This window comes from Scyliorhinus torazame, chromosome 3 (genome assembly GCF_047496885.1).
Source record: "Scyliorhinus torazame isolate Kashiwa2021f chromosome 3, sScyTor2.1, whole genome shotgun sequence".
In the NCBI taxonomy this organism is placed as follows: Eukaryota; Metazoa; Chordata; class Chondrichthyes; order Carcharhiniformes; family Scyliorhinidae; genus Scyliorhinus; species Scyliorhinus torazame.
Window position 1 is genome coordinate 213,694,393 of NC_092709.1, and position 72,089 is coordinate 213,766,481.

Sequence of the window (72,089 nt, forward strand, 5' to 3'; positions counted from 1 at the left end):
GCTATGACATTAATACATGCATTACAGAAAAATAAAAAAACTGGAACCTCTAACTATTCTCAATAAACTATCCTCATTCAAACAATCCAAAAATACAAACAATCCAAAGATAATCTACACATCTTAAACTGTACAAAATAGAAGCACACACATTTCTCTGGCCTGGCAGTCAGACACAGAGGCTTACAACTCTTTATTCCACAGAATACATAAAGAAAATGGATGCTCTTTTAATCCGTCCCAATGGGTTCGGGGATCTGGTGAAATCCGAAAATGGGGCACCTAAACCTGTATACCGGGGTGCAAGAGCGATATGCTCTCTTTCGCCATTTCCTAACTCTAAACGTTTGCACGACACTGCAAAGTATTGCCAGCACTAAGAGTGCTTCGACTACATATGAGAGTGAGTACCAGGTGATAAAGTTATCACACCAGGTCGGGGTATTGCTAGCTGTCACTGGGCTAGTTATCTCGGGGTTCCGTGTATTGCAGGGGTGGGAATCATTTACGGTTTGCGTGGTAGGGGTCAGGGGGGTAGCTTTCGCGCACAACTGAAGGGATCCCGCTAAGATCCATGTGAACACGAAGGCTGTCTTCATCTTTGTCGGTCTCCTTCTTTGTCTTCCTCTGGGGTTCCTGAGGGTCTCTGGAGTTCTGTGAACAGAAGCATAATTTCTGTTATCATCTTGCTTAAGATCTCATATGTCTGTCTGTCTGTCCTTTATTGCCAATTTCCCTTTATAATTGGTCACCATCTGTGACTCCCTCATTCTTTTTTTAAAAACCGAATATTGGGACTAGACATCTAAGAAAAATACTGCCGTACTGCGAGCCATCTCGCAGCCTGTGTGATTTACCATCCCAGTGTTTGAGGATGTAAATACCATAGCGAAGCAACCTAAGGAATGCCAAAACCAAACAAAAGAATTTCGAACGTTATGGTACAACCTCGTTAGTATGTCACACCTGACATCGCCCCTTGTATATAGTTAAGCCCCATGTACATGCTGTAAATATTACACACACACACATTTAGCTGCACTCAGTACACATTTCTATTTATAACCACGTAGGCACATAATCTTGTAAAAAAGGGGGATGTCATGATATTCAAGTAAACATCACAGCACATACACACATACATAATGATAGACAGAGCAACGGACCAATTAGCACACATAACACGACAGCCAATCACAGACAAGAGCATACACTGTACAAAACAAGAAACACGACACTTCCTGGGAAGTCCATCAGGAGACGGCACATGGCAAGGACCACAAAGCCAGACACTCACACAGTCACCATGTACTGAGTTCCAAGTTTGATATATAAATAGATTAAAGGAATAAAACTGCGTTGTACCAATCGCAACCGTGTTGGTTCGTCTGTATCTCAGTGCACCCAACACTTCATGGTACCAGAAGTGAATCAAAACCTACCCACAAATCTGCCATCCTGCGCCATGGACACCGTCAACGTACCGCAGCCGTTGCAAGTCATTGGGAACCTTGGCATAAATTGGATGCTGTTCATGCAGTGCTTCAAACTCTTTATGGAAGCCAACGAAAAACAGGGCGCCTCGGACAAAAGGAAGATCGCCATCCTCCTCACCACCGCAGGTCAGCACGCCATCCATGTATACAACTCCCTGGTGTTCGCGGAAGGCGAGGAAAAATCTAAATATGACACGGTCCTCCTCAAGCTCGACCAACACTTCAACGTTGAGATCAACGAGAGCTTTGAGAGGTATGTCTTCCAGCAGCGCCTGCAAGGTAAGGATGAGCTCTTTCAGTCCTTCCTGACGCATCTCCGCATACTCGCGCAGTCCTGCGGTTACGACACCACCTCAAAGTCCATGATCCGGGACCAGATTGTTTTTGGGGTTGCCTCCAGCAGCCTACGCCAGCAGCTTCTAAAAATAAAAGGCCTGACCTTAGCATCTGCAGTTGAAGCCTGTGTCCTGCAAGAGAACGCGACTAGCAGCTACGCCCAATTTCCGGTGACCGAATCGGCGCGGAGGGAGTCCTACGCGACCGGGTCGGCGAGCCAGGTGCCCCACGAAGCCGAACGGGTCCAGGCGATCGAGTTTCTGCCGGCCCGCGGCCGTTTCGCGCGCTTTTCGAGGCCTCCCGCGCTTGTGCGCACCAAAACCTACGGCAACACTGAGGGACGTGATGCACAGGCGCGCTCGATGCAAGACCGAACTGCGTATGCGCAGTGGCGTAACGAACGCCATGACGTCACGACGTGCGGCAACTGTGGAGTTGCACATTTAAAAGGGCAATGTCCCACAAAAACCCGACAATGCCTACGCTGTGGCAAGGTGGGCCCCTACACTGCTTACTGTCGAGCGGCTCAACCAGTTGATCTTCCGCATCTCCGACAACCTCGCAGGAATGTGCGGACCATTCAGCCTCCACATTAAGACATCCAAACCGATGACACAGATGATCAAGACGCCTTCCGGGTTGTGGTCATTGATGGGAACCGGGTCACACAATCAATCCGAGTGATGAATGGTGTGCCACCCTGACGGTCAACCGATCCCCGATCACTTTCCGCCTGGACACTGGCGCCTCCACCAACCTCATAGCATGGTCAGCCTTCTACGCCATGAAGGTCAGACCACCAATTCGGCCGTCCCGGTGCAGGATGGTCGACTACAACGGGAACGTTATCCTGGCTATGGGATCCTGCCAGCTCCAGGTGACACACAACACACACATGGCCACACTCTCGTTCGAGATAGTCGGCTCATCGAAGGATTCCATGCTAGGCGCACAGGCATGCAAGGTTCTCCACCTCGTGCAACGAGTCCACTCTCTCTCTCCAGACGGAACGTCTGACTTCCCGAATGCAGAGTTCAATGCACAGCTCCAATCGCTCCTCGCCCACAACCAGGAGGCATTCGAGGGCATGGGAACACTGCCATACACCAACCGAATTCTCCTCAAACCGGACACCATCCCGGTCATTCACGCATCTCGCCGGGTTCCTGCGCCACTTAAAGACCGCCTCAAGCAGCAGCTGCAGGATCTCCAGGACCAAGGGGTCCTATCCAGGGTCTCGGAGCCCACGCCGTGGGTCAGCTCCATGGTGTTTGTCAAGAAGCCCTCCGGCGAGTTCCGCATCTGTATTGACCCCAAAGACCTCAATAATAATATCATGAGGTAACATTATCCCATACCCAAACGGGAGGAGATCACCAGTGAAATGGCCCAGGCGAAAATATTTTGAAACTGGATGCTTCTAAGGGGTTTTGGCAGATCCAACTCGATCCCTCCAGCCGAAAGCTATGCACCTCCAACACCCCTATCGGCAGGTTCTGCTACAACCGTATGCCATTTGGCATCATCTCGGCATCCGAGTTCTTTCATAGGATCATGGAGCAGATGATGGAAGGCATCGAAGGGGTGCGCGTATTTGTGGACGACGTCATCATCTGGTCCCCCACACCACAGGAGCACATATATCGTCTCCAACGCGTTTTTGCCCGCATACGGGAAAATGGCCTGCGCCTCAACCGAGCCAAGTGTTCCTTTGGCCAGACCGAGTTGAAGTTCCTGGGGGACCATATCTCCCGGTCAGGGGTCCGTCCGGATGCAGACAAGGTGAGCGCCATCACAGCCATGCCGCAGCCGGCCGACAAGAAAGCAGTCCTACGCTTCCTAGGCATGGTCAACTTCCTCGGGAAATTCATTCCCAACCTTGCCTCCCACACGACGGCTCTGCACCACCTCGTCAAAAAGTCCACAGAGTTCCAGTGGCAACACACACACCAGAAGGAATGGGAGGAGCTCAAACTCAAACTCACCACTGCACTGGTATTGGCGTTCTTTGACACGTCTCGTGCCACCAAAATCTCGACTGATGCCAGCCAATCCGGCATTGGAGCAGTGCTCCTGCAGCGGGATGACACTGCGTCATAGGCCCCAGTTGCCTATGCATCGCGAGCCATGACCCCCACAGAGCAGCGCTATGCGCAGATCGAAAAAGAGTGCCTGTGCTTGCTAACCGGTTTAGACAAGCTCCATGATTATGTATATGGTCTTCCCCGGTTCACTGTCGAAACTTACCACCGCCCCCTGGTCAGCATAATAAACAAGGACCTGAACGAGATGACCCCTCACCTCCAGCGCATCCTACTTAAACTCAGGAGGTACGACTTCCAACTGGTCTACACCCCAGGGAAGGAACTCATCGTTGCGGATGCCCTATCCAGAGCAGTGAGCACGCCGCCAGATGCGGAGGGGTTCGTATGTCAGGTCGAGGCACAGGTGGCTTTCACATCGGCAAATCTGCCAGCTGACGACTCCAGTGTGGCCCGTATTCGCCGAGAGACTGCGGCCGACCCCCTTCTACAACGTGTGATGCGCCACATGACGGGAGGGTGGCTCAAAGGGCAGTGCCCGCAGTTCTACAATGTACAAGACGACTTGGCCGTCATTGATGGCGTCCTTCTGAAGCTGGACCGGATTGTGATTCCGCACAGCATGCACAAGCTGGTTCTCGACCAACTACACAAAGGCCACTTGGGGGTCAAGAAGTGCAGACGGAGGGCCCGAGAGGCGGTATACTGGCCGGGCATCAGTGACGATATTGCCAACATGGTGCTCAACTGTACAATCTGCCAAAGGTTTCAGCCGGCGCAACCTCCTGAGACGATTCTGCCCCATGAGCTGGTGACGTCCCCCTGGGCGAAGGTGGGTGTGGACCTGTTTCACGTGCTCGGCAGGGACTATGTCATCATAGTTGACTACTTCTCCAACTACCCAGAAGTCATACGCCTGCACGATTTGACGTTGTCTGCAGTCATCAGGGCCTGCAAAGACACCTTTGCTCGCCACGGCATTCCGATGACTGTCATGTCGGACAATGGGCCCTGTTTCGCCAGCCAGGAATGGTCATTGTTTGCTGCCTCGTATGGCTTCACACACATGACGTCCAGCCCTCTGCACCCCCAGTCAAATGGAAAGGTGGAGAAGGGCGTTCACATTGCCAAGCGGTTCCTCTGCAAGGCTGCTGCTGCCGGGTTGGACTTCTGTCTCGCCCTGCTGGCCTATCGCTCGGCCCCACTAGCCACTGGTCTCTCACCAGCACAGCTGCTGATGGGTCACGCCCTCAGGACCACTGTGCCTTCCATCCTGGCACCAACAATAGACCATGTTCCGGTACTGCATTGGATGCAACTGCAGCGCGGTCGCCAGAAGAGGTCATATGACACGCGGGCAACTGATCTTCCCACCTGGCCCCTGGAGACGACGTCCGCATCCACCTACCAGAAGGTGGCTGGTCAGCACCTGCCGAAGTTCTCCGACGCATTGCTCCCTGCTCGTTCCTGGTACGCATGCCTGATGGATCCGTGCGTAGGCGCAATCGCCGGGCTCTTCGCCTACTTCCACACTCGCAACGAGACCTTACACTGACACCGTGTCCTCCTGTGGTTCCTGATAGCGACTTCGTGGAGCTGCCTGCTACCATGCCCCTTCCGTCGCCGCCCGTGGCCAGGCCCGCACCTCAGCCGGTGGTTCCCGACCCACCCTTGAGGCGGTCAACCCGAATTCGTCGCCCACCTACTAGACTGGACTTATGAGACATTTACATGTTGAACTCATGCAACCACTGTTTTAACATGTCTATGTTCTTCTTGTTACAGGCATTCTTTTTATCGTTCCACATTTCCACGTTTTTTTTGTTATGGTACAACCTCGTTATTATGTCACACCTGACATCGCCCCTTCTATATCGTTAAGCCCCATGTACATGCTGTAAATATTACACACACACACATTTAGCTGCACTCAGTACACATTTCTATTTATAACCACGTAGGCACATAATCTTGTAAAAAAGGGGGATGTCATGATATTCAAGTAAACATCACAGCACATACACACATACATAATGATAGACAGAGCAACGGACCAATTAGCACACATAACACGACAGCCAATCACAGACAAGAGCATACACTGTACAAAACAAGAAACACGACACTTCCTGGGCAGTCCATCAGGAGACGGCACATGGCAAGGACCTCAAAGCCAGACACTCACACAGTCACCATGTACTGAGCACCAAGTTTGTTATATAAATAGTTTAAAGGAATAAAACTGCGTTGTACCAATCGCAACCGTGTTGGTTCGTCTGTATCTCAGAGCACCCAACACTTCAATCACCTTCTCCCGGCTGCCAAACTCTTGTCTGTAGTAACCATGCTAAAGCTGCTTGGGGCGAATTGGGACCCATCTCATCATTCCGGATGAGCCTGAACGAATTGTCTCGGTGCCAGAATCGTGTGTCGAGGTTGGAGCTACTATGCTTCAATAAGTAATCATCGGGCGGTGGGTCTGGGTCAGGGGCTTTGATATAAGTGACCTCAAATGGGTCAGTAGAATCACGCTCGGATTCGCTGGGAGTGGGGCCTGGTACAGTGGTATAGTCGTAACTTGATGTGCTGTGGCTATCGTCAACGTGATCGCTATCACTGTCGCTGTCGCTGCTGGTTGAGGGAAGGGAGAGGTGGAGTCGTGCCTCTGGGGGCGGAGTTGAAGTCATATCTGAGGGCGGGCTGGACTGGGTGGGGGAGGGTAGGAATACGTCATCTGTGGGCGGGGCATGCTCATCTGCTGCTGCGAGCAGGAGGTGGTGTGTGTGGTTATTCTGTGAGCCATAAGCCTTGAGCTGGTTTATATGAAATAACGCAGACTTACCATTGGGATAGGTTATTTTGTATATTGAGGAGCTGACTTTGTCCGAAATGGAGTACGGTCTGGAAAACTTTTGGGAAAGGAATGAACTGGGGTTGTAAAGGGAAAGCATAACTTGTTGCCCTACTGTAAACTATGTGGCATGTCCCGTTTTGTCGAAACAAGCCTTGCTCTGTTTCTTCCTGGTTCCAAGTCTCACTACTGCTGCGAGTTGGGCTGCCTTTATGTTCTGTATCAGTTGTTTAACTGCATTTTCATGCATGAGGGCTGTAACTGCGGGGCTGGCGAAATCCAATCCGAATAAATACTCAGTGCCTTTAATGGGGTGTCCGGTCATGAGGGTGTGGGAGGTGTATCCTGTGGACATGGATACCGTGTTTCTTAAAAACATCAAAGCAAATGGGAGTACTGAATCCCAGGTGCTGTTGTTCTGCTGTACCATTTTTCTGAGGGTGGCTTTCAATGTCCTATTCATTCGTTCTACAATACCACTTGACTGGGGGTGGTATGAGATATGGAACTGTTGTCTAATGCTGAAAACCGTGAGGACGTTTTTCATTACACGTCCTGTAAAATGGGAGCCTTGATCGGACTCTATGCTGCGTGGGAGGCCCCATCTTGCAAAGATGTGGTGTGTTAATATTTCAGCCGTTGTCTTGGCCGTATTAATTTGCGATGTAAATGCTTCCACCCATTTTGTGAAGCTGTCTATGACCACCAACACATACTTGTAACCATTTCTGCACGGGGGTAGGGGTCCTATATAATCTATCTGGAGATTTGTCCAGGGTCCATTAACGGGGCGGGTATGACTAAGTTGAGCCTTTGATTGCGTATGGGGAAAGTGGATCTGGGACCTATAGTACGGGGGCTGTGCTGAGTGCTCTTTTTAAATCATCCACGGCATCTGTATGCTGTGGAAGCCACTCCCAAGCTGCCTGCTTCTTGAGAAGTTCGGAAAGGGGCGTTGCTTTAGTGGCAAAACCGTCAATATGGTTTCGGCAGTAGTCAACCAGTCCTAAAAATGATCGGAGGGCTGAGACATTGTGGGGAAGGGACAATTTGACGATCAAGTCAATTCTCTTGTGCTCGATCTCACGTTTACCATGAACTGTTCCTAAGTAAATCACTTTTTCTTTCAGAATCTGGGCCTTCTTGGGGTTGACTTTACAACCAATTTCTTTTAGGAGTGCTAGGAGTTCGTTGAGAAGCGAAATGTGCTCTCCCTTTGTGTCTGTCTGTAGTAACAAGTCGTCTACGTACTGGACCAGACAATCGGGGCGGGTATATTTTGCTAATCCATTTGCCAGCTGTCGGTGGAAAATGAAGGGGGAGTTGTGGAAGCCTTGTGGAAGGCACGTCCACATGAATTGTTGCCCTTGGAATGTAAAGGTGGATTTGTACTGGCACGCTTTAGCCAATGGAATGGACCAGAAGCCATTACTAATGTTCACAACTGAAAAACATTTTGACTGGAGTCCCTGTTTGAGCATGGTCTCGGGACTCGTGGCTACGGTGGGGGCTGCTGCTAGGGTTACTTTGTTCAGTTCCCGGTAATCAATGGTCAGTCGCCATGATCCATCCGGTTTCCTGACGGGCCAAATTGGTGCGTTGTTTGTGGAGGCTACTGATCTGAGTACGCCTTGATCCAACAAACTCTCTATTACTTTGGAGATTTCTCCCTCTGCTCCCTGGGGAAATCCGTACTGCTTCTGGGGTTTGGGGTTGGGACCTGTAATGTTCACAAAACCAGCCAAATTGCCACAGTCGTGCTTGTGCTGTACGAATGCTGCTTTATGTTCTTGCAGGTCTGCCCTAATCTGTTTGTCTGCACTAATGGCTCGAGTGTTGAACCAAAAGTCTCCTACTGAGCTAATCCTGTTTACATATTCTCCCATGTGAGCGTGGCGGGGGCTCGTGCTGCCTTTGCCATTTTCCAAACACACTTGTTAACTGGGTCAAAAGAAAGGTTATGGGAGCTCATGAAATTGATCCCAAGGATATGTTCTGATGTCTGGGGCAGATCAACTAAAACTACGGGGCGCTTAGTCGCGATGTTCCCTATTTGTATTGCTAGAGGGGCTGTGATGTGTCCCTGTTGTAAATGGCCTGTAAAACCGCTGAGTGTAATGGTGTCTGTTGTGGGCCACGTGTCTCGCTGGAACATCCTGGAGGAATTGAGTGTGGTGCGGGGCCCTCCTGTGTCCCAAAGAAATTCTACGGGTTGTCCCCGGACTTTGCCTGCTACTACCGGTCTACCGGACTTGTCCCAAAGGGTGTCGCAGACCCAATTTGGGGAGCCCGAACTCCGTCAGTCGGTGCCGTTCATGTCTGCGTTCTCTGAACGGGTGCTAACGCTATGGATTGGCTTTGCCCTATTCCTGTTTAGGGTGCCTGTCTGTTGGCTTCTCTGCTGCTTTTGGGGCGCATTGCACTCTCGTGAAAAGTGTCTTAACTGTCCACAATTATAATATTCTTGAGGTTTTTGCTGGGGTTGTCTGTTCCTGCCCTCATTTACCCATGCGCGGTTTTGGTGTGCTTTAACTGGGTTCATTTCTGCCTGCTCTTCACCGCGTGTTATAAATGCGGTTTTGCCTGCAATTGATTGCTCCCAAGTGCGGGACAATCTCTTCAAAAACCATTTTTCATTGTGGGCCTCATCTGAGGCTTCATAATCTGCGCAAGCTTTTCGTCCTGCTTCTGTGGTGTGGGTGACTAGAATTCGGGTCCATTTGGCCATATTATCCTTGGACAAATGGGCGCGGGCTAACTCTCCGAAAACTGCGGTAAAGTGAATCCACAAACGTCCAGCAAATGCTGTGGGGTGCTCTGTCTTCTTTTGCCTACACTTATTTAGGCCTTCAAGGATCAAGGATCGCTGTGTGCATCTCTTGGAGTGTGCCTCCTCCTATATTCTGTGGGTCAGGAAGGGCTGCTACGACTGATGGGTCGAGCTTAAAACTGTGAGCTTCACTTGCTCCTTTCCGTTCAGGCCGTACATGGTAGCCTGTGGGAAGGAACGGTGTGATTTGTCCACACGCGTCCCGTAATTGGGTCACGGTTAACGGGGTTGTGTAAAGGAAATCTGCTTCTCCTTCTCCTGCGGCCCTGCGGTGTGTGGTCACAGGGTTAATGGGGTTGTGTTCTGCCTGTTCGGTTGGGGGTTGGGGCGCTCTCCTTTTCTGGGGGTTTTCCTGCGTACATGTCCCATGTATGTATCTATGGGCAGTCACGTGTAATTCCTGCCAGTCGGGGCCGTTTTCTTGATCTAATTGGGGTCCGAATGTACTTTGAAATCCATTTTGAACGGAAAGCAGAGATTGCAATTCTGCAATTTGCTTCCGGCACCTTGCGTGGTCTACTGAGCTCTGCCTTTGTTCCGTCGTGGAAGTATGGAGTGCTCGTAGGGCTGCTTTTAAATCATTGCATTGCTTCTGCAATTTCCCAACTTGCTGTTCTGTTTCTTGTCTTACCAAGACCGCACGTTGCGTGTCCTGGTAGGCCTTATCATATTGTGTCTGAAAACTGTTCAAATGCGCGAGACAAGACTGATGCGCCCACTTGGCATCATCCACCTCTCTGTCCCTTGCTGCTAACTGCTCTTTTAAATCTCGATTCTCCTTCTCTACCTCACTCATGTCTACCTCACTGGTTCTGTCTCTCTCCTCTATCTCCCTACGGAGCATCCTAACAACCTCCTCTGTGCTTCGCAATTGTGCCAAACAGGACACGATTGCCATCAGCTTGCGAGCTTTTCCCAAGCTCTTCTTGTGTATCTCGGACAGGTTCTCCCACCAAGTATTCTCCCGGGTCCTGTTTCCTCATTATTGTCGAATTTACTCCAAAGGGGCCATCCTTTCCCTTTGAGATATTTCCTGATCTCATCTTCCCAAACGGGACATTGTCCTACTCTACTGGTCGCTACGACCTCGAATTCCTGGGGGTTCATAAGGCGTTCCATTGCCTTCATTGCCATTTTCTCTATCTAGGTTCTCTACTGAATTTGGAGCAGGGGGTAATAAAGTGGTGATGTAAACACGGGTACGGCTTATGCTAATTTCCGGCCTAAAAAAGAAATTTGAGTATTTGGTAACTAATTAAACATAATAACTTAATTATAATTTAGAGGGATATCTAAGCCAGAGATCGGAGAGTATTATGGTTAGCTATCGCATTTCTATTAGAAATCTAGTGCTAGGAAACAGATAGTTGACAGTAACTTTGAAATTTTTATTAAAATTTTTTTTAAAAAAAGACAAATTTTAATTTTAATTTTAATTAATTGACGCAATGTCAGTTAGAGGGGTGCTGTGCTCTGACTGTGAGATGTAGCAGGTCCGGGAGGCTTCCAGCGTCCCGGATGGCTTCATCTGCAGAAAGTGCACCCAACTGGAGCTCCTCACAGACCGCATGGTTCGGTTGGAGCAGCAATTGGATGCACTTAGGAGCATGCAGGTGGCGGAAAGCGTCATAGATCGTAGTTATGTAAATGTGGTCACACCCAAGGTGCAGGCAGAGAAATGGGTGACCACCAGAAAGGGCAGGCAGTCAGTGCAGGAATCCCCTGTGGTTGTCCCCCTCTCGAACAGATATACCCCTTTGGATACTGTCGGGGGGGATAGCCTATCAGGGGAAAACAGCAGCAGCCAGAGCAGTGGCACCACTGCTGGCTCTGATGTTCAGAAGGGAGGGTCAAAGCGCAGAAGAGTAATAGTAATAGGGGACCCTATAGTCAGGGGCACAGATAGGCGCTTCTATGGACGTGAAAGAGACTCCAGGATGGTATTTTGCCTCCCTGGTGCCAGGGTCCAGGATGTCTCCGAACGGGTAGAGGGAATCCTGAAGGGGGAGGGCAAACAGGCAGAGGTCGTTGTACATATTGGTACTAACGACATAGGCAGGAAGGGGCACGAGGTCCTGCAGCAGGAGTTTAGGGAGCTAGGCAGAAAGTTAAAAGACAGGACCTCGAGGGTTGTAATCTCGGGATTACTCCCTGCGCCACGTGCCAGTGAGGCTAGAAATAGGAAGATAGAGCAGATAAACACGTGGATAAACAGCTGGTGTAGGAGGGAGGGTTTCCATTATCTGGACCACTGGGAGCTCTTCCGGGGCAGGTGTGACCTGTATAAGAAGGACGGGTTGCATCTAAACCGGAGAGGCATAAATATCCTGGCCGCGAGGTTTGCTAGTGTCACACGGGAGGGTTTAAACTTGTATGGCAGGGGGGTGGGCACGGGAGCAATAGGTCAGAAGGTGAGAGCATTGAGGGAGAACTAGGGAATAGGGACAGTGTGGCTCTGAGGCAGAGCAGACGGGGAGAAGCTGCTGAACACAGCGGGTCTGGTGGCCTGAAGTGCATATGTTTTAATGCAAGGAGCATTACGGGTAAGGCAGATGAACTTAGAGCTTGGATTAGTACTTGGAACTATGATGTTGTTGCCATTACAGAGACCTGGTTGAGGGAAGGGCAGGATTGGCAGCTAAACGTTCCAGGATTTAGATGTTTCAGGCGGGATAGAGGGGGATGTAAAAGGGGAGGCGGAGTTGCGCTACTTGTTCGGGAGAATATCACAGCTGTACTGCGAGAGGACACCTCAGAGGGCAGTGAGGCTATACGGGTAGAGATCAGGAATAAGAAGGGTGCAGTCACAATGTTGGGGGTATACTACAGGCCTCCCAACAGCCAGCGGGAGATAGAGGAGCAGATAGGTAGACAGATTTTGGAAAAGAGTAAAAACAACAGGGTTGTGGTGATGGGAGACTTCAACTTCCCCAATATTGACTGGGACTCACTTAGTGCCAGGGGCTTAGACGGGGCGGAGTTTGTAAGGAGCATCCAGGAGGGCTTCTTAAACCAATATGTAGACAGTCCAACTAGGGAAGGGGTGGTACTGGACCTGGTATTGGGGAATGAGCCCGGCCAGGTGGTAGATGTTTCAGTAGGGGAGCATTTCGGTAACAGTGACCACAATTCAGTAAGTTTTAAAGTACTGGTGGACAAGGACAAGAGTGGTCCGAGGATGAATGTGCTAAATTGGGGGAAGGCTAATTATAACAATATTAGGCGGGAACTGAAGAACATAGATTGGGGGCGGATGTTTGAGGGCAAATCAACATCTGACATGTGGGAGGCTTTCAAGTGGCAGTTGAAAGGAATACAGGACCGGCATGTTCCTGTGAGGAAGAAAGATAAATACGGCAATTTTCGGGAACCTTGGATGACGAGTGATATAGTAGGCCTCGTCAAAAAGAAAAAGGAGGCATTTGTCAGGGCTAAAAGGCTGGGAACAGACGAAGCCTGCGTGGAATATAAGGAAAGTAGGAAGGAACTTAAGCAAGGAGTCAGGAGGGCTAGAAGGGGTCACGAAAAGTCATTGGCAAATAGGGTTAAGGAAAATCCCAAGGCTTTTTACACGTACATAAAAAGCAAGAGGGTAGCCAGGGAAAGGGTTGGCCCACTGAAGGATAGGCAAGGGAATCTATGTGTGGAGCCAGAGGAAATGGGCGAGGTACTAAATGAATACTTTGCATCAGTATTCACCAAAGAGAAGGAATTGGTAGATGTTGAGTCTGGAGAAGGGGGTGTAGATAGCCTGGGTCACATTGTGATCCAAAAAGACGAGGTGTTGGGTGTCTTAAAAAATATTAAGGTAGATAAGTCCCCAGGGCCTGATGGGATCTACCCCAGAATACTGAAGGAGGCTGGAGAGGAAATTGCTGAGGCCTTGACAGAAATCTTTGGATCCTCGCTGTCTTCAGGGGATGTCCCGGAGGAGTGGAGAATAGCCAATGTTGTTCCTCTGTTTAAGAAGGGTAGCAAGGATAATCCCGGGAACTACAGGCCGGTGAGCCTTACTTCAGTGGTAGGGAAATTACTGGAGAGAATTCTTCGAGACAGGATCTACTCCCATTTGGAAGCAAATGGACGTATTAGTGAGAGGCAGCACGGTTTTCTGAAGGGGAGGTCGTGTCTCACTAACTTGATAGAGTTTTTCGAGGAGGTCACTAAGATGATTGATGCAAGTAGGGCAGTAGATGTTGTCTATATGGACTTCAGTAAGGCCTTTGACAAGGTCCCTCATGGTAGACTAGTACAAAAGGTGAAGTCACACGGGATCAGGGGTGAGCTGGCAAGGTGGATACAGAACTGGCTAGGCCATAGAAGGCAGAGTGTAGCAATGGAGGGATGCTTTTCTAATTGGAGGGCTGTGACCAGTGGTGTTCCACAGGGATCAGTGCTGGGACCTTTGCTCTTTGTAGTATATATAAATGATTTGGAGGAAAATGTAACTGGTCTGACTAGTAAGTTTGCAGACGACACAAAGGTTGGTGGAATTGCGGATAGCGATGAGGACTGTCGGAGGATACAGCAGGATTTAGATTGTCTGGAGACTTGGGCGGAGAGATGGCAGATGGAGTTTAATCCGGACAAATGTGAGGTAATGCATTTTGGAAGGTCTAATGCAGGTAGGGAATATACAGTGAATGGTAGAACCCTCAAGAGTATTGAAAGTCAAAGAGATCTAGGAGTACAGGTCCACAGGTCATTGAAAGGGGCAACACAGGCGGAGAAGGTAGTCAAGAAGGCATACGGCATGCTTGCCTTCATTGGCCGGGGCATTGAGTATAAGAATTGGCAAGTCATGTTGCAGCTGTATAGAACCTTAGTTAGGCCACACTTGGAGTATAGTGTTCAATTCTGGTCGCCACACTACCAGAAGGATGTGGAGGCTTTAGAGAGGGTGCAGAAGAGATTTACCAGAATGTTGCCTGGTATGGAGGGCATCAGCTATGAGGAGCGATTGAATAAACTCGGTTTGTTCTCACTGGAACGAAGGAGGTTGAGGGGCGACCTGATAGAGGTATACAAAATTATGAGGGGCATAGACAGAGTGGATAGGCAGAGGCTTTTCCCCAGGGTAGAGGGGTCAATTACTAGGGGGCATAGGTTTAAGGTGAGAGGGGCAAGGTTTAGAGTAGATGTACGAGGCAAGTTTTTTACGCAGAGGGTAGTGGGTGCCTGGAACTCGCTACCAGAGGAGGTGGTGGAAGCAGGGACGATAGTGACATTTAAGGGGCATCTTGACAAATACATGAATAGGATGGGAATAGAAGGATACGGACCCAGGAAGTGTAGAAGATTGTAGTTTAGTCGGGCAGCATGGTCGGCACGGGCTTGGAGGGCCGAAGGGCCTGTTCCTGTGCTGTACATTTCTTTGTTGTTTGTTCTTTGTACAACTCCCGACAGTTTTACGCAACAAATCTCTCAGGTTTACCTTATATCCCTGTTAGTACGCATGCATTAGCACACTTCCGAATCTCAGAGGCTTGATCAGTACTGTTTTGACGCTTCTGGTTTTTCTGTTCCCAATTGGATTCTCAATTCAAATTTTGGGTTCTCTCGGAGTGGTTAGGCCACTTCTAAGTCGAGTCCCGTCACATGTCTATGCGGACAAGGCCCACCCCCTCATACAGTCCATCCATTTTTTACTGATGGCCGAGGAACAACAGGCCTTCCCCCGTATCAGAGCCGATATCGCCAAGGCCAGGATGCACGCTGTAGATGAGACACTGCCCTTTCAAGTAGAGAGCGACGCATCAGACGTCGCCCTAGCCACCACCCTCAATCAGGCAGGCAGACCAGACCCGTGGCATTCTTTTCCCGCACTCTTCATATCTCAGAAATTCGGCACTCATCCGTCGATAAAGAGGCCCAAGCTATCGTTGAAGCTGTGCAGCATTGGAGGCATTACCTGGCCGGCAGGAGATTCACTCTCCTCACTGACCAACGGTTGGTAGCCTTCATGTTCAATAACACACAGCGGGGCAAGATCAAGAATGATAAGATCTTGAGGTGGAGGATCGAGCTCTCCACCTACAATTGCGAGATTTTGTATCGCCCCGGCAAGCTCAACGAGTCCTCAGACGCCCTATCCCAAGGTACATGTGCCAGCGCACAAGTAAACCGACTCCGAGCCCTGCACGACAACCTTTGTCACCCGGGAGCCACATGGTCGTACCATTTTATAAAGGCCCGCAATCTGCCCTACTCCATCGAGGAAGTACGGACAATCACCAGGGACTGCCAGGTCTGCGCGGAGTGCAAGCCGCACTTCTACCGGCCCGACCGTGCGCACCTGGTGAAGGCCTCCCGCCCCTTTGAGCACCTCAGCGTGGATTTCAAAGTGCCCCTCCCCTCCACAGACCGAAACACGCATTTTCTCAGTGTGGTCGATGAGTACTCCAGATTCCCCTTCGCCATCCCATGCCCTGATATGACGTCTGCCACCGTCATCAAAGCCCTCAACACCATCTTCGCTCTGTTCGGCTTCCCCGCTTATGTCCACAGCGACAGGGGATCCTCATTCATGAGCGATGAACTGCGTCAGTTCCTGCTCAACAAGGGTATCACCTCGAGAAGGACGACCAGCTATAACCCCCGGGGAAATGGGCAAGTGGAGAGGGAGAATGGGATGGTATGGAGGATCGTCCAGCTGGCCCTATGGTCCAGAAATCTCCCGGCCTCCCGCTGGCAGGAGGTCGTCCCCGACACACTGCACTCCATTTGGTCGCTCCTATGCACTGCGACTAATGACACACCCCTTGAATGTCTCTTTGCGTTCCCCAGGAAGTCCACCTCTGGGGTGTCGCTCCCAACCTGGCTTGCAGCTCCAGGACCCGTACTCCTCAGTAAGCACGTACAACTCCACAAGGCGGACCCGTTGGTTGAAAGAGTGCAGCTACTCCTCGCCAACCCGCAGTACGCCGACATAGCGTACCTCAACAGCTGCCAAGATACTGTCTCCCTCAGGGGCCTGGCACCGGCTGGTTCCACACACACACACCCCTCCGACCCAGCGCCACCCTCCCCTTCCCCGGCACACCCCACCGCAGCCCCCGCCCCAGGACAATCCGTCCTCCCCCTGCCCACGCCCGAAGATGATGAGGATTTTGGCACGCTCCCAGAGTCACCGAGGACCAGACTGACACCGGAATCGCCGCCACCACTGCGGCGCTCCCAACGGCAGATCAAGGCTCCGGACCGACTGAACCTGTAACTTGATCGGGACTCCATTTTTCTCTGTAGTTAAAACATGTACTTGTATATAGTTCTCCGCCACCACCGCCGGACTCAATTTTAACAGGGGGTCAATGTGGTAGTCACCACTGATGTAAATATTAGGTGATTTGTGGTAAGGCCCTGTACTACAGTACGAGGGTCGTACCCTGTCTGCTGGTTCCGCCCAGTAGGCGGAGTATAATTATGTGTGCTCCCCATACAGCAGCCATTTTGACAGCTGCTGTAGGAGGCCACACATCCTAGTGTCATAAAGCCTCAGTTGCATTCAGCTCTCGTCTTTATGTAATTGATCGTGCATCATGGGCCAGATGGGATTTATCCCAGAATACTGAGGGAAGCAAGGGACAAAATTGCTGGGGCCTTGGCTGACATCTTTGTATCTCATTGGCTACAGGTGAGATCCCAGAGGGCTGGAGATTAGCTAATGTGGTACCGCTGTAGCAGGGATAACCCTGGAAACTATAGGCCGGTGAGCTTCACGTCGGTAGTAGGTAGATTATTGGAGAGAATTCTCAGGGGCAGGATTTATACCCATTTGGAAACAGATGGACTCATAAGCGATAGACAACATGGTTTTGTGAAGGGGAGGTCGTGCCTCAATAACTTGATCGAGTTTTTTGAGGAGGTAACAAAGATGATTGATGAAGGGAGGGTAGTGGATGTTGTTTGAACGGACTTCAGTAAAGCCTTTGACAAGGTGCCTCATGGCAGACTGGTACAAAAGATGAAGTCACACGAGATCAGAGGTGAGGTGGTAAGATGGATACAGAACTGACGTGGGCACAGAAGGCAGAGGGTAGCAGTAGAAGGGTGTTTTTCTGAATGGAAGGTTGTGACTAGTGGTATTCCACAGGGATCTGTGCTGGGGCCTCTGTTGTTTGTGGAGTACATAAACGATTTGGACGAAAATGTAGCCGGTCTGATTAGTATGTTCGCAGATGACACCAAGGTTGGTGGAGTGGCAGATAGAGTTGAGGATTGTTAGAAGATACAGCGGGACACAGATAGGTTGGAGACTTGGGCAGAGAAATGGCAAATAGAGTTTATCCGGACAAATGTGAGATAATGCATTTTGGTTGGTCGAACATAGAGGGCAAATATACCATAAATGGTAAAACTCTTAGGAATATAGAAAGTCAGAGTGATCTGGGTGTGCAGGGCCACAGATCTTTGAAGGTGGTAACACAAGTAGACAAGGTAGTCAAGAAAGCAGACGGAATGCTTGCCTTCATTGGACGGAGCATCGAGTATAAAAACTGGCAAGTCATGCAACAGTTGTATAGAACCTTGGTATGGCCGCACTTGGAATATTGTGCACAATTCTGGTCCCCACACTACCAGAGGGATGTGGAGACTTTGGAGAGGGTGCCGAGGAGGTTTACCAGGATGTTGCCTGGTCTGGAGGGTGTTAGCTATGTGGAGAGGCTGAATAGACTCGGACTGTTTTCATTGGAAAGACGGAGGTTGAGGGGTGACCTGATAGAGGTCTACAAGATTATGAGGGACATGAATAGAGTGGATGGGCAGGCACTCTTTCCCAGATCTATTTTTGATCCCAAAAAACAAAATCCAGGGGAGGGCTAGCCCTCCCAAACCTACAATTCTACCACTGGGCAGCGACGGCCGAGCGAATAAGGGGATGGATCAAGGAGTGGGTGCGCGCGGAAGAGGTCTCCTTCATGGGGATTTCCCTCCAGGCCCTCGCCACGGCAGCACTCCCATCCCCACCCAAAAAACAGTCCAGCAGCCTGGTGGTGTTGGCCACCCTCCAATCCTGGAACCAGCTACTGCAGCAATTTGGCCTGACCAAAATGTCGGACAAAGCCCCCAACTGCAACAACCACAGGTTCACACCAACACTGACTGGCGCCACCTTCAAAAGGTGGGGACAGGACGGAGGGACACTGACAGTCAGGGACCTATACATGGACGGCAGGATCGCAACACTGGACAAACTGACAGAGAAATTCCAGCTCGCCAGGAGGAACGAGCTAAGGTATCTACAACTCAAAACTTCATACGAAAGGAGACAAGGACGTACCCACAACCGCCATGACAGACATTACTGGAAGAGTTACTGGATGCAAGCATACTAAAGGAAACTGTAGCGACATGTATGACCGACTGGTAGAAAGGGCCGACACTGTACTGGACGCAAAGAAATGGGAGGAGGACCTGGGGATTGAAATAGGGTGGGGGTTCTCGAGCGAAGCACTGCACAGGGTCAACACCACCTCCACTTGCACAAGGCTCTGCCTGACGCAACTAAAAGTGGTACATAGAGCCCACTTAACAAGAACCCGTATGAGTAGGTTCTTCCCGGAGGTGGAGGATAGATGTGAACGGTGCCAAGGAGGCCCGGCCAACCACGCCCACATGTTCTGGTCTTGCCCCAGACTTGTGGGCTACTGGACAGCCTTCTTCGAGGCAATGTCCAAAGTGGTGGGGATGAGGGTGGAGCCATGCCCGAGTTAAACCTAAGAAGAGAAAAGAATGGCGAACCACAGGAGGTGGAGAGGAGGCAGAAGCGGGGGAGAGGTGGGGGGGGAAAGGGATGGGACAGGGAACAAGAGAGGAGAACCAGGGAGGTGGGGGGGTGGCAGGGAAATGACAGCTGGAAGGAGGACACGGCATATGATAACAAACTTGGCATCTCCAGGAACAGAGAACAAGGAGAATACAGGCGAAAGATGGGAGGAATGGCTGAAGCGGAGGTGAGCGCGAGAGGACAACGGCAGCGAGATCTGTCCGGGAGAAGCAAGTGACAACACCAACACCAAACCCATTAGCGTATTGCCCACTGTAATTGTTTCTCCGGCACCCAAATGTATATTTACCTCCCCAGTCTCCACCCCCCCCCCCCCCCCGCCCTCCCCCCCCACAAACAGCCACCTACTTATGTGTTGTAAATAATTTTGCCAGGTGTACAGAGTTGCTGCTGTTGAGCTGGTGCACAATACCCAACAAGTTCTTCTATTTTACTTTTTATTTTATTTTTTAGTATTACTTTTTTTTTGGTATGTTTGGGTGTGCCCGTCTCTTCTATATATATATAAATATATTTCTTACTCTGTGTACATAACGGTAAATATACTTTGTTCAAAAACCCAATAAAAAAACATTTATTAAAAAAAACTACTTCCTTTCACAATTTTAGATTCCTTTGTTTTGTAGTCTGAGATATTATCAGCCTCACTGCTGCTACCAATCTCCATACCACCAGTAGACAGAGTCTCCGCCGTCAACATGGTATCCCATCTAAAGTCTGCGAAGAACCTGGGTGAGATTCTCCATCGGCCAGTGCCAAAATGGCAGTTGAGCGGAGAATCGGTTTTGATGCCAAAATCGTGGCGGAAGTAGGTTCACGCCAAATCACAATTTTCCGGCGCCTCGATTGTGGTGTCAATGCGTTCCACTCCACATGTACAACAAACGCCATTTGCATATCATTAGCTCTCGTTACCTGGTATTCTCCTGGGCCTCTGCCTCCACTGGGGGGAATTCCCGACGGCAAATTTCACTTGTGCTTTTAAAAATTGAGAAAGAGGCGCCGTAGCTGATGAGGGAGAGAGAGGAGATAGGATATGCAGAGGCCATGGACTGCCAGTCCTGACACTGTCCGGGCTGGCTGTGGGGTAAGGGGCCTATGCCAGAACCGGGGGGTGGTGGGGGTGAGGGGGGGGGGGGGGTCCCATGGGGCTAGGGTGACCCCCCAAAGGGCTGGGACCGCCCTTGCCATGGGCTGCAAGGCAGTCATCTTGCTGCGCACCCCACTGACCACTCACCTTGGCCCCTGGTTCTTCAAACTGACCGTATGGTGACCCCCACCCCATCACGCCTGCAACCAAGCCCTCTACCCCACCACCTGCGCCCCCCATCCTCAGCCTTACCACCCCCCCAACCGGCTGCCACCCACCGGTGGGGCATCATATGGCCCATCCGAGGGCAACTCCTGCAGTAGCCCCTACAGGGGAACACCGGACAGGGGCCACAGAGCATACTGCTGGCACGGGCGCCAGGGCCAGAGATCCTCGGTGCCAGCACCAATGGGGCCAGGGGTGCGTGGATGGAAAGGGGGGGCAATGCAGGGGCAGAGACCACAGTGCCAACTGAGGCCACTGTGTCGTCCGTTGGATCGGGATGCACATGGGGGTACGGACAATGGTAACATGTCGGCCTTTCACCCTCTGCAGATAATGGAATTGGAATACAGCCAGCAATGGGGCTTTCCTTCCAGTCACCGCAGCCCTGGGGGATGCACTGCTGCTGCTGTACGAGCTGGAGCTGCTCGAGGAGTAGAAAGCTGCAGCAGTGGAGTGTGCTCCAGAAGAACAGAAGGCAGCCACTGAGGATGAAGAGCCAGCCACCCAACAGGCGGAGGAGGTACCGGCAGCGGCTGTCATTCGAGGAACTGGCAGACCGGGCATGCTGTCGAATACTCTGGCTGAGCAGGGGGACAGCGCGACATATCTGCCAGATCGTGGTGCGCCTCGCACCGCGGGGGAATGGGGGAAGACACCTGCTTCTGGTGAGTGTCAAGGTGACTGCTGCATTGAACATTTACGCCACCAGATCCTTCCAGGCACTGACTGGGGACCTGTCCAGAATCTCACAGAGTTTGGTGCACAGGTGCATTTGCGTTGTCACGGAGGCCCTATCCGCCGAGGCGCCACAATACATCCATTTCAATGTATACCGAGCCCACCAGGAGGCCTGGGCAGCGAGGTTTGCCGCCATCGCCGAGATGCCCTGGATCTAGGGGGCGATCGACGGGATGCATGTCGCCCTACGAGCGCCTTCAGATGGCCGCTCTATGCCAAATGAAAGGGATTCCACTTGATGAATGTGCAGCTGGTGTGTGACCATCGGATGCACATCATGCATGTCAGCACCCGGGCAGTGGGCATGATGCCTTCATCCTGGCAGACTTGACGGTTCCTGGCCTCCTCGAGGCTAGGAGTTTGTCTCCTGAGCGATAGGGGTGATCCACTGTGGCCGTGGCTGCTGAAACCTATCCAGAGGCCACAGACCGACGTGGAGATCCACTACAACAACGCCCATGCAACAACCAGGGACGTGATCGAGCAGTACTTCGGCATCTTGAAGATGTGCTTCAGGTGCCTGGGCCACACTGGAGGGACCCTCCAGTGTGATGCTGGGAGGATCCCCTGCATTATGGTGGCCTGCTGCGTCCTCCACATCATCACATAGCAGAAGGTTGGCATGCTGGTGGCAGAGGATGAACACCAGGCTTTGTCTGATGAGGAGGATGCATGGGAGGGGGAGGATGGGCAACACATGAGACCCAGGCACGCACGGGAGGCCGCACAACATGTGCGCCAGGGCCAACGTGCACGGGTGGCTCTGATCGCCTCCAGGTTCGCGGAATGGGTGGGGTGGGGAAGGACTAGCCAGGGATATGGACACCGCAGACAGCCCCCCCCCCCCCCCCCCACACCCCCTCCGGCTACCCCTCCCTCCTGCAACCTCCTCCTTGATACATGTCTGCCACACTATGGGGTGTGGGCCCTGGATTGGAAGTAACAGCGGGTATGGTCCATGGGATGGAGGATGATATCAACCCGCTCTGCAATGAGCTCTGATGCTGCACATCGTTTGAGAATGTCTGATTCCTGCTTATGGTAGCACTTTCCCACATGGTGTGGTGCCGCCCTATTCTGCCCGCTGCCCATGAGATGTGCCAGGGACAGGAGAGGGGGGAGTCCGAAGTTCTGTGGTGTTCCGGCACCTCCCGTGCGGGAGTTACCAGCACAGGCCCCATCACCTCCTCCTCCCTCGAGGTGCCTGATGACCCCCAGGCTACTTCATGGGACGGAGAAGTGAGCGGAGCTAACCCCCAAGGCTCCCCCGCCACCTGGCACTGCCAGCCAAGGAGGCTCCCTGCTGTTTCGACCAGTGTCTGCATGCTCGCAGCCATGGAGCACAGGGAGTGGACTACCTCCATCTGATACTGTGCCACATCATGCTGTGACTGTGCCACCACCTTTTGGATTTGTGCCACATCAGCCATCTCCTTCTGGGACTGGGTCACCTCCCTCTGTGTCTGTGCCATGTCATCCAGTGCCTGGGCAATGCCACCGATGCTCTCAGCCATGGCTCGCTGTGACTGGGCCACGCTCAGGAGCACCGCTGCAATGTCCAGGTGGCTCTGGTAAATAGTTGCCCTATTCCGGTACTCAGCAACCATCTGCAAAGAGTGCCCCAGGCCTTGGACACGCTCCATGGCCGAATCTCTCACCCCCAAGGCCTCTACCCCGGGTGCCATCCCCGTGATTTTGGCCTGCGTGGCACGCTTGGCCTGTACCACCTCCTGCTCCTGCACATGGATGGACTCGGGAGCAGGGGACACCAGAATTGCCTGCCCCTCACCAGCAGCTCCTGCAAGACACAAGACAAGATGCATGATTAGACCGTGAGCCAGGGAGGAGTTGGGGTGGTGGGGGTGTGTTGGGGAGTGGTGTGTGTTTGGGAGTAGGCGTGGTGGTGGATGTGGAGCTCGGGTATGGGGGTGCTGTGGGGTTGGGGGTGGTGTTGGTGTGAGGGTGGGTGTGAGGGTGGTGAGAGGATGGTTTGGGGGTGAGGGTGGTGTGGAGCTGTTGTTGGGGGTGACACACGCGTCATGGGGAATCGCAACTCAGCGGGGTCTCACTTCCTCGCACGATGCCGACCTCCACCCCGGCAACTGTCCTTTCTTCGGGCCCACCGACAACATCCAGGGCCCTCTGCTCTGCCACAATGAGGGGACGCAGGTCTGGCGATCCCCCTCCAGTCGCCCTCCAGTCTTCTAGTTATGGGCCCTCTCATCCTCTCCTTGGGGGAAGGGGGGGGGAAAGAACATGCACAGACCGTCCGACGCATGCAGCCCAGAGAGTGGCTTCAGTGGCCAGGGCACCCGGCCAGGGCTTCCAGTATGGGTGCCGGCATGTGGAGCATGGGGTTACGGGTGTGCGGGATAGGGGTTGGTGCTCGGGGCACAGAGCTGCCTACTCACCCTGGCCACCCTGAGGAGGTTGTGCAGTTTCTTCTTGCACTGCTGGCCGGTCCGGATGATGTTGCTCACAGCGCTGACCACCTCGCCCACCTGTGTCCAGGCATGGTAAACGGCGGCGGCTGGCAGCCTCATTCCTGGGCCGGGGTACAAGGTTGCCTGCCTCTCCTCCATGACGTCTAACGGGGTCTTGATCTCGACGTCCATGAAATGGGGTGCTGCTCTTGTCACTGTCAACTTGTTGGCCAGGATGTGTGCATATTCGGCTGCAGCCTGTCAGCCTCCTGAGTGTCAATCGCGAATCCTGCACTGTTTTTCATTGGAAACGATTGTGTTCCACATGGTGCCGGTGCTAGCCGCTTAATGATCATTGAATCCATCCAGCTGTGGCACTAGGATTGCTGTCGTGGAAGTCCATAAATCCTGCCCGGAGTCAACACTTAGTCTCAGGAATGGAAAATTCCACCGCCTGACTGTGGAAGAGCAAGTAGGAATCCAGCTCCACTGAAGAGCTGCCAGAATTCAACCTTGGTTGAAAATATAAATATAAAAGGCTATATTTTCTCAGAGTCAGGCAGGCTCCAGAGTCCCTTAAAAATGGTGATGAGACCTGGAGGTGGAACTTCCACTTTCATTTCCAGCAGATCACAATGTTGCCAGCGGGTGGGGGTGGGAGGGCCTGAATCACGCAGGCAGAATTCAGCAGCACCATTTGAAATTATTGCTATTTCAAATGGACCCTATTTTCTCTATTCCTAGGGTCTTATTTCGCTGCGTGAAAACCACGATTTTAAGGAGAAGGCATACTCACACTTGAAGGATGAAGAAGGTATGTTTCAGTGCCATGATCTGAACTCATTTAAGTCCCAGTTCTGTAAAAATGAAAAATAAACAGGCTGCAGCTGTCATTTGTCGTGAAGAAGCACATACCTGCTGCAGGAGTGCATTGATTGAATGGGCCATCTGGCGTGACATGGAAGAAAACATTATACATCTGTCCCCGAAGTTTCAAGAGACTTGATTGTAGGCATTTTACAAGGGTTATTATTTTTTCTGAGTCCATTATGAAAGTTTGCCTGAGTTTCAAAAAGGAATTAAATCTATCTCTTGGGGCTAAACAATCAAGGGATATGAGGGGAGAAAGCAGGATCAGGGTATTGAACTTGATGATCAACCATGATCATAGTGAATGTGGAAGCAGGTGCAAAGGGTGTGACCACATTTACTTTAACACCTCAGAAGCTTATATTTCCTCCTAAAGGATTGGCGCCTCTCAGCTTTAGGACACAGCTGCTCTCAGGGGGCTTCCATGCCCTCCAAATGATGAGGTCTTCTCAGTGTGGCTATTTCATTCATAGTGACAGGGCTCAGTCATGATACAGGGAGCCCAAACCCTAGCCCATAATCCTCCCCGAGAGCATAAGGACAGAAGCGACGAGTTAGCATGCTGGCGTCAGACAGACTGGGGTCAGACATCGCATTAACCAAGGAACATCACTGACCATTCCTCACTGCAAGCCATCATCGCCCTCCTGCACTGGCTGGGCAGCAAGCTCTTTTGGATTCCCCATCAGCAGCTCCCTGAAGTGTGAGTGGTCACCCCACTCCAGCCTCTGGCCGCAGAGAGGTGACGACATCCTGAGGGGGCACCCAGTAGTCCACCAAACTAGTCCTGCTCCATAAATTGGGAGACGAAGAGATCAATTCTAGCAATCCTGCTCATGTCCACCCTCACCCCTGCCTGGCCTCCATCATTGGCCTCCTTCTCGGCACACTCCTGCACATCCTCCTCATCCGATGACACATGCTGCTCCTCCAGATCCTACTCTGGAAGCTCTTCACCCTGTTGCAGAGCAAGATTGTGATGGGTGCAGCAGAGAACCACAATGAGGGAGACCCTCTGGGGCTGTACTGCAGGCCTCCCTCGATCCTGCCAAGGTAGTGGGAATGCATATTTAGAAGTCCGATGCACTGCCCAATGACTGAGCGGGTCACATTGTGCGCCTCATTATATAGTTCTCCGCAGTGATCTGTGGCCTCTGCACTGGCGTTATCAGCCACAACCTGAGGGGATAACCCTTGCCCCCAAAGAGTCATCCCTGTAGCCTTGGGTATCCCTCGAAGAGTCCAGGGATCTGGGACCGACTAAGAATGAAGCTATCCTGTGCGCCCACTGGAAAATGGGCACACATATGCATAATTCTCGCCTCGTGGTCACAGACCAGCTGCACATTTAGGGAACCCCTTCCTGTTTATGAAGAGGACTCCTTGGTGGAAAGGGGCGCAACGAGCCACAAAGGTACAGTTTATTGCCCTCTGCATTTGCGGCAGACCCAATATCTGCCTGAACCACAGAATCGGGCCCTTAGCCAAACTTTGGGGAAAGGGCCCTAATTTTCCGAAAAAGTGTAATTTTCGACGTGAAAATCGGTCCGATTCCCACCAGCGGTCTGGCCTGCTCCTGGTTGAAGTGGATATAGTAAGAAGTCTTACAACACCAGGTTAAAGTCCAACAGGTTTGTTTCGATGTCACTAGCTTTCGGAGCGCTGCTCCTTCCTCAGTTGAATGAAGAGGTATGTTCCAGAAACATATATATAGACAAATTCAAAGATGCCAGACAATGCTTGGAATGCGAGCATTAGCAGGTGATTAAATCTTTACAGATCCAGAGATGGGGTAACCCCAGGTTAAAGAGGTGTGAATTGTGTCAAGTTTCTGGAACAGACCTCTTCATTCACCTGAGGAAGGAGCAGCGCTCCGAAAGCTAGTGATATCGAAACAAACCTGTTGGACTTTAACCTGGTGTCATAAGACTTCTTACTGTGCTCACCCCAGTCCAACGCCGGCATCTAAATCACACCAGACTTCTAAATGACCCTCTTATGGACTGACCTCATTAACACTACACCCTGTATGCTTCATCCGATGCCAGTGCTTATGTAGTTACATTGTATATGTTGTGTTGCCCTATTAAGTATTTTCTTATATTCCCTTTTCTTTTCATGTACTTAATGATCTGTTGAGCTGCTCGCAGAAAAATACTTTTCACTGTACCTCGGTACACGTGACAATAAACAAATCCGATCCAATCCAATCCAATCTCCACACGAAGTGGATATAGTCACTCGCCCTTGGATACAGTGCATCCATAACCTCACGGATGCACTAATGGGTAGATGCCTGTGGAATGCCGAACAAGACCCGGTGGAGTCCTGGAATGATCCCAAGGCAAAGAAATTCAAGGCTGCCTTTTGTCATTGAATTTAAATTCCACCAGTTGTGCGATTTGAACTCACATCCCGGAGTATTAGCTTGGACCTCTGGATTACTAATTTAGTGACATCACCACTATGCCAGCACCACTCCACAATGTGATGAGGTGTATTTGATAGCATGGAGAGTAAACACTTACAGAGGCTGGTTGGGCCTAGTAACCTGTTGCCATATTTTTATGGTGAAGTTATGTCTGCTTTCATAAAAATAAGTGACCATAATGGTCATGGCGTAGTGGAAATGGAAACTTTTTAACAACTTTTCTACAGGCAGGCCATTGAGTTTGGCAAGAGGCATATGGGAGGGAAATTAACCATGCAAGCGCTCCCCAGTGCGCAGCATGGTGGCGCAGTGGGTAGCACTGCTGCCTCACAGTGCCAGGGACCCAGGTTGAGCTCCAGCCTCGGGGGACTGACTGTGTGGATGATGTGGAGATGCCAGCGTTGGACTGGAGTGAGCACAGTAAGAAGTCTTACAACACCAGGTTAAAGTCCAACAGATCTGTTTCAAATCACTAGCTTTCGGAGCACTGCTCCTTTCTCAGGTGAATCAGGTGTCTGTGTGGAGTTTTCGCTTTCACCCCGTGCCTGCGTGGGTTTCCTCCAGGTGCTCTGGTGTCATACCACAGTCCAAAAATGTTCAGATTAGGTGGATTGGCCATGGGAAAGTGCCCCTTAAAGTGAGGTTACAGGGCGGGGGATAGGGCCTGAGTAGGGTGGTCTTTCAAAGGGACGGTGCAGACTCAATGGCCCCTTTCTGTACTGTAGGGATTCTACGATTCAGTCATGTTCAAAATGGGCATCAGTGCCCAATTTCCCCTCCCCGCAACTCTTCCCAATAGGGCAGTTACCCATCTCTGGTACTTTCTGAGCGAGCTGCTCACCCATGAGATACAAATCAAAGCAAACACAAGCCTCAGCTAGATTCACCATTGGTTGAGGTGACCTGTCACAAACTCCAGCTTGCCCACCTGTCACCAACATATGCTTGAATACCAAAACTTCTCTCATGGAATTAGATTTCACTCTTCCCCCGTTGCCAGTTCAAACCAAATAATTTCCACTGCTCTAGCTTTGAGGCAGAGGGTTTTTAGTCTTGTAGTGAACACAGAAAGATGAACTATGATTGTAGACTTAGATGTGTATAAAGAAGTACAATATTAATGTCTCAAAGGACATAAATATCACAGCTGTATATCTATTCTTTGAAATGTAATGCTGCGGTTGTTGCAGCCTTGCATAACTGGATTTGAAGAGAATGCTCCAGTGATATTTGTCCAGGTAGTAAAGTTACTATTTTGAAGAAGAATTTTGTGAGAGATGGCAATGTATTACCTTGTTCAAAGAGGATGCTAAATTATAGTGGTTATCCCACTTGGCTTAAAATATTGCAATAGCTGTCTATTCCCCAGATAGAATCAGCTAGTCAGCCTTCTGCTGAGTTTGAAAGGAATTCTTTCATCTGTATTAACACTTGGATGTTGAGAAATGTCCTTAAAACCCCTGCTGTCAGTTTTATTTAAAGGTAAATAGACAGGAATTGGGAATAGAATTTTTCCTTTAGACAAAACAATTACTTAGGTGAAAACTATACAGAAGGTTAATAATAATAACCTATTATTGTCACAAGTATGAAGTTACTGTGAAAAGCACCTAGTCGCCACATTCCGGCATCTGTTCAGGTAAGCTGGTACGGGAGTTGAACCCACGTTGCATCACAAACCAGCTGTCTAGCTCACTGAGCTGAGCTAAACCAGCCCCAGCCCCATCTTGCGAGAAGTGTTGTTGCATATCACCAAACACTAACTCTGCAATGAACCAGCGCATTGTTGTAAAATTAATCTTTTTTTTAAAAAATTCTAAAATATTGCTTGTTATATTTAGTCGTATGCAAATGAAGTTTGCTTCATACAACTGAAAATAGGCTAATCACAAAAAAAAGCATTTTAATCACTGTGTTAATTAACCACCTGAGAATAACCTAATTTTAAATTATTTAAAATAACTGTTTAAAAACTACACAGAGCTATTTGCTCACTGCATGGGAGTCCAATTGGCAGATTATTATTAAAAAATGTAAAAATGCATTCAAATAAGTTTAAAAATATACGTAATAGCCCTTGTGGAAAAGATCACAGATTTTCACTGAAGCTAATTTACACATAAAATTTCCAAGTGATATTTTGCAGGGATAAGATGATTTTGGGTGAATTTAGACAACAATACCGAGCAACCAAGTAGCATCCCTAAATGCATCCTGACCCAGTTGAGCTCTCCATTACTTTTCTGGTACATTAGGAGAATTAACATTTTTTTCCAAAGGCTGAAAATAACTTAGCTATGATTTTGCGAGTCCATTACCTGTGGATCGGGCAGGATAGTGATTTGTATGAATTTGAATGCAATTTAATCTAATTAGCAAGTTTAAAGTTGAATGATCATGGCCGACGTTCTCCGACCTCCCGCCGAGTCGGAAAATCGCCGGGGGCTGGCGTGAATCCGGCACCGGATATTCGGCGGGGGCGGGAATCGCGCTGCGCCAGTTGGCGGGCCCCCCCGCTCGATTCTCCGGCCCGGATGGGCCGAAGTCCCGCGGATAAATTGCCTGTCCTGCCGGCGTAAATTAAATCACCTACCTTACCGGTGGGACAAGGCGGCGCGGGCGGGCTCCGGGGTCCTGGGGGGGGGCGCGGGGCGATCTGACCCCGGGGGGTGCCCCCACGCTGGCCTGGCCCGCGATCGGGGCCCACCGATCCGCGGACGGGCCTGTGCCGTGGGGGCACTCTGTCCCTTCCGCCTCCGCCACGGTCTCCACCATGGCGGAGGTGGAAGAGACTCCCTCCACTGCACATGTGTGGTTAACTGTCAGCGGCCGGTGACGCTCCCGCGCATACGCCGCCCAGAGATGTCATTTCCGCGCCAGCTGGCGGGGCACCAAAGGCCTTTCCCGCCAGCTGGCGGGGCGGAAATTCCTCCGGCGTCGGCCTAGCCCCTCAATGTTGGGGCTCGGCCCCCAAAGATGCGGAGCATTCCGCACCTTTGGGGCGGCGCGATGTCCGTCTGATTGGCGCCGTTTTGGGCGCCAGTCGGCGGACATCGCGCCGTTTCCGGAGAATTTCGGCCCATATCTCACTGAATCCTCCCACCCACCAACGTGATGTCACGTGGGCATGAATTGCTACTGTTTTTTTTAAATTGGAACTAGGCGTCATGACCACGTCACTCGCAGAGTGCGTGAAAGATCTCTAATCGTGACCTCCCCGGTGCAAATCCCATCATGGCCCTCTGGCGAGATAAAGCGACCATAATGGGATTTGCGCCCATGGCTAATGGACCCGCAAAATCGGACCCTTAGTCAAATTTTGGGGAAAAGGCATAATTTTCTAAAACAAATGGCCAAATATCATTTTTGGCATGAAAATCGGTGCGATTCCCGCAAACAGTGAGATCCGGATCACAATCTTTAGGCACTTTGGGAAAAAAATTTCCCCACAAGAAAGACACTGCATCTGGGGCGAAATTCTCCGGAAACGGCGCGGTGTCCGCCGACTGGCGCCCAAAATGGCGCAGATCAGACGGGCATCGCGCCGCCCCAAAGGTGCGGAATGCGCCGCATCTTTGGGGGCCAAGCCCCAACCTTAAGGGGCTAGGTCGGCGCCGGACGAATTTCCGCCCCGCCAGCTGGCGGAAAAGGCCTTTGGTGCCCCGCCAGCTGCTGCAGAAATGACATCTCCGGGCGGCCCATGCGCGGGAGCGTCAGCGGCCGCGGACGGCATTCCCGCGCATGCGCAGTGGAGGGAGTCTCTTCCGCCTCCGCCATGGTGGAGACCGTGGCGGAGGCGGAAGGGAAAGAGTGCCCCCACGGCACAGGCCTGCCCGTGGATCGGTGGGCCCCGATCGCGGGCCAGGCCACCGTGGGGGCACCCCCCGGGGCCAGATCGCCCCGCGCCCCCCCCCCCAGGACCCCGGAGCCCGTCCGCGCCGCCTCGTCCCGCCGGTAAGGTAGGTGGTTTAATTTACGCCGACGGGACAGGCATTTTAGCGGCGGGACTTCGGCCCATCCGGGCCAGAGAATCGCGCGGGGGGCCCGCCAACCGGCGCTGCGTGATTCCCGCCCCTGCCGAATCTCCGGTGCCGGAGACTTCGGCAACCGGCGGGGGCGAGATTCACGTCAGCCCCCGGCGATTCTCCGACCCGGCGGGGGGTCGGAGAATCTCGCCCCTGAAGCGCAAATTGTCCTATTTACCTGCCCGGGGATCTCCTGGGCACGGTATTTAAACCGATCCACAGCACTCACTCTCACTCAAAACAGGTGGATGGCTGTCCGCAGACCAATTCCAATATTCTCGGAGGGAGCCTGACAAGACTGGTGGATGTGATGGAGGAGAGGTGGACAACGAGGTGGCAGAAGGCTTTCAAGCAGCATAACAAATCCTGATTGGAAGGCAGTGGCAGCAGTGGTTACTGCCAGAAGTATGACCAGGGAGATGGGTGTTCAATGTCGAAATAAGATTACTAACCTCCTAAGAGCTGCAAGGGTAAGAGCACCTCTGTGGGCGAACTTAGCAGACAGGCTTCTAGGTCACTATCTGGTGAGCACCACACTGTCGCTGCTGCACATCAGGGGGAGACAGGAACATCCCAGGGAGTGGGTAATCAGCGGTCTGTTGGATCCCAGGACACAGCTATGCCACACCCAGTTTCCATGCCTCTGAACAAGCTCCTCCTCCAGCTGTTAAAGATGCAAAGGCAGAGCCAGGAATTCCAGGAGAGATTGTCAGCAACATTCCTGCAAATACAAGGTCGATTGGAGGAGTCCAAAAGTTTTCAGTTGCAGGAGATGTTGCTGGCAGTGCATGGCGCCCAAGCCAACACTGCAAGGGCGATGACCACAGTGGAAAGCTGGGGAAAGGTGTCAGAGTCATGAATGGCAAAGTTCAAGGCATGGCTCAGTCTTTGAGAACCATGGCTGAGGGCGTTGAGACCTTGGTGCAGGCACAGAGGACCATTGCTGAGGGATTCAACACCATGGTGCAGACAATTGTGGGCCTCCAGGGCTGGCAGCGGCAGGTGATGCTGTGGCTTCAGGAGCTCACTCCAGCTGCCACTTCATCCCATGGACTCACCCAGGGACCCACATGCACCCCGAGAGATGAAGAAGTGCTGGAGCCCATCCTGGGGACTTCTACCTCGGAGATTCTGGAAGTGACCAGAATCCCCCCTTCCTGACACCGGTAGCGGGCAGATGTAAATGACGCAGCAACACCAGTGACACCTGAAATCCGGCTGGGTCCCTTCAGATCCAGGCCCTCCAGAGAATGCCCATCAAGGGCATCTAAGGCAACAGGATGTAGAAGGCAGCAGTCTGCCTCCACTTCTGATTTGGGTCCTGGGATAGATCTGGACATAATGATAGGCCTCGAAAAATAAAGGAGTTCTACGGGCACCGAGTGAGTTTGGTTGAATTTAGGCATCGGTGGTTAGGGTTTTAATTGATCTGTCACAATCACAAGTCAACTCATTAAAATCTTCTATTGTTCAAATCATTAATACCTCACTGTCATTGACCCTTCTCCCACAGAGATAGGTTGTCACCCCATCTGAACACAACTCTTTCCACAGGAAATCAGAGTTATGCGAACGGTAAGGTCCGGTCAAACCGACGGTGACAAACATTTTGGAGTGTCTGATCCATCACTCAGTGATACCTTGGCCTTGCCCAGTTTCCTCCTTTGAACACCATTGGAGTTGCAGAACAAAGGAATGTGCCCCGACCCTCACTCAGAGATGAGACTGGGAGTCAGTGTTCAGTCAGGAGACAGACAGGAGTCAGACATAAACAGAACCAGAGGAAAATCGCAGCTTTCCTCACTGCGAGTCATCATCACCCTCCTGCCAGGTTGTAGAGGCCACAGCATACCACAGCAATGCAGGAGATCCCCTGTGGACTTTACTGAAGGACCACACTGGACCGGTCAAGGCAGCGGAAGCACATCTTCAGTGCACCAATGCAGAACTCTATAGCTTACTGCTGGGCACTGTGCGCATTGCTGTACCGGGATTCCGCATCAGTCCCTGGCCTCCACACTGGTGTCATCAGTCAAGACCTCAGTGGATACTCCTTTTCCCCCAAGAGCCATCCCGGCAGTTTGGGCTGATCCTCGATGACCCTGGGAATCTGCATTTGCCCCAGCATGAAGCTGTCATGCACACTCCCTGGGAAGCATGCACAGACATGCATATTGTTCATGTGGCCATCGCACACAAGCTGAACATTAAAGGAATGGAACCCCTTCCGATTGAAAAAGGGGACTCCATGATGCCACGGTCCTCTTAGAGCCACATGTCTTCCATCGATTGCCCCCAGGATCTGTGGCAGTCCAGCAGTGGATGCTGTTGCTGCAACCCTCTCATCCTGATGGGCCTGGCCGAGTTGAAGTTGATCTAATCTGAGGCCTGGGCATAAAAAGCACCCATTACCCCACGGATGCACTTGTGAGCGAATGACTGATATTCCACAGAGGTCACCAGTTGAGCCCTGGAACAAACTGGTTTCACAAATGTTCAGGGCTGCCGTGACCTTCATGGCCACAGGGAGCAGGTGCCATTCTCCTTCACGTGGCATAATGTGAGGCAGAGGCTCCTGTGGCACATGGTGTCCGACAGTTCCATGAAGGATACCCGGCTGTTGTGAACCTTGTTTTCTTTCTCCAATGCCTTTGAGCCCCCTCTTCAGCCTGATGGGCGCCTTGCCTTTGAGCCTGCTCAGTGGCCCTCTGGTCTCCTGGCGCTGCGTCCTCCCTGAGTTTGGCATCTCTTAACTGCTGGAATCTGCCCTCCTTCAGTGCTGTGATAAGTATAAAAGCCAGTTCCACTGGCTCCATCCTGAGAAATATCAGAACTCTAGAAGGGATGAGCAAAAGAGACTCATCTGTTCCATCCCATTACCCTCAAACCCTCCCAACACCCATTGTCCTCCTGGTCCTGGAAGCTATCAATGCTGCACCGTCTCCAGCCGCCAGCACTCACTCAAATGTCTGATATCAATCCAACATCATCACAGTCACTGCCTGCTCCCCTTCAACGTCTCCTATAAGCTCGCGCTTGGTTGTTCCCTCCCTTGATATCAACAGCACAAGGGTCTCAGGCAGGCTATTTCCATGGCCGTCCTTCCCACATATACAGGATCATGTGTGTGCCGATGTGAACCTTGAGGGTTATTGGATTCTCCAGGGCAGTCAGGTGGTATTAATTGAGAGGCTTAACACATTCCCTCCCAATGCCCTGCAACCAATATTTATCCCTTGAGACAGGTTTCCAACCCTCTCCTTGACTTAGAGATAGAGCAATTGATATTGGTGAGGCTTAAATGATGATGCCAATTTGATGGACGAGCAAGGAATTTAAAAGGGCACAAATGGGAGAATTCCGCCCTTTGTCTCTTTCTTTTTATCACCTTCCTTCAACTCTCTCGAATTTGACTTGACTGTCGATTCCCCATGAGTGAAATGTGGGTGAGAAACTCATCTGCCTTTTGAGAGTATTTTAACTTCCAGGCCTCATTTAATTCCCACTGACAATTCCAGGTTGTGGTAAACCACTGTTGTACTTATATTAGACGATGTACGGTAGAACCTGCATTACAGGTTCACATGTGGCCCCTGCCTGCTGGCTCTGCCCAGGAGGCGGGGTATAAATATGTGTGTCCTCCAGCTCGCAGCCATTTCACCAGCTGCTGTGGGAGGCCACACATCTGATCCCAATAAAGCCTCAGTTTGGATTCAACTTTCGTCTTTAGTCAAATTGATTGTGCCTCAATTTATTGGTATCAGTTTCGAAGGGTGGAACTCCGTATTATACCGGATCGCCTGCAGCTGGATCCACACTCAAGCGACGCCAGAAAGGACTTCTAGCACTGGCTAGCTTGCTTTGAAGCGTATATCAACGCGGCGCCGACCCCTGTTCCAGAGGCTCAGAAGATCCAGATCTTATATCCCAGGCTGAGCTCCAAAGTCTTCCTGCTGATCCAGGATGCGCCAAACTACTCCGAAGCCATGACTCGACTCAAGGACAATTACGAAGAAAAGGCAAACACGCGCTTCGTCAGACACGTGCTCGCAACTTGGTCTCAACTACCTGGTGAGTCAATCGAGGACTTCTGGAGGGCCCTAATCACACTAGTCCGGGACTGTGACTGCCAGGACGTTACAGCTAAGGAGCACTCAGATCTCCTTATGAGGGTTGCCTTTGTGACTGCAATTGGGTCACTGACCATACATCAGCGGCTCCTAGAAGGGGCCACACGTGACCTCGCAGAGACTAAAACGCTAGCGCTCGCCATGATGGTCGCCCTGCCGCGCGGCCCACCCCTCCTGTGCGTCATGGACCTCACAGGCAGCCACCCCAGCGGGGGCACTGCCCACCCAATACGCCTGCGCTATAAGCCAGTTAGAAAACCCCGGGGGGGCCCCGATGCTACTTTTGCAGCCAGCAAAAGCACCCCCGCCCATGCTGCCTTTCTTGCGCTGCCCTTTGTAAAGCCTGCAGGAAGACGGGCCACTTTGCCGCGGTGCGCTAGGCCCGCTCAGTGGCCACGATCGCCCCCACCCCCTCCAGTCACAGACAATGGGCGCCGCCATCTTCTCCTCCCCCCAGACCATGTGCGATCAGTGGGTGCCGCCATCTTCCCCTCCGCGCAACACGTGCGTTTCATGGGCGTCGCCATCTTGTTCCACCTCCGCAACGTGCGTTCCATTGGCGCTGCCATTTTGTAACCCCCAAGATCTCTGGGCACCGTCATCTTGTCTACCCCTCAGCACATGGACACCACCAGTGTTCCAAGATCTGAACTCAATGGCCGCCCCATTACCCGACGACCAACCAAGGCTCGCCTCCATGTCACTCGACCAGCCTCGCCCGCATAATCTGACCAACGCATCCACCAGTGTGAAAGTCGATGGCCCTGTGACCTCTTGCCTGCTGGACTCCGGGAGCACCGAGAGCATTATACACCTGTATACGGTAAGGCGCTGCTCCCTCACGATACACCCCGCCAATCAAAAAATCTCCCTGCCCTCTGGATCCCATTGCGTAGCGATCCGGGGGTATTGTGCGGTCACGCTCACGGTCCAGGGCGTAGAATTCCACGGCTTCCGCCTCTACGTTCTCCCTAACCTCTGCGCTGCACTAATTCTCGGCCTGGATTTCCAGTGTAACCTCCAGAGCCTAACCCTTAAATTCGACGGGCCCTTACTGTGTGCGGCCTCTCAACCCTAAAGGTCGACCCACCTTCCCTCGTTGCTAATCTAACTCCAGATTGCAAACCCGACGACACCAGGAGCAGACAGTACAGCACCCAGGATAAGACCTTCGTCAGGTCTGAAGTCCAGCTGTTGCTTCGGGAAGGCATCATCGAGGCCAGCAACAGCCCCTGGAGAGTTCAAGTGGTAGTGGTTAAATCTGGGGAGAAACATCGAATGGTCGTGGACTACAGCCAGACCATCAGCAGGTACACGCAGCTCGACGCGTATGCCCTCCCAAGCATATCTGACATGGTTAACCAGATTGCGCAGTACCGGGTCTTCTCAACGGTGGACCTGAAATCCGCCTACCACCAGCTCCCCATTCGTAAATCGGACCGTCCATACACTGCCGTCGAGGCAGACGGCCATCTATATCACGTCCTTAGGGTCCCCTTCGGTGTCACTAACGGGGTCTCGGTCTTCCAAAGGGAGATGGACCGAATGGTCGACCGGTACGGTTCGCGGGCCACTTTTCCGTACCTAGATAATGTCACCATCTGCAGCTATGATCAGCAGGACCATGACACCAACCTTGCTAAATTTCTCCGCACCGCTACTCTCCTAAACCTCACTTACAACAAGGAGAAGTGTGTGTTCAGCACGAACCGCTTAGCCATCCTCGGATATGTGGTCCAGAACGGAGTTCTGGGGCCCAATCCTGACCGCATGCGCCCCCTCATGGAGCACTCCTCCCCCACTGCTCCAAGGCCCTCAAACACTGCCTGGGGTTCTTTTCATATTACGCGCAGTGGGTCCCAAACTATGCGGACAAGGCCCGCCCACTCATACAGTCCACCCAGTTTTCCCTGACGGCCGAGGCCCAACAGGCCTTTGCCCAGATCAGAGCTGATATTGCCAAGGCCACAATGCACGCTGTAGATGAAACACTGCCCTTCCAAGTAGAAAGCGACGCATCAGACGTCGACCTTGCCGCCACCCTCAATCAGGCAGGCCGACCCGTGGCATTCTTCTCCCGCACCCTTCATGCCTCAGAAATTCGGCACTCATCCGTCGAAAAGGAGGCCCAAGCTATCGTTGAAGCTGTGCGGCATTGGAAGCATTACCTGACCGGCAGGAGATTCACTCTCCTCACTGACCAACGGTCGGTAGCCTTCATGTTCAACAACATACAGCGGGGCAAGATCAAAAATGATAAAATCTTGCGGTGGAGAATCGAGCTCTCCACCTATAATTCCGAGATTAGGTATCGCCCTGGCAAACTCAATGAGCCCCCAGATGCCCCATCCCGAGGTACATGTGCCAGCGCACAGGTAGACCGACTCCGGACCCTGCACGACAGCCTTTGTCACCCATGGGTCACACGGTTATACCACTTCATTAAGGCACAAAATTTGCCCAACTCCGTCGAGGAAGTAAGGACAATCACCAGGGACTGCCAGGTCTGTGCGGACTGCAAGCCGCACTTCTACCGGCCAGACCTCGCACGCCTGGTGAAGGCCTCCCGCCCCTTTGAACGCCTCAGCAAGGACTTCAAAGGCACCCTCCCCTCCACCGATCGTCACACATATTTCCTCAGTGTGATCGACGAATACTCCCGGTTCCCCTTCGCCATCCCTTGCCCCGACATGACGTCTGCCACCGTCATTAAAGCAGTCAATTTGATCTTCACTCTGTTCGGTTTCCCTGCCTACATCCACAGTGACAGGGGATCCTCATTCATGAGTGATCAGCTGCATCAGTTCCTGCTTAGCAGAGGTATCGCCTCCAGCAGAACGACAAGCTATAACCCCCGGGGAAACGGACAGGTAGAAATGGAGAATGGTACGGTATGGAGGGCCGTCCAGCTGGTCCTACGGTCCAGAAATCTCCCGGCCTCCCTCTGGCAAGAAGTCCTCCCTGATGTACTCCATTGCATTCGCTCGTTACTCTGCACTGCCACTAACAATACACCGCATGGACGTCTTTTTGCCTCCCCCAGGAAGTCCACATCCGGGGTGTCGCTCCCGTCTTCGCTCACAGCTCCGGGAACCATGCTTCTCCGTAAACATGTGCGACTCCACAAGGCAGACCCGTTGGTGGCGAGGGTACACTTGCTCCACGCAAACCCCGAGTATGCCTACGTGGCATTCCCCGACGGCCGCCAGGATACTGTCTCCCTCAGGGACCTGGCACCAGCAGGTTTCACCCTCACACCACCCCTGTCACCACCCTCCCCTCCCCCGTCGCTCACAACACCACCACCCCCAGGACCATCCATCCTCCCCCTGCCCACGCCCGTTGATGAAGAGGATTTCGGCACGCTCCCGGAGTCACCTTCGACCAAGTCAGCACCAACATCGCCGTCACCATTTTGTCGCTGTCATTGGACCATCATGGCTCCAGACCGGCTGAACCTCTGACTGCTCCACCGGATGCCAAGAGACATTTGTTTTGCTCTGTAAATGTTAAAATCATGATTGTATATAGTTATCCACCACCCTCGCCGTACTCAATTTTAACAGGGGGTGAATGTGGTAAACCACTGTTGTACTTATATTAGACGATGTACGGTAGAACCTGCACTATAGGTTCGCCTGTGGTCCCTGACCGCTGGCTCCACCCAGAAGGCGGGGTATAGATATGCGTGTCCTCCAGCTCGCAGCCATTTCGCCAGCTGCTGTGGGAGGCCACACATCTGATACCAATAATGCCTCAGTTTGGATTCAACTTTCGTCTTTAGTCAAATTGATCGTGCCTCACAGGTGGAAAATCAACATGGTACGATGAAATGGCCATGGCCTGGCAGCTGTTAATGGAGTCCAGAACTGCCTCCTGTGGCTGTGACAGCGGGGTCTTAATTTAGAAAGGGAACGAGTTGGTGTCCATGCCTTCAGCTGCCTAGAGCCTACATTTTGTAATTCCTTCCTAGACCTCTCCAACTCTCTGTCATTTTCTCCTTTGAAATGTACTTTAAAAAGATAAACTATTGGTTATCTTTTGTCGATCAGTGTTAAATTTTGTTGTGTGGATCATGGGTGGTTTCACTACTTTAATCTTGCAATGTAAATGCAATTTTTTGTGTTATTGTCTGCAGCAAGACAACGGTGCACTCCTGCTGCTGAATCTGTCACAGGAAAAATAAAACAATTTTCAAAGTAGATATATCTTTTTGATCCTCTTTCCTGCTGCCTTTACCTGGGAGGAAACCCATGATTTTGTTAAATTTGCAACCAGGTCTTGAGGACAAACACTGCAGGGGTCCTTTGCCACCTATTCAGTTGAATAGATAAAAATCAGGTACCTTTGACTTTAATCACCGCCAAAATGCGTAGGTAGCTGGCAATGCTGTGTGACGAATGGAGGATTTTAGGAATGTTGGCTTCTAAATATTGGAACAATTTAAAGGTTAAAAGCCTTAGGCTATAGTGGGCGGGATTCTCAGAAAATGGGGCTATGACCCCACGCCGGCGGGCAAACTGGCGCCAACGACTCGGGCGTCAACGGCCCCCCAAGGTGAGGAATTCTCCACTTACCACTTTCTCGGGGGCTAGGTCTGCCGGAGTCATTGGCGCTGCTCCAGCTGGTGGCGAAGGGCCGGAACGGCCGGCATGATCTCGTACAGAAAGGAGTGCCCCCACGGAACAAGCCCTCCCGCAGATCGGTGGGCTCGATGGCGGGCCACGTCACCATTCGGGCCCCCGCCGGCACCAGATCCCCCCCGTGCCCTCCTGGGGACCACTTCCGCAACTCACCTGCCAGGTCCCGCTGTGCGTGAGGTGAGTAATTCACGCCGGCGGGACTGGCCAAAACAGAACGGCCACTTGGCCCATCGGGGCCCGGAGAATCGCCGGGGGGGGGGCCCATCCCCGCCAGAAAAATGGGGTCGGAGCAGAGGGCAGACGGCGGGGCGGGATTCGTGCCTCTCCCCGGGGATTCTCCGATCTGACGCAGGGTTGGAGAATCCCGGCCAGTGTGTTTGACTGCAGTGATAATGCTTAGAAAAGGATTTTGTTTTGCTTCTCGGAAACAACAGGTGAAATTGACCAGAGGAATGTGATTTGACTGGGGAAGTCCCTGAGGTGTTAATGTGCTTTTGCAGCCTATTGCGATAATTTGTTTTTTAGCATGGGGAGATGAGGTTTGCATTGCTGGGTTGAACCCAGGAATGCAACATTGCAGTTTAATTTTGGAGAAGCTTTGGAGAAGAGAGGAGCTGAATTTTGATCTGCCTGACCCTGAGACCACAAATCTCCCACAGTAGGATGGTTAAAAAAGAGTACTGTCATGTGAGAGTACCTTTAAGAAATGGTGTTTATAAATGGGTGTGTATATAAATATCTGTAGTGAGAGTACCTTTAAGAAATGGGTGTTTAGTACTGCAGTGATGTCAGAGAGTGGGTGGAGCTGGGCTGACAAAGGTTTAGAAATTTAAGGAAAGAATTTGATCAAACATACATGGAGTTTGAAAGGCTCAGAGTAATTTTGATAGTTGGATAAGGGCTTTGAAAATAGACCAAACGTATGAAGTTCTCAGAGAAATTATACTTTTGGAGGAGTTTAAAAATTCAATTCCTGATGTAGTGAGAATTCATGTGGAAGTACAGAGGGTTAAAACTGCGAGATTAGCAGCAGAAATGGCAGATGATTATGAATTAGTTCATAAATCAAAGCTTGGTTTCCGACATCAGTTTCAGCCTGTGAGGGATAGAAACTGGGGCCAGGAGAAATACTCAAGTGGTAAAGGTAAAGGTGATGATAAGGAGCGTGTACCTCAGATTAAAAAAGAAATCCAGGTGGGTGGAAAAGAACTGGAAAGTTTCAAATGTTTCCACTGTAATAAACTAGGCCATGTAAAGTCACAGTGTTGGTGGTTGAAGAAAAGCACTGGGAAGGCTGATGTGGTAAAATAGCATAAGATGGTGGGGTTTGTTAAAGTGGTAACGGAATGCCCAAATGAAGCAAAGGAGATGCAAAAGATTGTACAGCCTGATCAAGAGGTGATTGCTAGGAAGGTGTCAGATCTCTTTGAAGAATTTACTTGTGTGGGTAAAGTTTACTCATGTGTATCAGAAGGAGCAGGTAAAGAAGTCGCAATTTTGAAAGATACGGGAGCTAGTCAATCTTTAATGGTAAGAGATGAAGTTATGTAGTTTGGGAAGAATGTTGCCGGAAAAGGTGGTAATATGTGGAATTCAGGGTGAGAGGAGTAGTGTTCCATTATATTTGGTAAGGTTGGAAAGTCCAGTGAAGAGTGATGAAGTGGTAGTAGGAGTAATAGAGAAACTCTCTTGTCCAGGAATACAGTTTATCTTGGGTAATGATATAGCTGGATCGCAGGTGGGAGTGATGCCTACTGTGGTTGATAAGCCAGTGGAAAATCAGATGTAGCCATCTGGGATGGCCACATCCCAATTGCAAAATAGACACTTGCAAAGAATGTAGGGAAAATTGGACAATACCGAAAAAGCAAGCAGGTGCAAGGTCTGTCTGTTGATTAAAGCCTTAGCTCTCAGACAGGACCGGTACTGCTAAGCCATCTACATACTAATGAGCCATCCCCGGGAACAAAAGGCAACAGTTAGGTAAACAATGCTAAGACAGACATCCGGGCACCAGAGGAGACTAAAACAAAGCAAACCAACGGCCACCTAGGACACGCCCAGCAACCAGGGAACCCACCCCTCTACTGGAGGAAAATCGATAAGGATGACTGGGAAACGGCCTGCCCAAAAGCACGCGAAGCCCTTTTGTGGTATAAAAAGGACTCCCCAAGAGAGGATCGCTCTCTTGGCCTTGGCTCTCAGTGAGGAGAGACCCGCCAAAGCTACTCCAGACCAAGTAAGTTCCAAGTCAACGCACGCTACAAGATAGACGCTCCTAGTTGCTATCCTGTAAACAGCTCAACCCAGCAGCCTCAGAACCGAGCAACGGCCATTGTTCCTCTGAGTAAGTTGATACCCGAAGCTAAGTATAGGCTTTTAGTAATAGTGATAGTTTATGTTCTAGAGTTTTATGCATGAGTAGATTTGACTGTGTGTAAATAAATGAGCTTTGCTTTTGAACTTACTAAATGGTGTATCGAGTCTTTGATCAGTATTCTGTTTTGAACGTTGTGGCGGTATTGAATGATACCTGGCGACTCTTGAGCAAACGGAATTAAACAGAGCCAAATTAAGAGACAACAGCAAGTTAGCAACACAGACAACTGAAGTGTTGAAGGATGAATATCCTGGGATTTTTCCGGATTGTGTAGTAACAAGGTCACAAAGTCGCAGGTTAAGACAAGAGGAGAAATCAAAGAGTGAAGATGAAGTTGAAGTGCAATTATCAGAAACAAATTTTGATCAGATGGTTGAAAAAGAACAAGAACAGGTGGAGGATAAGTGGATATTTTTAGTTCAGGAAAATTGGCGGAGTTACAACAGAAAGATGTAGAAATAAATCGGATGTATCAGAAAGCAAACAAGGCTGAGGAATCTGCGTGTATACCAGAGTGTTATTACCGTAAGAATGATATCTTGATGAGAAAATAGAGACCTGTACATATGCAGGCGGATGAAAAGTGGGCAGAAGTTCATCAAGTAGTATTGCCGGTAGGGTACAGAAAGGAGGTGTTGCGAGTTGCACATGAGGTACCAGTGGGAGGTCATTTGGGTATAAGGAAAACTCAAGCTGAAATACAAAAACATTTTTATTGGCCTGGACTACATAAAGATGTAGTTACATTTTGTAAATCATGTCACACATGTCAAGTGATAGGGAAACCTCAAGCAGTGATAAAACCAGTGCCCTTAATACCCATTCCAGCATTTGAGGAACCTTTTACGAGGGTCCTAATTGCTTGCGTAGAACCGCTTCCTAAAACGAAAAGTGGAAATCAATATCTTTTGACTATAATGTATGTGTCTACTAAGTTTCCAGAGGCCATTCCAGTACGTAATATTACAGCTAAAAAAGATTGTGAAAGATTAACTTAAATTCTTTACTAGATATGGACTATCCACAGAAATACAATCGGATCAAGGATCAAATTTTACCTCAAGGTTATTCAAAGAAGTTATGGATAGCTTAGGAATAAAACAATTTAAATCAACTGCATACCATCCAGAATCGCATGGAGCTTTAAAAAGGTGGCATCAGACATTAAAGACAACGTTGAGGGCTTATTGTCAATATTATCCAGAGGTTTGGGATAAACGAATTCCATTCGTACTGTTTGCAATAAGGGATGCACCTAATGACTAAACCAAATTTAGTCCTTTTGAACTAATTTTTGGTGATGAGGTAAGAGGACCACTTAAATTGATTAAGGAAAAATTGGTGAATGAGAAATCAGAAATTACATTATTGGATTACGTGTCAAATTGTAGGGAACGATTAAATAGAGCAGGTGAATTGGCTAGACAACATTTAAAAGTTGCACAAAATACGATAAAATGGGTAGCGGACAAGAAATCCAAAGTTCGTAGTTTTGCCAGTGGAGATAAAGTTTTAGTGTTGTTACCAGTGGTAGGTGAACCTTTAAAAGCCAGGTTTTGTGGACCTTATGAGATTGAAAGGAAATTAAGTGAGGTGAATTATGTGATAAAAACATCAGATAGAAGGAAGACTCACCGAGTGTGTCATGTGAATATGCTTAAAAGGTACTTTGATAGGGAAGGAGAGAAAAAGGAAGAGGTTTTAATGATTCTAACTCAAAGTGACGAACCAAATCCAGATGACTGTGAATTTGACATCCCTCAAGTTAAATTGGAAAATGAGGAAGTTCTTAACAATTGGGATAAATTGTTGAGTTACCTTCCAGAGGAAAAACAAACTGACCTGAAAGAGTTATTAATATCACGTGGGCAAGTTTGTAGAGATAAATTGGGAAGTACTAAAATGGCTATACATGGTGTAGATGCGGGAAATGCTGTTCCAATCAAACAACATCCGTATAGACTTAACCCTTTAAAATTGGCACAGGTTAAAAAAGAGATTGAGAGTATGCTTAAAAATGGCATAATTGAAGTGGGTTGCAGTCAATGGTACCAAAACCAGACGGTACCCAACGGTTGTGTGTGGACTATAGAAAGGTTAATGCAGTTACAAGAATGGTCTCTTATCCTATCCCACGTTTGGCGGTTTGCATTAAGAAAGAGGGGCAATCAGCTTTTATTTCCAAACTGGATTTACTTAAAAGTTACTGGCAGGTACCTTTATCCAAAAGGGTGAAGGAGATTTCAGCTTTTGTGACTCAAGATGGTATATATCAATTCAAAGTTATGCCATTTGGCATGAAAAACGCACCAGCCACATTTCAACGGTTAACTAACAAAGTAGTTTCAGGATTGCCCAATTGCGCGGTATATATCGAGGATCTTGTAATTTTCAGCCAGACATGGAAAGAACATTTAAAACATCTGATGGAGTTATTCGATCGACTTCAGGAGGCAGGTTTGGTGATAAACCTAGCCAACAGTGAATTTGGAAAAAGCCAATTCGCTTTCCTTGGCCATAAATTCGGACAGGGTCGAATGGTCACACGGGATGTGAAGACAACAGTTATTGAGGAGTTTCCGATAGCCTTAAGACAAAGGGAAATAATTCGATTTCTCGGCATGAGTGGATTTTATCAAACATTTGTGAAAAAGTTTTGTAGCGTTGTTGCTCCACTGATGGACTTGCTGGAGAAACGTTGAAAATTCCAGTGGACAGCGGAGTGTCAACAGGCATTTGACTGCCTGAAAGTTGTGATAACCAATGCTCCTGCGTTGGAGAATTACAAGGGACTCTGCGATCCGATTGAACCAAACTATCTGACTTTAACGAGAAATGCCGAGGCGTAGAGAAATGGACGGTTCAAAGAGACTGTCAATCGAGAAGGATTTCAGTTGGAGGAAGAAAAATGACAAAAAAATGGACTATATTATTATACCTGTTTACATGTGTTGTTTTTTGAAACGAAAAAGTATATTTACTGTGTGCATTTCTTAAAGGATAGTGAGAAGGTGAAAAATGAAACCAGCTTGAAGTTGATGGTTTATTTTTTTTTCTTGGGAGGAGGTGTCATGTGAGAGTACCTTTAAGAAATGGGTGTTTGTAAAGGGGTGTGTATATAAGTATCTGTACTGAGAGAACCTTTAAGAAATGGGTGTTTATTACTGCAGTGATGTCAGAGAGTGGGTGGAGCTGGGCTGACTGTCAGCTTTTTACTTTCGTTTTAGGCTGTTTGCTGCAAGGTGTGTTTTAGTTTCGTTTTCAGAGCTGGATAGCTGCAGTCACAGCCAGAAGGTGTATGAATCTCTCTCTGTAATCTAAAGACTGTAAACCAATCCTGGTGATTTAAAATTAATAACAGGAATGACTTTAACCTGATGTGCTTCTGATAAAGGTTTTGTTTTTAAGTCGTATGGATGTTAAAAAGGAAAGCTTAAAGGATTACTTAGTGTTGTAGTCTTTGGGGGTTGTATTTGAATTGATGGTTGCTAAGATGTTCACTGTATGTTTCAAAAAGGCTAACTTGAGTTCATAGAATAAACATTGTTTTGCTTTAAAAAATACTTTTCCATTTCTGCTGTAACACACCTGTAAAGTGGGCCGTGTGCTCCCCTTATCACAATCTATTAAAAGTTGTGGGTCAGGTGAACTCCATGATACACTTTGGGGTTCTCTAAACTCCAGCCCATAACAGTACTAACATGTAAAGCAGAGCAGTTTTGCCTGGGGACAAGGAATAAGCTGAAACACTTCTGTCTGAAGATCTGAAGGGGTTCTAACAAGAGCCAGCTCTGTTTTATAAAGCAAGGATTACTCAATGCCATGCTAAATTTAAGATCGATTGAAAGCTGGATGTTTCTTTTCTTGTTGTTTGATGGGAAATTGAGTAGTAGTGTTAAGGGGTAATTATAAACTGTTCTTTTCAGATGTGAAGTTGAAAAGTTTACTCTTGTGTTCATAATAAAGTTTTGTTTTGTGAATATGAAAGCCCTATTTCTTTCATGCAATCACTCCTGGAGTGAATAATTCTTTCCACACAGTATTACAAACAACCTAAAATAAACAAAATAGGGTTTTGGTCCAGTACCGTAGCCACTGTTATGGTCTGGTCTGAGACCGTATTAGTTGCCAGTTTTGGATGCCAGTGGGGAGTGCTTGTGGGGTTCCGGGGACAATTCTCCTCCCAGAGCAGAGGAATGGCATTTGATTGAACTTCAACTTATCCACATGACATGTGTCCAGAAGGGTAGCTGTGTGACCTCCATTGATACGCAGGGGCTATATGGGCGATTTTCAGCCCACGTTCGTCAGAGAGAACGGTGTGTGGCTGGAAAATCCGTGATAATTGGGAAAGCTGCTTCTCTCTGAACAAATCATGTTTCCCAATTTCCCCCATCCCCTCGCTGGTGACATCCTGAGGTTCATATCAACCATGGAGGTATCAAGGGCTCACCCCCACTCTTTGGACAATCATCATCCCCCCTCCCCCCAATGAAGCATCCCTCAGGTGTGGGGGGTTTCCAGTTCTGCATGGTGGTGATGGAGAAAGCGGACAGAATAAGGGGAACTTGCAGGTGAGGGAGAGTGGCCACTGAGGGTGGGAAACACTGACAACACTCCTGTGGTGTTTCGATGAGCCCCGATGATTGTCCAGCGGGTGGGGAGGGTGACCGCGATACCTCCATGGTTGGAGGGTTTGGGGGTGCAGTTCCACTCAGTGATGATCTGTGCGCCCTTTAATTCTATGGTCCCGGGTGCCGGTTCTATCAGGACCCACCCACCCATTTATTTTCTCCGAGAGGCTCAATATCTGGAGAGAAAACTGGTCTGTGCACCTGGAGACCTATGTGCTGGTATTCAGTCTGAGCCTAATACTTTGAAAAAATATGCTAAGATTCCGCCGCTTCCATCCTCCACAGTGTTCAAGCTGGGTTGCTGATAATTATCTCACACAGCATCATTACAGACCTTCAGAGCAGACAGTAAAGGAAACGTATTCATGCATAAGACCATAAGACCATCAGTCATAGGAGCAGAATTAGGCCACTTGGCACATCGAGTCTGCTCCGCCATTTAATCATGGCTGATATTTTCTCATCCCCATTCTCCTGCCGTCTCACCATAATTCCTGATCCCCTTATTAATCAAGAACCTATCTATCTATGTCTTAACGACACTCAGTAATTCGGTCTTCACAACCTTCTGCGGCAAAATGTTCCACAGATTCACCAGCCTCTGGCTGACAAAGTTTCTCCTCATCTCTATTTTAAAGGATCGTCCCTTTAATCTGTGATGTTGTCCTCTGGTTCCAGTTTTTCCTACAAGTGGAAACATCCTCTACAAGTCCACTCAATCTAGGCCTCGCAATATCCTGTAAGTTTCAATAAGATCCCCCTCACCTTTCTAAACTCCAATGAGTACAGACCCAGAGTCTTCAACCGTTCCTCATACGACAAGTTCTTCATTCCAGGGATCATTGTTGTGAACCTCCTCCAGACCCTTTCCAAGGCCAGCACATCTATCTTTAAATACGGGGCCCAAAGCTTCTCACAATACTCCAAATGAGGTCTGACCAGAGCTTTATACAGCGTCAGAAGTACATTCCTGAGCTGGGATTCTCTGAAAACGCAGCTAAGTGTTTATGCCGTGTTGCTAACTTTTGGTTGGTTCTTAATTTGGCTCTATTTAATCACGTTTGCTCAAGAGTCGCCACGTATCTTTTGACACCGCCATAAGGTTCAGAACCGAATACTGATCAATGACTTGATACACCAGTGAGGAAGTTCAAAAGCAATGCTCATTTATTTACACACAGTCAAATCTATCCCTGCATAAACTCTACAAACTAAACTACCACTATTACTGAAGCCTATACTTAGCTTTGGGCGCCCACTCAGTCAGAGGAACAATGGCCGTTGCTCGGTTCTGAGGCTGCTGGGTTGAGCTGTTTACAGAGTAGCAACTGGGAGCGTCTATCTTGTAGCGTGCGTTGACTTGGGACTTACTTGGTCTGATGCAACTGCTAGGCAGGTCTCTCTCTTCGCAGAGAGCCAAAACCAAAGGAGAGAGATTCTCCCTTGGGGGATACCTTTTATACCCAAAAGGGCTTTGCGCACTTTTGGGCGGGCCTTGAACTTGGCCTCAACTAATTGGGTCTTTCCCAATCATCGGTATCGATTTTCCTCCAATAGAGGGGTGGTTCCCTGATCGCTGGGCGTATCCTGGTGACTGTCAGTCTGCTTTGTCTTAGCTTCTTCTGGCGCTGGGGAGTCTGCCTCAACATTGTGTATCTAAATGTTTCCCTTTTGTCCCCGGAGATAGCTCATTAGTAGGTAAATTGTTTGGTAGTTTCTGTCCTGTCTGAGCGTTTAAGGTTCTAATCAACAGACAGGGCTTGCACCAGCTTGTTTCTTAGCATTGTTCAATTTTCCCAGCAGTCTTTGCAAGTGTCCATTTTGTAATCGGGACGTGGCCATCCCAGATGGCTACACTCCCTCTTTGTGATCCTCAACGCGAAGCGTGAAGGATCACATTACCATGGTGCCTTCATCCTCTGATCCCAGGGGCACCCATGCTTAGGCTCTCCACTGTCCTATCCTATGCAACACAATTTTACCTAAACCATTTTAAATACATTCATTATCAAAAAATCTACGGGGCGCTATGACATTAATACATGCATTACAGAAAAATAAAAAACTGGAACCTCTAACTATTCTCAATAAACTATCCTCATTTAAACAATCCAAAAATACAAACAATCCCAAAATGATCTATACATTTTAAACTGTATAAAATAGAAGCACACACATTTCTCTGGCCTGGCAATCAGACACAGAGGCTTACAACTCTTTATTCCATAGAATACATTAAACAAAATGGATGCTCTTTAATCCATCCCAATGGGTTCGGGGGTCTGGTGAAATCCGAAAATGGGGGACCTAAATCTGTATACCGGGGTGCGAGAGCGATATGCTCTCCTTCACCATTTCCTGACTCTAAATGTTTGCACGACACTGCAAAGTATCGCCAGCACTAAGAGTGCTTCGACTACATATGAGAGCGAGTACCAGGTGATAAACGTATCACACCAGGTCGGGGTATTGCTGGCTGTTGCTGTGCTAGTTATCTTGGGGTTCCGTGTATTACTGGGGTGAGATTCATTTACAGTTTGTGTGGTAGGGGTCAGGGGGGTAGCGTCCCGCTAAGATCCATGTGAACACGAAGGCTGTCTTCAGCTTTGTCGGACTTCTTTGTCTTCCTCTGTGTTTCCTGGGTTTCTGGAGTTCTGTGAACACAAGCATAATTTCTGTTATTATCTTGCTTAAGATCTCGTATGTCTGTCTGTCTGTCCTTTACTGCCAATTTCCCTTTATAATTGGCCACCATCTGTGACTCCCTCATTTAAAAAAAAACGAATATTTGGACAAGTCATCTAAGAAAAATACTGCCATACTGCGAGCCGTCTCGCAGCCTGTGTGTTTTACCATCCCAATGTTTGAGGATGTAAATCGCATAGGGGAGCAACCTAAGGGTTGCCAAAACCAAACAAAAGAATTTTGAACGTAACGAGCCAAAATGGGGTGCGTATGGGCCATGGCGGGTAAGAAATGGTGGAATCCCCGGGTAGGACGGTGATCAATGCTGTATGTGCTGTACCCGAGCATAGCTGACCAGGGGGGGTCCTCAGGCAGGGCGGGGACCAATGCCGTTTCTCCACTGCCTGAGCAACCGGCAAGAACGGGTAAGAATGTGGTCGTCGTGGGGGGCTGCCTCTCGAATTAGGCGAGCAACTATGAGTCGGGTTCTGTCGACAGACTAGTTCCTCTGAACTATTGTCTGGGACAAACTTGTTCCATTAACAAGTTTCTGGGGACAAACTAGATCCTCTAACAGCCATTGGCCGTCAAAGGGGGTGGTGACGTGGGGCCGTGAAAAACTTCCCGAGTTTACACACAACACTTAACGATAACACTAACGAACAAACATTCAACAAACATGGTGCAGGTTCCATCAGAAAGGACACCGTATCTCTCCATCGGTTCCTTTTTTCTCCATCATCTGGACACCTCACTGCTCAATGGCAAGCAGGGTCGCAAAGGGATTTGTTTGGTGGGAGTCAGACTCTAAGTCATCATCTTCTCCCGGCTGCCAAATTATTTTCTGTAGTAACCGTGCTAAAGCTGCTTGGGGCGAATTGGGGTCCATTTCATCATTCCGGATGAGCCTGAACGAATTGTCTCGGTGCTAGAATCGTGTGTCGAGGTTGGAGCTACTATGCTTCAATCCGTAATCGTTGGGCGGTGGGTCTGGGTCAGGGGCTTTGATATAAGTGATCGTCTGCTGCTGTGAGCAGGATGTGGTGTGTGTGGTTATTCTGTGAGCCATAAGCCTTGAGCTGGTTTATATGAAACCACGCACTCTTACCATTGGGATAGGTTATTTTGTATACTGAGGGGCTGACTTTGTCCAAAATGGAGTACGGTCCGGAAACTTTTGGGAAAGGAATGAACTGGGGTTGTAAAGGGAAAGCATAACTTGTTGCCCGACTGTAAACTCAATGGCGTGTACTATTTTGTCGAAACAGGCCTTGCTCTGTTTCCTCCTGGTTCCAAGTCTCACTGCTGCGGCGAGTTGGGCTGCCTTTTTGTTCTGTACTAGTTGTGTGACCGCGTTTTCAAGTGTGAGGGCTGTAACTGCGGGGCTGGCCAAATCCAGACTTAGTAAATACTCAGTGCCTTTCATGTGGTGTCCGGTCATGAGGGTGTGCATCCTGTGGATGTAGATACTGTGTTTCTTAAAAACATCAAAGCAAATGGGAGTACTGAATCCCAGGTACTATTATTTTGCTGAACCATTTTCCTGAGGGTGGCTTTCAATGTCCTATTCATTCGCTCTACAATACAACTTGACTGGGGGTGGTATGCGATATGGGACTTTTGTGTAATTCCGAAAATCGTGAGGATGTTTTTCATTCCACTTCCGGTGAAATGGGAGCCTTGGACAGACTCTATACTGCATGGGAGGCCCCATCTTGGAAAGATGTGGTGTGTTAAGATTTTAACCATCGTCTTGGCCCTATTAGTTCTTGACGGAAATGCTTCCACCCATTTAGTGAAGGTGTCTATGACCACCAACACATACTTGTAACCATTTCTGCATGGGGGTAGGGGTCCTATATAATCTATCTGGAGATTTGTCCAGGGTCCATTAACGGGGCGGGTATGGCTAAGTTGAGCCTTTTTAGCATATCTGTCCGGATTGTTCTGGGCACAGATTAAGCAATTCTCTACGTAGTGCGTGACATCGGTTTTTAAATCAGGCCACCAGCAGAGCAGTCTGACGTGGGCTAGGGTGGGTTCAATTCCTTGGTGTCCATGATTGTCATGGAATTGACAAATGATTTGGTTCCTGTCCTGGCTGGGGACTATATAAATGCCATCCTTTAAAATCACACCGTTGTGTGTGGTGATTGCATTTCTAAACTTGTCGTACGGGGCTGGGAAGGTTCCCTTTAAAACTTCCTTGAGTTTCGCGTCCTCTTTCTGGGCCTTCGCTAAATCCTGAATGTTGGTCTGTGAGGCCTGAACTGCGTGTACTCGGGTGCTTTTGGGGGGGTTCCAAAAATAACCATGCCTGGAGCCTGCATTCGGTAGGGCGTCTGCTTTAACGTTTCCAGGGGGGGAAGAACGGTGATGGCTGCAAACCTTAATTATGCCGTATTTCCTATCCTTCACTGTCTCTAAGATATGGCGGAGTAATGGGGCTGAGGGTAGGGGTTTACCGTCCACGGAAACAAATCCTCTTGTTTCCCTGAGTGGTAGGAACTCTGTCAAACTATTACAGACATACAAGCTGTCTGAATAGATGTCTGCTGGGGTCGGGAACGAGTCTGGGTGGTCTACAATATACGCAATTGCTGCCAGCTTTGCTGCCTGCGAGCCTAAGTGTCCTGGCAACTTCAAGGAAATTTCATCTAGGGCGTGTCTTCTACATACATACCGCAACCGGTAATTCTCTCTCCGTTTGACACTGTGGAGGAGCCATCCACATATATCTTTAGAGGTGCGCACGTGTCTGTGGGCTGGTGTCTCGGGGGTGTATTACCTTTTTTCCTGGGGGTTGTTTTGGGAATAAATGGGCCTGTGTTGTGTTTATAGAACATAGAACGATACAGTGCAGTACAGGCCTTATGGCCCACGATGTTGCACCGACATGGGAAGTCAAAAAAACAAAAGCCATCTAACCTACACTATGCCATTATCATCCATATGCTTATCCAATAAACTTTTAAATGCCCTCAATGTTGGCGAGTTCACTACTGTTGCAGGTAGGGCATTCCACGGCCTCACCATTCTTTGCGTAAAGAACCTACCTCTGACCTCTGTCCTATATCTATTACCCCTCAGTTTAAGGCTATTTCCCCTCGTGCCAGCCATTTCCATCCGCGGGAGAAGGCTCTCACTGTCCACCCTATCTAACCCCCTGATCATTTTGTATGCCTCTATTAAGTCTCCTCTTAACCTTCTTCTCTCTAACGAAAACAACCTCAAGCCCATCAGCCTTTCCTCATAAGATTTTCCCTCCATACCAGGCAACATCCTGGTAAATCTCCTCTGCACCCGCTCCAAAGCCTCCACGTCCTTCCTATAATGCGGTGACCAGAACTGTACGCAATACTCCAAATGCGGCCGTACCAGAGGTTTGTACAGCTGCAACATGACCTCCTGACTCCGGAACTCAATCCCTCTACCAATAAAGGCCAACACTCCATAGGCCTTCTTCACAACCCTATCAACCTGGGTGGCAACTTTCAGGGATCTATGTACATGGACACCTAGATCTCTCTGCTCATCCACACTTCCAAGAACTTTACCATTAGCCAAATATTCCGCATTCCTGTTATTCCTTCCAAATTGAATCACCTCACACTTCTCTACATTAAACTCCATTTGCCACCTCTCAGCCCAGCTCTGCAGCTTATCTATATCCCTCTGTAACCTGCTACATCCTTCCACACTGTCGACAACACCACCGACTTTAGTATCGTCTGCAAATTTACTCACCCACCCTTCTGCGCCTTCCTCTAGGTCATTGATAAAAATGACAAACAGCAACGGCCCCAGAACAGATCCTTGTGGTACTCCACTTGTAACTGAACTCCATTCTGAACATTTCCCATCAACCACCACCCTCTGTCTTCTTTCAGCTAGCCAATTTCTGATCCACATCTCTAAATCACCCTCAATCCCCAGCCTCCGTATTTTCTGCAATAGCCTACCGTGGGGAACCTTATCAAACGCTTTGCTGAAATCCATATACACCACATCAACTGCTCTACCCTCGTCTACCTGTTCAGTCACCTTCTCAAAGAACTCGATAAGGTTTGTGAGGCATGACCTACCCTTCGCAAAGCCATGATGACTATCCCTGATGATATTATTCCTATCTCGATGATAGAACATAGAACATAGAACAATACAGCGCTGTACAGGCCCTTCGGCCCACGATGTTGCACCAAAACAAAAGCCATCTAACCTACACTATACCATTATCATCCATATGTTTATCCAATAAACTTTTAAATGCCCTCAATGTTGGCGAGTTAACTACTGTAGCAGGTAGGGCATTCCACGGCCTCACTACTCTTATAAATCTTGTCTCTTATAATCCCCTCCAAGACTTTACCCACTACAGACGTGAGGCTCACCGGTCTATAGTTGCCGGGGTTGTCTCTGCTCCCCTTTTTGAACAAAGGGACCACATTTGCTGTCCTCCAGTCCTCTGGCACTATTCCTGTAGCCAATGATGACATAAAAATCAAAGCCAAAGGTCCAGCAATCTCTTCCCTGGCCTCCCAGAGAATCCTAGGATAAATCCCATCAGGTCCCGGGGACTTATCTATTTTCAGCCTGTCCAGAATTGCCAACACCTCTTCCCTACGTACCTCAATGCCATCTATTCTATTAGCCTGGGGCTCAGCATTCTCTTCCACAACATTATCTTTTTCCTGAGTGAATACTGACGAAAAATATTCATTTAGTATCTCGCCTATCTCTTCAGGCTCCACACACAACTTCCCATCCCTGTCCTTGACTGGTCCTACTCTTTCCCTAGTCATTCGCTTATTCCTGACATACCTTTAGAAAGCTTTTGGGTTTTCCTTGATCCTACCTGCCAAATACTTCTCATGTCCCCTCCTTGCTCGTCTTAGCTCTCTCTTTAGATCCTTCCTCGCTACCTTGTAACTATCCATCGCCCCAACCGAAACTTCACACCTCAGCTTCACATAGGCCTCCTTCTTCCTCTTAACAAGAGATTCCACTTCTTTGGTAAACCACGGTTCCCTCACTCTACGCCTTCCTCCTTGCCTGACCGGTACATACTTATCAAGAACACGCAGTAGCTGATCCTTGAACAAGCTCCATTTATCCAGTGTGCCCAACACTTGCAGCCTACTTCTCCACCTTATCCCCCCCAAGTCACGTCTAATGGCATCATAATTGCCCTTCCCCCAGCTATAACTCTTGCTCTGCGGGGTATACTTATCCCTTTCCATCATTAACGTAAACGTCACCCAATTGTGGTCACTGTCCCCAAAGTGCTCTCCTACCTCCAAATCCAACACCATGCCTGGTTCATTACCCAAAACCAAATCCAACGTGGCCTCGCCTCTTGTTGGCCTGTCAACATATTGTGTCAGGAAACCCTCCTGCACACACTGTACAAAAAACGACCCATCTAATGTACTCGAACTATATCTTTTCCAGTCAATATTTGGAAAGTTAAAGTCTCCCAGAATAACTACCCTGTTACTTTCGCTCTTATCCAGGATCATCCTCGCCATCCTTTCCTCTACATCCCTAGAACTATTTGGAGGCCTATAGGAAACTCCCAACAGGGTGACCTCTCCTTTCCTGTTTCTAACCTCAGCCCATACTACCTCGGAAGATGAGTCCCCATCTAGCATCCTCTCCGCCACCGTAATACTGCTCTTGACTAGCAGCGCCACACCTCCTCCTCTTTTGCCTCCTTCTCTGAGCTTACTAAAACACCTAAACCCCAGAACCTGCAACATCCATTGCTGTCCCTGCTCTATCCATGTCTCCGAAATGTCCACAACATTGAAGTCCCAGGTATCAACCCATGCTGCCAGTTCCCCTACCTTATTTCGTATACTCCTGGCATTGAAGTAGACACACTTCAAACCACCTACCTGAACACTGGCCCCCTCCTGCGACGTCAAATCTGTGCTCCTGACCTCTATACTCTCATTCTCCCGTACCCTAAAACTACAATCCAGGGGCGTCATTCTCCGACCCCCCGCCGGGTCGGAGAATGGCCGTTGGCCGCCGTGAATCCCGCCCCCGCCCCCGCCGAAGTCTCCGAAGGGAGAAAAGTCGGCGGGGCGTTAATGGCGCCGCTGCCGCGGAGAATGTCACGGGTCTGCGCAAGGCAGCCGATTTTCGGCCTGCCGATATTCTCCCTTCCGGATGGGCCGAAGTCCCGTCGACGTGATGACCGTTCACGTCGACGTGAATCAAACCTTCTTTTCATCGGCGTGACCCGGTGCTCCAGGCTCACGCCGACCAGCGAGGAGGTGAGTGACGGCCTGGGGGGTTGGCTCTGGGCAGGAAATGGCGTGGCCGCAGACTGATTGCCTGAGGAGAGGTGTGTCTCGGCTTGTGTGTGTGTGCGGCGGGGGGGTGGGGGGGGGGGGGGGGGGTTAGAGTAGGCTGGGCTCCGGGGGAGTGCCGGGAGGGGGTCCGTGCCGGGGTGGAGGTTGGGGGTTGTGGAGGGGGTCCGTGCCGGGTGGAGGTTGGGGGGGGGGGTCCGTGCTGGGGTGGAGGTTGGGGGTTGGGGAGGGGGTCCGTGCCGGGGTGGAGGTTGGGGAGGGGGTCCGTGCCGGGGTGGAGGTTGGGGAGGGGGTCCGTGCCGGGGTGGAGGTCGGGGGGGGGTCCGTGCTGGGGTGGGTGTTGGGGAGGGGGTCCGTGCCGGGGTGGAGGTTGGGGGGGGGTCCGTGCCAGGGTGAAGGTTGGGGAGGGGGTCCGTGCCGGGGTGGAGGTTGGGGGGGGGTCCGTGCTGGGGTGGGTGTTGGGGAGGGGGTCCGTGCCGGGGTGGAGGTTGGGGGGGGGTCCGTGCCGGGGTGGAGGTCGGGGGGGGGGTCCGTGCTGGGGTGGAGGTTGGGGGGGGGTCCGTGCTGGGGTGGAGGTTGGGGGTTGGGGAGGGGGTCCGTGCCGGGGTGGAGGTTGGGGGGGGGGGGGGGGTCCGTGCCGGGGTGGGTGATGGGAGGGCAAATGAGTTGGTCCACCTGGCCAGGTGCCAGCCTCCAACAGTTGGACCCATGCGGTCCATGCCACCTGGCTGGGGGGAGGAGGGGATATGGGCAATGATGACATGTCGTCGTTCCCCTCCCCCCCACCAGGCCGTCATGTTTTCAGACCATCCAGCGATGTTGGCCGCCGTGGTGGCAGCCGCTCATGTCTATGTTGCCCTGGATGAGGAGGAGGAGGAGGAGGAGGAGGAGCGTGCCAGAGAGGCGGCGCAGGCTGCCGCAGAGGGGCAGGCGGCAGCCGCCCAGGCTGGAGGGACACCTGACCGACAGGACGAGGAGGGGGAGGAGGACGTCGCGGCCCCACGGCAACGGAGGCACCCGAGGGCGCCCCGTGTGTACCGGCCCCGGCAGTCATACCAGGACCTCACGGACCGGGAATGCAGGAGGAGACTCCGGATGAGCCGGGAAACCGTGGCACACATCTGCCACCTGCTGGCACACCTGTCACCGCGTGGCACTGGCGGGGGACACCCTCTCCCCGTGTCCGTCAAGGTTACGGTGGCCCTGAACTTTTATGCAACGGGGTCATTCCAGGCACCGAGTGGGGACCTGTCCGGCATATCGCAGACATCGGTGCATCGGTGCATCCGGGCAGTGACAGATGCCCTTTATGCCATGGCGCACCGCTACATCCGCTTCCCCGTGGACCGGGCCAGCCAAGATGCCCGGGCCGTGGGCTTCTCTGCCATTGCCGGGTTCCCCATGGTCCAGGGCGCGATCGATGGGATGCACGTCGCCGTGCGGCCACCTGCAGATAACAGGGCCGTGTTCACTAATAGGAAGGGGACCTATTCGATGAACGTACAGGTGGTCTGCGACCACCGCATGATGATCCTGCATGTCTGCGCCCGTCACCCAGGCAGTGTACACGACTCATTCGTGTTGTCGCGGTCATCCATCCCCGGCATGTACGAGGGACGCCATCCCCGGCTGAGGGGCTGGTTGCTGGGCGACAGGGGCTACCCATTGCGATCGTGGCTGATGACGCCTATACGGAGGCCACGCAATGAGGCGGAGAACCGCTACAATGATGCCCATGTAGCAACAAGGGGAGTGATCGAGAGGTGCTTTGGCGTGCTGAAGATGCGTTTCAGGTGCCTGGACCTCTCTGGGGGCGCCCTCCAGTATCGGTCAGATAGGGTCGGCCAAATCATTGTGGTGTGCTGCGTCCTGCACAACATAGCCCAGCAGAGGGGCGATGTGCCGCAGGCAGAGGAGGGCGGAGTGGAGGAGCAGCAGGAAGAGGCCCAGTCCTCCCCAGATGAGGGGGATGGGGGCAATGGTCAGGGCAGACGGAGTAGACACAGACGGGTGGCTGTCCACCGTTACCGGCTGGCCCAGCGGGCACGGGACAGACTGATAGATGCCCGCTTCACTGACTAGATGGGCGTGGGAATCGGGTAGTATGGCCACAGACCGCACACCATGACAACAGCCGACCACCCACACCCCCCACCCATCCACCCACCCAGCACCCTCACCCCCCTCCCCAACCCCACACACCCCACCCGCATGCACACCACCCCCCCACTCCCAATTGCCGATCCACCGGCGGCACAACGGGCCGGGCTCACCCAGTTGCGGGTGGACGCGTGTCTATCGCAGGCCATGGAGAATGATGACAACCCGCCTCCGATGAGCTCCTGGCTCTACATCGTTGGACTATGTCTGACCCATGGCCACAGTACCACCATCCACCCGGACCATCCCTGCATGCGGCTGTGACACTGCAGCGCACGGTCCCGTCCTCTGCCCGGGGGATGTTGATGGCGGCCCAGGGGGAAGGGGGCAGACTCACCTGGAGCTGAGGTAAGACCACCCCTCACACACACACTTGCGCTCAACGTACATGACACCCCCGCACACTTTGGACAGAGCACAAAGGCAGCTTCGGTAGGTGTAACATTGACTTTAATAACCAAAGGAGTTCATGCACGTGCCCTAGCGCCTAAAACTCATCTGTGCCCTGCACCCGTGCCAACTTACTCAGTGTCTAATTGTTTGGCCTTACGGGCCCTTTGACTACGTCTACGTGGTTCCCCAGACGGTACAGCAGAACTGGAGGTGGACTCCTGTGATTCCTGCCCTCTGACACTGGATCCCTTTGGCGGCCGTTTCCTGGGGCGTCCTGGCCTAGATGGGCCAGGCTGCGGCCCGGGCGACTGGGATGGCGAGCTGCCAGCCTGTCCTGCCCGTTGCCCACCCGATGCACCTGGGACGGAAGGGGGGGAGTCCGAGGTGTCGCGGTGTACCGGGACCTCCCCTACAGAGGGAGCCGGGACGGACCACACCACCTCCTCCTCCCTCGGGGTGCCCGATGGCCCCCAGGCCTCTACATGGGTGGGGGATGTGAACGGACTGGCCATCCGACGCGCCCCCGACATCTGGCGCTGCCAGTCCTGGAAGCCCGTGCTGGTATCGACAGGGGTCTGCAGGTTTGCAGCCATGCAGCCCAGGGGGTTGTCGAACCCTGTCTGCGACAGTGCGACGCCAGCTCGCACATGGCCACTGGCGCCGATGCCCTCAGCGATGGCCTGCTGAGACTGGGCCATGGCCTGCAGAGACTGGGCCATGGCCTGCAGAGACTGGGCTATGGCCTGCTGAGACTGGGCCATGGCCTGCTGAGACTGGGCTATGGCGTGCTGAGACTGGGCTATGGCGTTGAGCGCCTCTGCCATCTGGCGCTGGCTCATGGCCTCCTGTGAGAGGGCAGCCATTTCCTGGGCCACAGACGCCGCCTGCACGGAAGGCCCCAGGCCTCGCAAACCGTTCCCCATGTCTGACACCGTCGCACCCATTGCCTCCACCGCGGACGCCACCCGTGCGGTGTCAGCCTGGGTGGCACGCATGACCGGGACCACTCCCAGCTCCTGGACGCGGGTGGACTCCTCCACCTGCGACCGCAGCCGCCGCAAGCCACCCGTCACCCGATTCGCTCGTCTCCGTGTCGGTGGTTGCATCGGATCTATGTGTGGGTGTGGTAACTGCAGGAACCCGGGATCCATCTGGGCGGCAGATGTTCGCTTGGCCTGGGCTGCCCTCCGACCGCCCGGTCCCTCATCTGCTCCTACCTCCACCTGCTGTACCGGGACGGCTGTGTTGTGCGCACCAGTGAGTGTACCAGACGCCTCATCACTAAAGTGCCCAACCGTGGTGAGTGTTTCTGCGATGGTGGAGGGTGTTGGTGACAGCAGTGGCGTTGTGTCGTGCTCTTCGTCCCACTCTGAGTCCATGGCACTTTGGGGTGGGGGTTCGTCTCCACCCATCCACTCTGAGTCACTGTCCGGTATTTCGTCTTCCCGGGTAGGGGTGTCCCGGGTAGTGCTGTCCCGGGTAGTGCTGTCCCGGGTAGTGCTGTCCCGGGTAGTGCTGTCCCGGGTAGTGCTGTCCCGGGTAGTGGTGTCCCGGGTAGGGGTGTCCCGGGTAGGGGTGTCCTGGGTAGTGGTGTCCCGGGTAGGGGTGTCCTGGATAGTGGTGTCCTGGGTAGTGGTGTCCTGGCTCGGATGTGACGGGGGCCTGTGGCTGCCCCCCTCATCGCTGGGTGGTCGCTCCCGCACGTGACGGGGGTGTCGTCTCCCTGTTGCTCCAGGTCTCTCCGTCTCCCGTGGTCTCCGAGGGGCATCCTGCGGGCGTCGCATGCTGGAGGGTGCGGGTCTCTCCGTCTCCCGTGGTCTCCGAGGGGCATCCTGCGGGCGTCGCATGCTGGAGGGTGCGGGTCTCTCCGTCTCCCGTGGTCTCCGAGGGGCATCCTGCGGGCGTCGCATGCTGGAGGGTGCGGGTCTCTCCGTCTCCCGTGGTCTCCGAGGGGCATCCTGCTGGTGGTCTGCATCTGCGGGGATGGGTGCCTGGACGTTTGGTCCTGCGATACACAATGAAGCATGCATGGTTAGACATCAGGCAGTGATCAGGTGATACGGGAGAGGGGGATATAGGGGAGGGGGGATATGGGGACGGGCTGTTGGTGGCTCACTTGCTCGTGGGGCCCCGACCTCTGCATCAGCAACCTCCCGGTCCTCAGGTCCGCCAGCCAGTTCCAGGGCCCTTTCCTCGTGTACGGTCAGTGGCCTCTCATCAGCGGGCCCTCCTCCAGTCCTCACATGCTCCCTATTGTTGTGTGCGCGCTTCTCCTGGGGGGGGGTGGTGGCAGGGGTAAAAGGCAACAGTGTTAGGCAGGTATATGAATGCACGCCATCGGTTGCGCGTGCATTGCAGAGGTTAAGGTTAGGGCTGGATTCACTTGGGGATATGGGGGATATGGGGGAGGGGGGGATATGTGGGAGGGGGGATATGGGGACGGGGGGATATGGGGAATATGGGGGAGGGGGGATATGGGGGAGGGGGGGATATGGGGGAGGGGGGATATGTGGGAGGGGGGATATGGGGGGGGGATATGGGGAATATGGGGGAGGGGGGATATGGGGGAGGGGGGATATGGGGGATATGGGGGAGGGGGGATATGGGGGATATGGGGAGGGGGGATATGTGGGAGGGGGGATATGGGGGATATGGGGGAGGGGGAATATGGGGGAGGGGGGATATGGGGGATATGGGGGAGGGGGGATATGGGGGAGGGGGGATATGGGGGAGGGGGGATATGGGGAGGGGGGATATGGGGGAGGGGGGGGATATGGGGGAGGGAGGGATATGGGGGAGGGGGGGATATGGGGGAGGGGGGGATTTGGGGGAGAGGGGATATGGGGGATATGGGGGACGCTCACCCTGCCTGCTCTGACGAGGTCGTTCACCTTCTTGTGGCACTGGGTGCCTGTCCGTGGTGTTAGGGCCACAGCGGTGACGGCCTCTGCCACCTCCCTCCACAGACGCCGGCTGTGGCGTGGGGCAACTCTGCGGCCGTGCCCAGGATACAGGGCGTCCCTCCTCTGCTCCACCGCATCCAGGAGCGCCTCCACATCGCGTGACTCGAACCTCGGGGCTGAGCGACGGCCAGCCATCAAGTCGGGTGTTGCGGTCGGCTGTTCCGGTCGGGTGGGGGGGAGCTGCGCGGCCTTATGAGCCGTCACGCCGTGCAGCGCATATGACGCTGCACGGCGTGAACCACTGCGCAAGCGCGGATCCCGTTACGTCGCTGCTAGCCCATTTCGGGCCGCAGACTATCGGCCCATTTTTATGACGTGACGCAAGTGGGATTTGCGCCGTTTTTTGCGCCGATCGGCGGAGTTTCCGCCGATAACGGAGAATTTCGCCCCAGGTTCCCATGCCCCTGCTGCATTAGTTTAAACCCCCCCAAAGAGCACTAACAAATCTCCCCGCCAGGATATTTGTGCCCCTCAGGTTCAGATGTAGACCATCCTGTCTGTAGAGGTCCCACCTTCCCCAGAAAGAGCCCCAGTTATCCAGAAATCTGAATCCCTCCCGCCTGCACCATCCCTGTAGCCACGTGTTTAAATGCTCTCTCTCCCTATTCCTCATCTCACTATCACGTGGCACGGGCAACAACCCAGAGATAACAACTCTCTTTGTTCTAGTTCTGAGCTTCCATCCTAGCTCCCTGAAAGCCTGCCTGACATCCTTGTCCCCTTTCCTACCTATGTCGTTAGTGCCAATGTGGACCACGACTTGGGGCTGCTCCCCCTCCCCCTTAAGGACCCGGAAAACACGATCCGAGACATCACGTACCCTTGCACCTGGGAGGCAACATACCAAACGTGAGTCTCTCACGCTCCCACAAAATCTCCTATCTGTGCCCCTGACTATCGAGTCCCCAATTACTAATGCTCTGCTCCTCTCCCCCCTTCCCTTCTGAGCAACAGGGACAGACTCCGTGCCAGAGGCCCGTACCCCATGGCTTACCCCTGGTAAGTCGTCCCCCCCACAAGTATCCAAAGCGGAATACTTGTTTCTCAGGTGAACGACCGCAGGGGATCCCTGCACTGACTGCTTCTTCCCAGTCCCTATTACAGTTACCCATCTATCTCCAATCTTTGGTGTAACTAATTCCCTAAAGCTGCTATCTATGACCCCCTCTGCCTCCCGAATGATCCGAAGTTCTTCCAACTCCAGCTCCAGTTCCCTAACTCGGTCTTGGAGGAGCTGGAGATGGCAGCACTTCCTGCAGGTAAAATCAGCAGGGACACTAACGGCATCCCTCACCTCAAACATCCTGCAGGAGGAACATTGCACTCCCTTCCCTGCCATCCCTCTAACTTTCTACCAAGATCTGGCTAACAACTAAATTAAATTAAAAAAAAAAAATAATAATAATAATAAAATATGGTACTTACCTCACACCAATGGGTTTTATTATTAGGTTAGAGGAGGAGGGCGGGTGGGAGACACTACACGTGTAGTGTCTCGGGTTTCCTCTCCACCAGAATTTATTGGTGAGGGACTTCCCAGAAGTCCGCGGGTCGAACTTCCTGTTCCCGCCTTAAACACTAAAATTAAAAAAAAACAGCAAAGAGGGACCGAAAACGGGACCAGGTAAGTGTTTACCTAAATACTCACCCACCAGCTGCCTCTGCGTTCCGCTCCCGCTGAAACTCCAAGATCTGCTCCTCCCAGAAATCACTTGCGCACTGCTCCCGCTGAAATTGACTAGCCTGCTCCTGTGAAGGTCTCCCAGAAATCACTAACGCACCGCTCCCGCTGAAATCGACTGGCCTGCTCCTGCAAAGTTAAGTGTTTTTAAAGGAGAAACTTACCTCCCAGAAATCACATGCGCACTGCTCCCACTGAAATTGACTAGCCTGCTCCTGTGAAGGTCTCCCAGAAATCACTAACGCACCGCTCCCGCTGAAATCGACTGGCCTGCTCCTGTGAAGGTCTCCCAGAAATCACTAACGCACCGCTCCCGCTGAAATCGACTGGCCTGCTCCTGCAAAGACAAGTGTTTTTAAAGGAGAAACTTACCTCCCAGAAATCACTTGCGCACTGCTCCCACTGAAATTGACTAGCCTGCTCCTGTGAAGGTCTCCCAAAAATCACTAACGCACCGTTCCCGCTGAAATCGACTAGTGTTTAGTGGTGATGATCTCGCATTCGTGATGGGTGCCTGCATACTGCAGATTATCGGCAAGGAATGTGTGGGTTTTGCTTCTCTTTACCGTGATGTCCCGTCCCTGCAAAAGAAGGGTCCAACGGGCTGCGCGGATTTGGCTGACTGTGCCATCTTGAAGTCGGCCGTCTAACAATAGCTGTGTCGGTGTGTGTTCTGTGAGGATGGTGATGGGGTTGAGTCCTGTAATGTAGGCAAAGTATTGTATTGCCCAAAAAACTGCGAGCAGGTGCCTTTCACAGGCAGAAAAACTTTGCTCTACGGGGTCTAACATGCGTGAGGCGTATGCTACGGGGCGTAATTGGTCGTGGCGTTCCTGGAGGAGCATGGCTAAAAGGGTTCGGTCGATGCTTTGTACGTCTATAGCATACGGGGAATGTGGATTTGGCACCTGTAGTGCGGGGGCTGTGCTGAGTGCTCTTTTTAAAGTGTCCATGGCAACTGTATGCTGTGGAAGCCATTCCCAAGGTGCCTGCTTCTTGAGAAGTTCGGAAAGGGGCGCTGCTTTAGTGGCGAAACCGTCAATATGGTTTCGGCAGTAACCAACTAGTCCTAAAAATGACCGGAGGGCTGAGACATTGTGGGGAAGGAACAATTTGACGATCGAGTCAATTCTCTTGTGCTCGATCTCGCTTTTACCATGAGTGATCACTGTTCCCAAGTAAATCACTTCTTCTTTCAGAATCTGGGCCTTCTTGGGGTTGACTTTACAACCAATTTCTTTTAGGAGTGCTAGGAGTTCGTTGAGAAGCGAAATGTGCTCTCCTTTTGTGTCTGTCTGTAGTAACAAGTCGTCTACATACTGGACCAGACAATCGGGGCAGGAATATTTTGCTAAACCATTTGCCAGCTGTCAGTGGAAAAAGGAGGGGGAGTTGTGGAAGCCTTGTGGAAGGCACGTCTACGTGTATTGTTGCCCTTGGAATGTAAAGGCGAATTTGTACTGGCACGCTTTAGCCAATGGAATGGACCAGAAGCCATTACTAATGTCCAAAAGCGAAATTTTTTTTGACTGGAGTCCCTGTTTGAGCATGGTCTCGGGACTCGTGGCTATGGTGGGGGCTGCTGCTGGGGTTACTTTGTTCAGTTCCCGGTACTCAATGGTCAGTCGCCATGATCCATCCGGTTTCCTGACAGGCCAAATCGGTGCGTTGTTTGTGGAGGCTACTGATCTGAGTACGCCTTGATCCACAAACTCTCTATTACTTTGGAGATTTCTTTCTCTGCTCCCTGGGGAAATCCGAATTGCTTCTGGGGTTTAGGGTCGGGACCAGTAATGTTCACAAAGCCAGCCAAACTGCCACAGTCGTGCTTGTGCTGTGCAAATGCTGCTTTGTGTTCCTGCAGGACTGCCCTGACCTGTTTGTCTGCACTAATGGCTCGAGGGTCGAAACAGAAGTCTCCTACTGAGCTAATCCTATTAACGTATTCTCCTACTGTGAGCGTGGCGGTGGCTAGTGCTGCCTTTGCCATTTTCCATACACACTTGTTAACTGAATCAAAAGAGAGGTTATGGGAACTCATGAAATCGATCCCAAGGATATGTTCTGCTGTCTGGGGCAGATCAACTAAAACTACGGGTTGCTTGGTTGCAATATTCCCTATCTGTATTGCTGTAGCGGCTGTGATGTGTCCCTGTTGTAAATGGCCTGTAAAACCACTGAGTGTAATGGTGTCTGTTGTGGGCCACGTGTTTCTCTGGAACATCTTGAAGGAATTGAGTGTGGTGCGGGACCCTCCCGTGTCCCAAAACATTTTCAGGGGTTGTCCCCGAACTGTGCCTGCTACTACCGGTCAACCGGACTTGTCCCAAAGGGTGTCGCAGATGCAAGTTGGGGAGCCCGAACACCGTCAGTCGGTGCCGTTCATGTCTGTATTCTCTGAACGGGTGCTAACGCTATGGATCGGCTTTGCCCTATTCCTGTTTAGGCTGCCTGTCTGTTGGTTTCTCTGCTGCTTCTGGGGCACTTTGCATTCTCGTGCAAAGTGTCCTATCTGTCCACAATTATAACATTCCTGAGCTTTGGGCTGGGGTTGGCTGCGCTCATTTACCCATGCGGGGTTCTGGTGTGCCTCAACTGGGTTCATTTCTACCTGCGGTGTTGCCTGCAAGTGATTGCTACCAAGTGCGGGCCAATCTCTTCAAAACCCATTTTTCATTGTGGGCCTCATCTGAGGGGTCATAATTTGCGCAAGCTTTTCATCCTGCTTCTTTGGCGTGGGAGACTAGAATTCGGGTCCATTTGGCCATATTATCTGGGGACAAATGTGCGCGGGCGAACTCTCCAAAAACTGCGGTAAAGTAAATCCACAAACATCCAGCAAACGCTGTGGGGTGCTCTGTCTTCTTTTGCCTACACTTACTTAGGCCTTCTACGGGGTCTCCTCTGTTAAACCGATCGCATCAAGGATCGCTGTGTGCATCTCTTGGAGTGTGCCTCCTCCTACATTCTGTGAGTCGGGAAGGGCTGCTACGACTGAAGGGTCGAGGCTTAAAACTGTGAGCTTCACTTGCTCCTTTTCGTCCAGGCCGTACATGGTAGCCTGTGGGAAGGAACGGTGTAATTTTTCCACACGCGTCCCGTAATTGGGTCACGGTTAACGGGGTTGTGTAAAGAAAGTCTGCTTCTCCTTCTGCGGCCCTACGGTTTGTGGTTTTGTAATCGGGACGTGGCCATCCCAGATGGCTACAGCCGGCGTAAACATTGGAGTGTTTCACGCCGGCGTCAAGAGGTCTCTTGGACCACTGAGTCTGCTGCCCACAGGGGGCCAGCACGGCACTGGAGTGCTCTGCGCTGCTTCAGCTGCCATACGCGGCCCTGCACTGCTTGCCGCGGGTCCGTGTATGTGCGCAGCGGCTGCTTGCACGCCGGTGCCGCGCAACATGGTGGAGCCACACAGTGGGCTGGCGCGGAAGAAGGTACGCCCCCCCCCCCCCCTGACAGCGTGCGCTCGTCGATCGGTGGCCCCTGATCGCGGGCCTGGCCGTCGTGGAGGCCCTCCCCAGAGTGTGATCCCCCGCCCCCCCCCCCCCAACCAGGACGGCCGCCGCGCCCGTGGATCCGAGCTCCTGCCGGGTGGAACCGCGGAGAATCGGTGCGGGGCCTCTTTCAGCGGAGAATCGCATCCTGACGTCGGACCGGCATCGCGGGCCATCTCGGCGTCATCGCCGATTCTCTGAACCGGTGCGGGGTCGGAGAATCCCAGCCCTGGTCTTGTATTCTAGCCCTCTTGACATGAATGCTAACATTGCATTTGCCTTCTTAACTGCCAACTGAACCTGCACGTTAACCTTAAGAGAATCATGAACAAGGGCGGGGCGGGCGGGGCGGGCGGGGCGGGCCGTACCGGCGCCGAGGAGTTGTGCGAACCACTCCAGCGTCGGGCAGCCCAGAAGGTGCAGAATCTTCCGCACCTTCAGGGGCTAGGCCCACGGCGGCGGGTTAGGTGCCGCACCAACCAGTGCCGAAGAGCCTCTGCCGGCCGGCGCGAGTTGGCGCATGCGTGGGAGCGCCAGCGTGTGCCGGTACGGACCTGGTTTGATTCACGCTGGCGGGACTGGCCGAAAACGGGCCAGTCGAGTGGAGAATCGCCGGGGGGGGGGGGGCCACTGCCAACGGCCCCCGACCGGTGCAGCGTGATTCCCGCCCCCGCAGAAAAACTGGCGCCGGAGAATCCGGCAGCTGGTGTCTGGGCGGCGGGCCGGGATTCACGCCGCCCCCCGGCGATTCTCCGGCCCCGTGGGGGGTCAGAGAATCCCAACCAAGGTCTCCCAAGTCCCTTTGTGCTTCTGATTTCCTGAGCATTTCCCCATTTAGAAAATAGTCTATGCCTAAACTCCTCCTTCCAAAGTGCATAACCTCACACTTTTCCACATTGTATTTCATTTGCCACTTCACTGTCCACTCTCCTAGCTTGTCCAAATCCTTCTGCAGCCCCCTTGCTGCCTCAATACTACCTGTCCCTCTACAGATCTTTGTATCATCTGCAAACTTAGCAACAGTGCCTTCAGTTCCTTCTTCCAGATCATTAATGCAGAGAGCTTTGAGCCTGTTAGCTCTATTTCCAGTATTCACAGCTGAGGCCAAGTTTGAACACCTCGATCTGAATATTTCAGGGTTGGGGGTGGAGAGGTGGATGCCTTGATTATGACACAGCATTATCTCTGCAACTGCCCTCCCCTCCCCAATTGTGCCCAGATGGGCACTATTTTACAGGCCTGGATATGCAGAAGAGAGTTCATAATTTTTTGGCTGCCCTTCCCACCTGTCCCAGACGTGTCTGAATTATTAGAGGGATTGGGGGGACGGTGGAATGGCAGAGGTTTAAGGAAGCCCTCCCTTTCCCCAATTGAGGGCGTTAAGTGGGCACTTAAGGCTGCTTCGCACCGGGCTACAATTCTGAGGTTGCCGTGAGGGGTTCAGCGACTTGAGGAAACCCAGCAGATCACACTGCTTGGGCCTCTGCGGGAAGCAGATGCTCTACCATTACTGGCCTACTTACCAGATCAGGTGCCCATCCTTTTAAGTGGCTATGAGGCAGCCAGCCATGTGTTTGGCCTTTGATAAGGTGCCTCACGGGAAACTGCTAAGTAAAATAAGGGCCCATGGTATTCGAGGCAAGGTACTAACATGGATTGACAACTGGTTGTCAGGCAGAAGGCAGAGAGTTGGGATAAAAGGTTATTTTTCGGAATGGCAACCGGTGACGAGTGGTGTCCCGCAGGGTTCAGTGTTGGGGCCACAGCTGTTCTCTTTATATATTAACGATCTAGATGACGGGACTGAGGGCATTCTGGCTAAGTTTGCCGATGATACAAAGGTAGGTGGAGGGGCAGGTAGTATGGAGGAGGTGGGGAGGCTGCAGAAAGATTTAGACAGTTGAGGAGAGTGGTCCAAGAAATGGCTGATGAAATTCAACGTAGGCAAGTGCGAGGTCTTGCACTTTGGAAAAAAGAATAGAGGCGTGGACTATTTTCTAAACGGTGACAAAATTCATAATGCTGTAGTGCAAAGGGACTTGGGAGTCCTAGTCCAGGGTTCTCTAAAGGTAAACTTGCAGGTTGAGTCCGTAATTAAGAAAGCAAATGCAATGTTGTCATTCATCTCAAGAGGCTTGGAATATAAAAGCAGGGATGTACTTCTGAAGCTTTATAAAGCATTAGTTAGGCTCCATTTAGAATACTGTGAGCAATTTTGGGCCCCACACCTCAGGAAGGACATACTGGCACTGGAGCGGGTCCAGCGGGGATTCACACGGATGATCCCAGGAATGGTAGGTCTAACATACGATGAACGTCTGAGGATCCTGGGATTATATTCATTGGAGTTTAGGAGGTTGAGGGGAGATCTAATAGAAACTTACAAGATAATGAATGGCTTAGATAGGGTGGATGTAGGGAACATAGAACATAGAATTTACAGTGCAGAAGGGGGCCATTCAGCCCATCGAGTCTGCACGGCTCTTGGAAAGAGCACCCTACCCAAGGTCAACACCGCCACCCTATCCCCATAACCCAGTAACCCCACCCACCACTAAGGGCAATTTTGGACACTTAGGGCAATTTATCATGGCCAAGCCACCTAACCTGCACATCTTTGGACTGTGGGAGGAAACCGGAGCACCCGGAGGAAACCCACGCACACACGGGGGGGATGTGCAGACTCCACACAGACAGTGACCCAAGCCGGGAATCAAACCTGGGACCCTGGCGCTGTGAAGCAATTGTGCTATCCACAAGGCTACCGTGCTGCCCCCTTGTTTCCATTAACAGGGGAGCCTAGGACCCGGGGGCACAGCCTTAGAATAAAAGGGAGTCACTTTAGAACAGAGATGAGGAGAAATTTCTTCAGCCAGAGAGTGGTGGGTCTGTGGAATTCATTGCCACAGAGGGCGGTGGAGGCCGGGACGTTGAGTGTCTTTAAGACAGAAGTTGATAAATTCTTGATTTCTCAAGGAATTAAGGGCGATGGAGAGAGAGCGGGTAAATGGAGTTGAAATCAGCCATGATTGAATGGTGGAGTGGACTCGATGGGCCAAATGGCCTTACTTCCACTCCTATGTCTTATGGTCTTGTGGTCTTATGTTCCCTGCTGACATTTTGGGTGTACCAAAAATAATCATGCCCTGTGCCCTTTGGTTTTCACTTGTACCATTGCCATGTCCTTTTGCCATTCTTCTGTCATCTCGCCTGCCCTTAGCATTGATCCACTGTTATGTCCCTTCCCTCCTCTTTCATTACCCTGCCTCTGAAGGCCTGTGATATATTTCGCTTTCTTCAGTTCTGACTGACTTGAAGCATTAACCCGGCTTTTCTCAGTTTACAGATACTGCCTTATCTGCTGAATTTTTCCAGCAAGGTCTGTTTTTACTCCCTTTCACCTTTCTGTTCAAAGGAGCACCACCTCTCGCAATGTGGAAGCCTTTGTGATTTGTAAGCTGATGGTGATGGTAGCGAACTTATAAACATCGTCTGCTGTGGCCCACTCTGGCATTGTGGACTCTGTGGCATTTGCTGCAGAGGAAGACAGCGGGCTGAGGAGGTGCACGATTCACTGGCCTCTGTTTTCTCTGGGCCCTTTTCTCATCCAGCTGAGCTTTTCATTGCTCCATGTGACTGAAGTTTTTCATCCCTGCTGTCACTCGAGTAAACATCCTCTGCATCTTCTCTAGCAAAGTGACATCAAAGTGCGGCCAGAATTGCCAAATCTTCTCCAGCTGAAGTCCAAACGGTGTTTTATAAAAATTCAGCATACCTTCCTTGTTTTTGCACTCCGGTGGACCTGATACCTGCTACATTCCTCCAAAATTAATTTCAGCAAGGGTTCCTTTAACATAGAATTAGATTAGTCAAAGAATGTAATGCCTGTTTTAGGTAACGTTCTGTGATACTCAATACATGATCCTGATGAATGTGACTGTTGGCCAAACACTTGTGCAGATTTGAATGAATTTTGCCCGTTTCATGCCCAAAGAACAGGCACAATTCATAATATTTTTTACTAAGTGCATTACCAGCTTTGCTAAATAAGGTCGCTATCGCTGATCCTAAGCTATGGCCTCATTCTTACTGACATACTGATTTGCACTGCCATAAGTTTATTGATGTGACCTTTATAGACCTTGAGATGTATCTATCCTCAAACTAGCTGGAGATGAATGGCTCTGAAATAAAGGTCTCTCAGGTTGAAAATTATAATTACAACTGACCTTGCGTGAAAGGAGTTCACAAACACATAGGTTCATGCTGCATGTAATGTAGCAATTTGTGTTATGATTCATAAATGTCAGCTACGGTGGCCTAATTTATGAAGACAACCATATTTGACTATGTTGTAATTTTAACAGCACACTTTTATGTGCAAAAGCTACTCAGCTGAAAACATATGGAGTGACAGAATGATGGGATTTTTATGAATTTGTACACCATCTCAAAATATGACATTTTAAATGTGAAAATGTTTGCAAGTGATTCTTCCACTTGATTTTTCTCATGGGTGCTCTGTATATAGTTCCAACAACTGTTGTGGATAGCCTGCTTAATTACACACCAAATATCCAGAAGCAGATTAGCATGATACACACCAGTTAATAGCAGTAAGTCATTAAAAGGGAACATCTCTTCAGACATAAATTTTCTGTCTGTGCCAAATCTTCTAATTATGGAAATGGTTATGTCTTGCAGGTTGGAATTTTAAACTATTTGCCCTGGGATTTGGGTGGTGCTGCCAAGACTGCGTTTATTATATTTGGTGCTCCATCCATCAGACAGCATTTGGGTGTTGTCGTATAACATTTCATTCTGCTACAACCCTCAATATTGGGGAGAGCAGAAATTCATTCTCGCAAAAGCTTTTTGACACTCATAGATATGCCGAAATGTGTTTTAAATTCGTACTGTAGTTGAAGTCTGACACTAAATTGGCTCCAGTGGGCATCGCTGTGGCGTAGTGGTTAGCACTGCTGCCTAACGGCACCGAGGTCCAATCCTGGTCACTGTCTGTGTGGAGTTTGCACATTATCCCCGTGTCTGTGAGGGTCTCACCCCCGCAACCCAAAAGATATGCAGAGTAGGTGAATTGGCCATGTAAATTGACCCTCAATTATAAAAAAAAGAGTTGGGTAATCTAAATTTATATGTTTTTAAAAATTGGTTCCAGCGCATCTGAAGGAAAAAGATGCTTAAAGCCGCACAGGAATACCAGCCACCCCGAACAGGCGCCGGAATGTGGCGACTCGGGGCTTTTCATTTGAAGCCTACTTGTGACAATAAGCGATTTTCATTTCATTTTCAGGAAAGGATAGAACAAGAATCATTCCAGACTGGCTAATATCAGTTTGAGTGCCTGAATACTTTAAGTTCTGGATATTCAGATAAACAAGTGAAATGCCGGGAACTGCGCGGTGACTCAGTGGTTAGCACTGCTGCCTCACGCGCTGAGG